This window comes from Nycticebus coucang, chromosome 14 (assembly GCF_027406575.1).
Source record: "Nycticebus coucang isolate mNycCou1 chromosome 14, mNycCou1.pri, whole genome shotgun sequence".
Taxonomy (NCBI): Eukaryota; Metazoa; Chordata; class Mammalia; order Primates; family Lorisidae; genus Nycticebus; species Nycticebus coucang.
The window spans coordinates 62,218,508-62,290,596 of record NC_069793.1 but is presented as its reverse complement, the minus strand read 5'-3'; the positions used below and the strand labels follow the sequence as shown (position 1 = coordinate 62,290,596).

At 36.9% G+C, this 72,089-nt stretch overlaps 2 protein-coding genes and 3 pseudogenes across 2 annotated transcripts; 1 reads left to right on the top strand and 4 right to left on the bottom strand.

Moving 5' to 3' along the window:
- The first annotated feature begins 7,113 nt into the window (after positions 1–7,113).
- LOC128565825 (olfactory receptor 52A1-like) lies at positions 7,114–8,052 on the top strand. The gene has a single exon (XM_053562553.1). It carries the CDS (start codon positions 7,114–7,116, stop codon positions 8,050–8,052), a length of 939 nt encoding a protein of 312 aa, XP_053418528.1.
- A 16,752-nt stretch (positions 8,053–24,804) lies between these two features.
- Positions 24,805–25,776, bottom strand: LOC128564472 (olfactory receptor 51B2-like; annotated as a pseudogene).
- Positions 25,777–37,675: 11,899 nt separating this feature from the next.
- Positions 37,676–38,614, bottom strand: LOC128564471 (olfactory receptor 51B2-like). The gene has a single exon (XM_053559937.1). The coding sequence runs from the start codon at positions 38,612–38,614 to the stop codon at positions 37,676–37,678; it is 939 nt and encodes a 312-aa protein (XP_053415912.1).
- A 13,355-nt stretch (positions 38,615–51,969) lies between these two features.
- LOC128565828 (olfactory receptor 51B2-like) lies at positions 51,970–52,887 on the bottom strand (annotated as a pseudogene).
- Positions 52,888–58,684: 5,797 nt separating this feature from the next.
- LOC128564470 (pachytene checkpoint protein 2 homolog) lies at positions 58,685–59,303 on the bottom strand (annotated as a pseudogene).
- Positions 59,304–72,089: the final 12,786 nt, after the last annotated feature.

Sequence of the window (72,089 nt, the reverse complement as noted above, 5' to 3'; positions counted from 1 at the left end):
AATCTTTTGTCATAAGAGAGTCTAGAATGCTTCCACATTTTCTTTTTTTTTTTATTAAATCATAACTGTATACAATGATATGATTATGGGGCATCATACACTCACTTCATAAACCATTTGACACATTTTTATCACAGTGGTTAACATAGCCTTTCCGGCGTTATCTCAGTTACTGTGCCAAAACATTTACATTCTACATTTACCAAGTTTCACAAATACCCCTGTAATATGCACCACAGGTGTGATCCCACCGATTCCCCTCCCTCTACCCACCCCTATTGTTAAGTTGTAGCTGGGTTATAGCTTTCATGTGAGAGTCCCAAATTAGTTTCATAGTAGAGCTGTGTACATTGGGTATTTTTTCTTCCATTCTTGGGATACTTTACTAAGAAGAATATGTTCCAGCTCCATCCATGTAAACATGAAAGATGTAAAGTCTCTATCTTGCAATTCATATGCCAGCAACTTTTTAAAGAGTCCAGAAATTTCTAAAAAACTCACATCCACTATTCTTTAACTTTCTTCTTATGTCTCCTATCGCTTTTCCTATATTATAGTTTATTTTACTTTTTAACTGTCTCTGTACTCTCTGTCACTGACAGTTTCAGAGTACATAATTCATTTATAGCTTTTACACCTTTTAACTATATCAAATTGAAGAATGAAGAGGGCCTGGGTCATAGCGTTACATGACAATTTTTTTTTTTTTTGAGACAGAGACTCAAGCTGTCTCCCTAGGTAGGGTGCCACGGCTATGTGAAGAACAAAAACTAATGAACTTTCTGCAGATCAAAAACTAGTGAAAGGGTGGTGCCTGTGGCTCAAAGGAGTAGTGCACTAGCCCCATATGCGGGAGGTAGTGGGTTCAAACCCAGCCCTGGCCAAAAGCTGCCAAAAAACAAAACAAAACAAAAAAAAACAACTAATGAAAATTCTCAAAATGGGTATATAAAATCCATCCCATAACTATGTAGCAAATAAAAGGCAGTAAATGAATTAGCAATGATATAAACTATAGGAAAACAGGAAATGTTTTACTATGGAATATGAATTTTTGTGTATTGGTGGGAGGATGGGAAGAGTTTTCCTTGATATAATTCAACCCTGTATAAACAAAATAGCTTAAAATAATTTTTTTTTCCATTTTTATTTTTTTATTGTTGGGGATTCATTGAGGGTACAATAAGCCAGGTTACACTGATTGCATTTGTTAGGTAAAGTCCCTCTTGCAATCATGTCTTGCCCCCAGAGGGTGTGGCACACACCAAGGCCCCACCCCTCTCTCTCCTTCCCTCTCCCTGCTTTTCATCCCCCCCTCCATGACCTTAATTGTCATTAATTGTCCTCATATCAAAATTGAGTACATAGGATTCATGCTTCTCCATTCTTGTGATGCTTTACTAAGAATAATGTCTTCCACTTCCATCCAGGTTAATACAAAGGATGTAAAGTCTCCATTTTTTTTAATAGCTGAATAGTATTCCATGGTACACATATACCACAGCTTGTTAATCCATTCCTGGGTTGGTGGGCATTTAGGCTGTTTCCACATTTTGGCGATTGTAAATTGAGCAGCAATAAACAGTCTAGTACAAGTGTCCTTATGATAAAAGGTTTTTTTTTCCTTCTGGGTAGAAGCCCAGTAATGGGATTGCAGGATCAAATGGGAGGTCTAGCTTGAGTGCTTTGAGGTTTCTCCATACTTCCTTCCAGAAAGGTTGTACTAGTTTGCAGTCCCACCAGCAGTGTAAAAGCGTTCCCTTCTCTCCACATCCACGCCAGCATCTGCAGTTTTGAGATTTTGTGATGTGGGCCATTCTCACTGGAGTTAAATGGTATCTCAGGGTGGTTTTGATTTGCATTTCTCTAATATATAGAAATGATGAACTTTTTTTATATGTTTGTTAGCCATTCGTCTGTCTTCTTTAGAGGAGGTTCTATTCATGTCTCTTGCCCATTGATATATGGGATTGTTGGCTTTTTTCATGAGGTTTAATTTGAGTTCTCTATACATCCTAGTTATCAAGCTTTTGTCTGATTCAAAATATGCAAATATCCTTTTCCATTGTGCAGATTGTCTCTTTGCTTTGGTTATTGTCTCCTTGGCTGTACAGAAACTTTTCAATTTAATGAAGTCCCATTTGTTTATTTTTGTTGTTGCAATTGCCATGGCAGTCTTCTTCATGAAGTCTTTCCCCAGGCCAATATCTTCCAGTGTTTTTCCTATGCTTTCTTTGAGGATTTTTATTGTTTCATACCTTAAATTTAAGTCCTTTATCCATCTTGAATCAATTTTTGTGAGTGGGGAAAGGTGTGGGTCCAGTTTCAGTCTTTTATATGTAGATATCCAGTTCTCCCAACACCATTTATTGAATAGGGAGTCTTTCCCCCATGGTATGTTCTTGTTTGGTTTATGGAAGATTAGGTGGTTGTAAGATGTTAGCTTCATTTCTTGGTTTTCAATTCGATTCCAAGTGTCTATGTCTCTGTTTTTGTGCCAGTACCATACTGTCTTGACCACTATGGCTTTGTAGTACAAACTAAAATCTGGTTCGCTGATGCCCCCACCTTTATTTTTATTAGTAAGAACTGCCTTAGCTATACAGGTTTTTTTCTGGTTCCATACAAAAAGTAGAATCATTTTTTTCCAAATCTTGAAAGTACGATGTTGGTATTTTGATAGGAATGGCATTGAATAGGTAGATTGCTTTGTGAAGTATAGACATTTTACCAATGTTGATTCTGCCCATCCATGAGCATGGTGTGTTCTTCCATTTGCTAAAATCCTCTGCTATTTCTTTTCTGAGGATTTCATAATTTTCTTTATAGAGGTCCTTCACCTCCTTCGTTGGGTATATTCCTAGGTATTTCATTTTCTTTGAAACTATGGTGAAGGGAGTTGTGTCCTTAATTAGCTTCTCATCAGTAGCCTTTGTATATGCCAATAACAGTGAAGATGAGAAGCTTAAAATAATTTTTAATGTAGCGAGGCAGAGGCAGTAGTATTGCTTGAGCCCAGGAGTTGGAGGTTGCTGTGAATTGTGATGCCATGACCCTCTGCCCAGGGAGAGTGGAATCAACCAAAGCACCCATTAATTCAGAATGGATTAATAAACTGTGGTATATGCTATCATGGTGTATTACACAGCCGTAAAAAAAGATTAATTGATACCTTCTGCAACAATTTGGATAGAACTGGAGACCATTATCCTAAGTGAAGTACCTAAAGAATGAAAAACAAAAACCACCTGTACTCATTACATTGCAACTAACTGAAGAGCACACATGGGCAAGAGGGAAGTAAAAGTCAGTGGAAATCAAGCAGGCAGCAGGCAGGAGGTTGCGAGGGGCAAAAACACACCTAATAAGTACAATCAACACCATTTAAGTGTCTCAATCATTACAGACACACCTATAGTTTGGACTTAATCATTACAAAAACAGTCCATACAACCAAAAACTTTGTATGCCCTTAATTATTGAAATTTTTAAACAAGGAAGAAAATAAAATAAAATATTGCACTAGAAAATTCTGAAATGTTCTCTATTGATTAAAGACAAAAACAAATGCATATTTCACCTCGCACCATGAAGAATGAAGCAAAACTATTGGTTTTTGAGTTATGGAGGAAGCAGATTTCACCCCTGGAATATGTCCTTGGCTCATATATTAAATGGCACAAAAAGCTGTTATTGATGTTGGCATATGAAATTAACAACTAAATTATTTTAAGTGAATAGAATTACTACCATATTTCAATAATTTGAAAGTAAAATGGACCCAGGATTAAATTTTGGGGAGCGCACAAATTTAAATAAAATTAGTAGAAGAGAAGAAGAGGAAAGAACTAAATGGTAAACATCTCAATTGTTTGTTGGTGGCTTAAGAATCAATTCCATTCAACATGAACCAGTACCATTGTTCACAATAAAGTTCTGGAAAGAACATTTAGGGTTCCTTGTGTTCTCCTCTTCCCTATTCTCCTTGAAATCATTCCTAGATACCCTCATTATTATTAGTATTCCCCTTAAATTTGCTAGTGTCTCAACATTACATCGAATACCTCTTAGTTAATTATGTACCATGTACAAGTTTAGAAATTAGGTGAAAGAAATCATGTTCAAAAGTCTTTTTTAGAGTTTATCAGATAATCTCAAGATAAATGAAGCACTAACTCATATTTTCATATTACTAATAATTTAATGGAATATGCCATTTCTATATTTTTTTCTTCCATTCAGAGCGCACAACAGGATTCTCTCACATGTAGGAGGCATGTAATGACCGCTTTTTGACAGAACAGAGAAAAATAAAAGAAAGTAGGAAGAGAGAAAGAAAGGGAGCTATGGGTGCAAGTTTAGAAAAAATGTTCAACAAATTACTCAGAACTTTACATGGTATGACTTAGCCATGCTCATAATTTGAAAGTGTTGTTGATTTTACCAAAACAAGGCTCACTTAAATGAAAATGAAAATGATGGGTCTCTGATGCTGTGAAGACTTAGTGCAAATGTGTGATAAAATGTAGTTATGAATATACATTTTTTCTTTCTATGAAGAAAAAGAAAAAAACTTTGCTTTGGTGAAAGTGTCACAAGATATTCATTTAAATAGAATATAATTGTCATGGAAAAAATGTCTGCATTTAAGTGGATTTTAGATTTTTGCAACCAGAAGAAAAATGTCTTATAAAGACAAGAAAATAGCGTATAAAGAGAAACCTTCTGCATATCAATATCTCTGAATTTAGCCTGTAGGAAAAGAGAAAAAGAGAAAGTGAGACAATTTCTTCAGGTATAGAAATAATTACAGAGCTATTAAGCAATAATAAACCCAAGAGAGTTGATTTAAAATCTGTGTCTCTTGTGGTTTTGGCTTGTGACTGGGAAATCCCTCATTCCACGTTAATGACTTTTTCTCATCCTCCACACAGTCATTACGGAACATTAAAATCGGTGACTAGAAGCTTTCGTCTTTAATTTAAGCACAAGAAATTCATGCTGTGTTCCAGAGTGCTTCAGACCTTGCTATGAGTTTTGTTGGAAGATGAGCTCGTGAACCTGGTTTCAGACACACTGAGCTTTTGACATCAACTTGGCGCTCTTACACAGAGTGCAAATAGAAAGGGCAGCTTCTGAAGAACACAAAATTTGGGGGAATGAGAATTTGCGGAGGAGAATTAATGACAGAAAATTACAAGAAGAATGGACCATATTCATCAGTTATCTGGTAAGAGCACAGAAAGTTTTCAGCAACAATTGGATGGTAAATCTCACAAAAACTAGATTTGTTATCATAATCTGTGATTACCATCTTCTCCAAAAACAATTGCTCTATCCAATGAACAACTAACATGCTCCCCATCTTCCACCCTGCTATCTGTACCTCTCGGGTGTACTCACCTGTGAGCTCGTTACTCTGAGTCAGTCAAGCCTGGTGATTGCTTTCAAAAGATCAGCACATGATTGTGATTATCCTTGGAGGAGAAAAATTTGGCACCTGTTTAGAAAGAGTCAGCTTCCTATGCCTGGAGGTATCATAGAACTGCACATTGAGGAGTAAACCTGTAAAAATCACAGTATGTAGTTGACTGAGTAGTTTACCCTGAACATATGACAGCTGAGATACCCTTCCTGTCATAATTTGTCCCCTGCTGATTTCATTCTTTTATTTGAGATTTAGCAGCATTGAGAATATTTGCCTTTAGGGTTTCTGTCACACTGGTAATACTATGTGGTTAGCTGACTTGTGCTTGCTGACTTAAAGAAACTTTATTGAAATATCTAACAAAGATTGAATAACCCAACCCTATTTTTTTCACTGAATGCTGCTCATTTCTCAAATGTGTAGCTCAAGAATTTCTTAAATAAAAATATGTCATTTTAGAAAGTGATAATTTTGATCAAAGAACTTTCATACGGGACCGAAGAAGCCAAGTTTTCAGAAAATTTTCTCATCCATACAATTAAGTGATTACATTGTCTTTAATTATTCAATAGCTCCTTTCTGTATCACTTTCGGTGTCATCAGTTTGTCCTCTGTCATCCCATCTTGTTTTCTTTTAAGGAATCCTTCGTTTTACTCCTTTATTTTTCCTTGGATTTCTTGTGTTTGAACTCACAAATTTATACAAGCCTTCTGGATTACCTTTACTTCATTAGGAACTAATGTGGCTATATAGGACCAATGTTATGCTAATGATGCCTCTGAACAAATTTGAACCCAGGAAAGCTGCCTCTATTCTGGCTAAGTCACTCCTTCTCCCATTGTTCTGTCTGTGGTTTATCAAGAGTGAGTCCTCTGGCCCTCTACTTTCCTCCTGCCCATTCTCTTGCCTCCCGAAAGTTCCCCATTTTCTAGGTATTCTGTAAAATGTATCATAGATTTCTTAAACACACCACTAATTTTAAGGATTTCAGATGTTAGAAATATTGGCAAAAGAAAATACAGTTTCTTTCATTTTAAATAAACTTAAAAAGTGATAAGGGTCTTTGACCTAGATTCAATAAAAGGACATGAATTTGAATTATCTTTTCTAAAGTACTTCTTTCATACTCTTCTGACTATGAATATAAGTATTTTCTTTGGTGTGGACTATTTGTATCACTGTTCCCTTTCATAAGAACTCTTTTGCACTAATATATTGATCAGAGTCTGAGAATTTGCTGGTTCCAACTGTTGCTGCCATGAGTACTAGGCGAGTAGCTGAAATGTGGGGTAGAGAGAGATTCACCAAACACTGATTAAAATGTAATTTCCAAGCAAAATAAACTTCTTCTTTTTTTCTTTTTTGTCCACAGGTCTAGAAAGAAAATATCGGACATTTAAGTCGTTTACTCCTTTGCCCAGATGATTTTGCTGGTTCTAACAATCAGCCTGCCATGAGCATAACATCTTAACACGGAAAAGTGCTGGTGGAAGCTCTTCTTAAAAACAGTGATGTATATCTATGGAGCTGTCTTTTCCTTTCCACAATATAAGGGAAATCATGGAAGTCTACCAGAATTAAAAAACTCACTATGATCAATTTGTATAAAGTGAGAAAATAAAAGAGGAACAATAGCATTGTCTGAGAAACACATTTTGTTTGCATCAAGAGGCCCAAGGACACTATGTCTGTTTCCAATGTAACAATCTACATGCCTTCTGTGCTGACGCTAATAGGGATCCCAGGCCTAGAATCTGTGCAGGGCTGGATTGGGATTCCATTCTGTGCCATGTTTCTCATTGCTATGATTGGAAACACCATCCTTCTGATCGTTATCAAGTCAGAGCGCGGTCTCCATGAGCCCATGTACATTTTCTTAGGCATGCTAGCAGCCACTGACATTGCACTCGCTAGCAGCATTGTACCTAAGATGCTTGGAATCTTCTGGTTTAATATGCCTGAAATCTTCTTTGATTCCTGCTTGCTTCAAATGTGGCTCATCCACACACTTCAGTGTACAGAGTCAGGCATCCTGCTGGCCATGGCCCTGGACCGTTTTGTGGCCATCTGTCACCCACTGAGACATGCCACCATCTTCACCCACCAGCTTATCTCCCAAATAGGTATTACAGTCATACTCAGAGCTGCCATTCTTGTAGCCCCATCCCTAGTACTAATAAAGTGCCGATTTCAATTTTATCGCACAACTGTTATATCCCACTCTTACTGTGAGCATATGGCTATTGTGAAACTAGCTGTGGCAAATGTTCGAATCAACAAAATATATGGTTTGTTTGTGGCCTTCACCGTTGCGGGGTTTGACCTCATATTCATCACATTGTCCTATATCCAGATATTTACCACAGTTTTCCATTTACCTCAGAAGGAAGCTCGGTTTAAGGCATTCAATACCTGCATTGCACACATTTGCGTCTTCCTTCAGTTTTACCTCCTGGCCTTCTTCTCCTTCTTTACACACAGGTTTGGTTCTCACATCCCCCCGTATATCCATATTCTCTTTTCTAGCATTTACTTACTGGTCCCTCCATTTCTCAATCCACTTGTCTATGGTGTGAAGACTAAGCAGATTCGTATTCATGTGATAAAAATGTTCTGTTCATAAAAATCTACCTTCATTAACACCTTTATGCTGTCCTCTTTTGCAATCCCTCAAAATAAAACAAAAAATACACATTATTTGAATCACCTGAGCTTTCCATTTAATTGGTTGCCAACATGATGCAAAGTTTCAGATCACCATAGCCCATGAAAGGTATCAATCATTGGGGTGTGGATCCTATTTGAGTACTGAAAGTGAGAAATATAAAAAGAGTAACAAAGTAAAAAATATGGATGTATATGTGTGCGAGTTTAAAGTTAAATTTTATCTTTTATGTTTTGATACCATTGACTTCTTCCTCTAACAATTCTTCTCTAGGAGAATTTATGAATTATGTAATTATCGCTGCATTTAAATGTGCCTAAGACTCGTTCTTCTAAAGTGTCCAAGTACTCAGTAAAAACACATTGATTCTATTTTCCTTGAACATTCTAATCATTTAAATAGAATAAGAGTAAGTGCATCTTAACTGTGTTCTTACCTCTCAAAAATCTTTTTTGGATCTCATGAGACAATAAACTCTAAAAATTTAAATGTATTTGCAGCGTCACTCAGAGAATTGCAGACGCAAAATTTATGAGAACCATGTTTTGCATTTTATAGAATCGATAATTTTTCTTCTATCTCTATCACTAACTTCTTTATGAATTTATCAAGTGTCATTGAAACTTATAGGTATTAGACTAGAGAATAGTGACATGATAATAAATTAGGCACAGTGCTTAAATCTCATTAGTTTGTCGTAGGCCTTCCTTATCAGTTTATCAGACAGCTATGGCTATTGAGAATGATTATATCATATATACAGAGGCTATCTTTGGCTGTTTCAGGTATTATTATTTATTATAGATAACTGTATTAGATGACCAATGGGTTTTTTTTACTGTATAATATGGTTTCCTTAATAATAATACAGCATTAGAAGTTCTTAATACTCTAGCCAAGGTTCAGCAAACTTTTATATAAAGGGCTAAATAATAATTACCTTAGGATTTGTGGGTAAAGAGACAAATTTAAGAATATTACATTGGTATTCATATAACAAGAGAGAAAACATATGTCCAAAGAGATACTATTGATTAAATTAAAAATATGTTAATAGTAATAATAATAATGTGTAGTGTTTATATAATTTAGGTCTTCTAATTAGAGGAAAGAAATTCATTTTTTTCTACAGAAAAAAACTTGCTAATATGCACCTGAAAGTTGGAATTTCTCTATAATCAAATTGATTGCAAATGTTCTTCTGTGAAAATCATACTTACTTAGTGGGCTATTCTAAAATAGGAAGAAGGCATTTTCAGTGACCCTTGTAGTTCTAATCTTACTTTAAGAAGTTTTGAAATATGTCAATTACTTGTTCCTTCATGAAAATATGTGGATAAATGGAACAACATAGAGACACGGTGTGAAACTACTAAATATTTGCACTGTCTATGATTATCAATATCTCATGAAATATCTAGCCCAGACTCCAAATTACTCAATTATTGTAGTCTTCAGATTTCAAAATTAGATCCAAACTGAATACTACAAATGAAAAATAGAACAAATACAAGTCATTACAAAGCCAAAAGGATTGCCAGGGCTCTCTACCCTCTCACTCACTTGGACCAGGACAATTATTGGAAAAATATTTTGAACATAAGATTGTTTGAAAGAGAAAAATATATCATGCAACAAATACTTTTCAAGATTTTTAGAGGCTCCAAAATTAACTCCTGAAGTGACTGCTTTAAGTTCACCAATGACTAAAATAGCATATTTGCCTGAATTGTTAATAGCCCTGCTTATTTATAACCTTTGATAGTAATGGGTGAAAATATGATTCTCCTTACAATGAGCACCTAACAGAGTGAAATGTTTGTGCTGTTGTCTTCTTTACCCACTCATACTCTTTATGTGAAGGACTTCATTGTCTCCTTTGCGTATTTATCTACTTTGTGTCTATTTACTTTCTTTTTAGTTTAAAATCTGATGAATAGACATTGAATTAGTTATTTTCAAGTGTTTAATTCCTTAGGGCCTCGTGAGAGGCTTTTCAATAGCCACTAGTATTTTCTAATTAGGAGTGATTTCATTCAAACAGGTCTTAATACAGAGGACTTCTGACCTACTAGGGGAAGAAGTTCATTCTTCTCACCCTTGGTGTTGGCTTTTGCAGAAGAGAACAATCATGCATTGACTGCTGTGGGTTTTTGCAGACCGTCATGTAAATGTTTAATTTTGGAAAAATATCTTCCAGCCTTTGGGGCATCTGCACACTTCTTGGTAGAGAACTATACTTGGGCAACATGCCTCTGTGCTGATCCACCTGGTGTGGGATCCTGATGTCCCTGTTACCCTAAATTAATGGGTAAATAAGCCACCTGTGGGGTGTAGTTAACAGGCCAATATGACTTTAAAATAAACTGTGTCCTTACATTTAAATAGTATTAAAAATACAGGTGATAGTTTAATGCTTCCACTTATGATTTCTAAAATTGTTCAGAATGGGTACTAATCAATTTCTCCAGAATGAATAAGGTACATATACACATATTTATCCCTATATACATATGTGGGTATGCCTGAGATAGATTAATTTTAAGGAGTTGGCTCATGCAGTTAGAGACACTAGCAAGTCCAAAATCTCCAGCATCAGCCAACAAACTGGAGACCTAGAAAAGAGCCAATGTTGCAATTTACTTCCCAAAGCAGTCTTCCAGTCTTTCTTGCTCTCAGTTGGAGAAAGTTAGTCTTTTATTCTATTCAAGCCTTCAATTATTTGGAGGGAATATTACGGAAGGAAATATACTTTACTCAAAATTCCTGTCATATCCTGAATCACCCACATAGAAAGATTTTGAGTAATATTTTATCAATTATCTGGACACCCCGGTCAAGCCAATTTGACGTATAAATTAATCATTATGAAACCCAAAGCAGAGAGCAGGTAACTCTCTACCCCTCTAGGTCCCCAAAGGACCTAGAGTTAAAGCATTCTTAAAGTAAAAAATAAATTTTCAGTACTGACAATATCTGACATAGACTCAACATTATGGTCTATAAATCTAGAGAAAGAGTACTGGAGTTGGGGGGGAATAAAGAAAAAAGAAACTCTCAGGAATTCACTTGCCCCGAAAAAAGAAACTCTCAGGAATTCACTTGCCCTCAATCATGAAGTACTTATGCCAGTATTATTAAGAAGTCAATTGCCCTTAAATCTATCTAAAATTTCCAAGCAATGCCAAATAGAATGCTAACAAAACTTTTTTGGGATGAATGAAAATATTTTTTTTTAAAAGACTTTTAATTCCCGAAGTCAAAACTGAGAATGAAAGATATAATAGAGTTATAACAAATACTTCCATCTCATATTTTAAGATTATATTTCTTTAAAATAATTACACTCAAAAAAGTAGAAGATGAGAACACAGGGCACACTACTGTTGTCTACTGCAAGGTCTTAGGCTACCATGTATGATGCCACAAACATAATTTGTAGAGGACACAATTTTTAACATGAAAAATCTTAGGAAGATTACAAATACAATTAATACTATGAATCTACAAGCGAATTCAGCAAGGCTATAAAATATGAGGTACATATAACAATGTGTGTAAATCTACATACTGAAATGAAGAATTGGATAGTAATAATAATAATTGCCCATAAAACATAAAAAGCATAAGATACACATAACACTTTAAGTGTATAATAAAGTCAAACACAAAGATTCTACACTGAAAATTACAAAATATTGTTGACAGAAATTAGGCAAAATTTAAACAAATAGCTATGCCAGACTCGTGGATTGGAAATTCTATTATTGTTAATCCATCAATGCTGATTACTGTTATTTGACAATTCAAGCAGTCCCAAATAGAATCTTACAGACTTTTGGGGGCATGAATTGAGGAGTTAATTCTACATTTTACATGGAAATTCAAAGGACCTTGAGTTAAAGCATTCTTAAAGTAAAAAATAAATTTTCAGTACTGACAATATCTGACATAAAGACTTAATAAAAACTAGAAAAATTAGGACAAGGAGGAATCAGTATGAGGATAGAGTAATGAAGCAGAATATAGAACTGCAAGTAAGTCCAAGTTTGTATGGAAATTGATTTTATGCAAAAATGTCAAAGTGATTGATTGGAAAAGGGAAAGCCATTTCACAAATGGTGTTACAAAGTTAATGTATACACTATATACTTGTAAAAATATATGTATACAAATTATATATACACAATCTCAAAATCTATTTCATAACACACAAAATATAAATTCCAGTTGGATAATACAGAACCCAAACATAAAAGTTCTAGGAAGAAAAAATATATATCTTCGTAAATTGAAGATTTGCCAAGATTTCTTTCTTAGTACACAGTGTTAAGACAATAAAAAAACTTGGAATTTAAAAATGTGTACTACTAAGAAAATTAATAAGAAATGAACAGACTGTGAGGTCATGCAAAAGCCTTGAATCTAAAGGATATAAATAGTTATTATTTCATTAGATAAATAACTCTGTCAAATTTACCATAGTAAAACAGAAACAGAAAAGAAAACAAAAAACAAAACAAAACAAAACAAAAAAATATTTGACGAGGCACTTTGTAAATAAATAAACTAGAAAGATGCCCAATAACATGGACGATTATAAAAACATTTAGTGAATAAAATAAACTGAACAAGTCATATTTTATAATTTTATTTATATTATGGTATAGAAAGAGGAAAAATTTTCCAGGGTGAATTTTTAAAAATAAAGATTTCCTCTGCAATATCAAGAAAGTACATGTTGAGAGGACTATAGTAACGGAAATGCTCAGTATCTTGATGGAATCCTGTGAAGTGCCTTCTCACTAAATTTAGAAATCCTTACACCTCAAAATAAATAACAATGGTAATAAATCGTGGCTACTGAATTGAATCAGATGCTCTGAATCCATTCAGGCATGAGTAAAGCATTGCATAAATGTTTGAAAGAAAGCTCTTCCTTATACTACAGTGTCCATAAATAAATATAAAAGACGTGACAGATTTAGAAATTCATCAAAAGCATGATAAAACTAATTTTTGAAATTTTATGGAGGAGCTAACCATTTTAGTTTCAACATATCTTTTCTTAGAGCTCTGTAAATTACAAAGGGAAAAAATAGTACCACAAAGATGGCATCCCTGGGTATCATCCCATTAGTCAAGGGATTGAAACTAATAGCACTAATATTACACTAAGTATCATTTAACTAATTGCATAGTGAACAGAGAAAGATCATATTATTTTGTGGTATTCAAAAGAAAAATACGTTATCTAAATTCTAATCATGATGAAACAGGAAAGACACACAAATGATAGAAATTCTGTGTAATAACTAATCTATGGTACTCAAAAATATCACTGTCAAGGGAAAAAATGCTGAGATTTTGAAGGTTGAAGAAGTCTAAACAGAAATAAAAATAAAAAGCTTTAGGTGATTCTGGATTGAATTATGGACGTGAAATGTGAAATGTATAGTAAGAGAAGCCTATTAAAATAGTTATGACTATTATATATATTATATATATTAGTTATTATGTTGCGTGAACCGAGACGCGAATGAGCAGCAGCTTTGCTGTAGGTGTAAACTCGCTCCTGTAATTATTAAGTCAAGAAACAGACTATACACCGTTTGATGGCATATAGCAAAGTTCTTTATTCCACGTTTAAGTTTTATACCCTTCCAGTCACGTACACACCTAATCCATTATCTATAAGCTGAATTTGAACTTGAAAGGAAATTTATCATATCAATGTAACCACTTGTGTAGTAAATCTCTTCCTCTAAACAGTGACTAGTTTTCCGAGCAGGGCACAAAGACAAAAATAGCTATAGGGGAACAGAGTTAATCTTCAAGCATTCACTCAGTTTACTCAGTATGAAGTAACGACTGTGACCTTCCTTCAGGGCAGAGCACCTATAGACCTCTGACAATATGTTGTTAACATATGTCAACCCTCTGGCCCGTATCTCTGAGGAAGGGCAGCATGCCCTTGGATCTCAGGCTTCACGGGGTGTACTGCTTCAGAGAAAAGGCCTAAGGAATTTTCCAAAGAGCCTAACTCTGTGAGTAACCCAGGGGGGTCCAAGCGTCTTAAGCCTCTGGAAGAAAAGCATGTCATTTTAAACTCACACTGAATTTACTTTGTGTGCTTGATGTAGGATAAGTTTATTTCTAAATATTATCCTACATTTCCCCCTTTTGCTTTTGACGAATATTATTCATATCTGTCATCATTAAAGCAAACACTTGCGCATAACGTTCATTTTCTCTTTGTGCATGCTTTACTCTTTTACAAATCAAATATAAAATGAATCCAATAATTAAAAATAATGCTAATGATCCTACAGAACTTCCTATAAGTCCTTGTATTTTTGGCGTAGGATTCATTTGTTCAATTCCATCAGCTATGCCTTGTAAAATCTGATCTCCATCTATTCTTCGTAACTTATTTTCAAAAGTGGAATATATCTCATGTTATAAAGTTACAATTTCCTTAGTCAAATTATCATGGTTTAACAAATGCTTTTTAACATTCTCCCAAGGAAATTTACTCTCATTATATTTAACAGGGGTTATACAAAAAGTAGTTATATTCCAATCACATTTCAACTTCATTTGTTTCTTTAAGCTCACTAATTCATCCCCTAACATAACAACAGCTTGTTCTAAGTCAGCAATTTCATTATATAACTCCGTGTCAATTTGTTTTTGAGCAGTCCATAATTGTTCAGAGTCTTTATGTCAATTAGCCACAAAATTATGTGTTTTAATCCCTTGAGTTAAAGCCACGCCAGAGACAGCAGCAGAAGCTGTCACAGCAATAATTCCTAGAATAATAGTAAATAAAAATCCAATAAATCTCTTCGTTCTTCTCAACACTCGATCAGCCAGAAGTTGAAGAACTGTCAGGGCAGGAGATTCTTGCCACGGTCTGGTCAAATTCACTGGCATCCACACACCTGTCCTGGCTCTCAACAAATACAGCTGTTCCTTTTGAGGATTAAAACTTAGAGAACTATTAATACAAGTAAACAGTTGACACACAGGACAAAATAATTCTCCTGTTTTTTCATTCCATTTTATGTTGCCTTTAAGCCACACAAAGGGTAATTGAACACAAGCTTGAATGTATCTTTCATTATGGACAGTAAATTCCATACCATAAGTATGAGATGTGGTGGTTTGATGGTAAAACAATCCACCAGTCCAGCCCTTCATAGGTTTTAGAGCTGCTGCTACTTTCCACAAATGATTTTGTTTAGGAAAGCCATAAATTCCAGGTGCGGGAGGTGCAAACCCAACATCTGTCCAAGTCATAGGTGTTGTCATATTAATACTGATTTTATTTTTATTTATAAGATAGGTAAACTCATCTCTTGACAACTCAATGTTAATAGGTCTCTTATTGCTGTCCAGTAAAGTTGCCTTTGGACTCCAGTCCATTATAGGACCTTTAGAAGTATTAGTTAAGAAAAAAGTTTGATTTCGTTTACATCGAGTCCAATGCACCCATTCCCTTTGTAATGTAAAACTGTGCTCCTTACAAGGAGGAGCTTCCACATCTATAGGAGTAAAACTTGGGATAAAACGAGAGATGGAATTAGCACTTAGCATAAACATCTCACGTTTGACATCATTCCCGGAAGCTGGCCGGTCATAATGACTTAGCCAGTACTGTACAGTCATATTTAAACACTGATATTGTTGACCAAAGCAAATAGGAGGACCGGTGACCCCTGAAGTATAATTAACAAGCTTCATTCCCTCTTCTTCAGGTTTAAATGGTCCTCGGGTATTAAAAGGTCCTGGGAGCCAGACAGATTCATTTGTAAATACAGGGACTGTGGGTTCTGTCCAACTTACCCCTCGCAGCAGCGGTGGATTAGGGACGTATGTCCAATAATGAAATTCCTTTCCTTCTACAGTTGACATAAGGAAAGCAAACATTGCTAAAAAAATATTTACAGGTGTTAACTTACGCTTTTGTCTGTGTATAATTGTCACAGCAGCTTTCCCCAGTTTCTGCATTTGTTGCATGGTCACCATTTCTGGGTGTTCTGATGTCATCTTTTTCTTCTTTCCATTCTTGTGGGTCAAGGTTAGACGCTGGAATCTCGTGGCTAATTTGTTCACTCGGATTTTCATCCGATTTCTCTGTCGTTGTTTCTTCATGGGTAACTCTTCTGAGTTTAATATTTTTATCTGGAACCCAAAAGTTACGGTCTCCTGTGGAAATATAAGCAAATCCCCTTCCCCATTTTACCACAGTGGCGGGGATCCACAGATTATTGATGTTGTCCTTGTAATATACTGGTTGGTCAGTAGATGAGGGTGTGACCACGCTCCAGTGCTTAAATGCTGGAGTTTCATTTTCATCATTCAAATTTAAAAAATTTAAAGTAAATAGTGCTGAAGATAATCTGTTTTTGGGGGTGGTATACTGCCCTTCCCCCTTCTGTCTTTTGAGCATATCTTTTAATGTTCTATTCTGTCTTTCAATTATAGCCTGACCCTGGCTATTTTGAGGAATACCTGTTAAATGATTTATTTGATGGAGATTAAAAAATTCTCTGCATTTATTTGAAATATATGCTGATCCATTATCTGTTTTTATAGTTTCAGGTTTGCCCATAATAGCAAAGCATTCTAATAGATGTGTAATAACAGCATCTGCTTTTTCCGATGATAATGCTGTTGCCCATGAAAAATGAGAATAAGTATCTACAGTATGATGTATATATTTTGTCTTACCAAATTCTGGAAATTGAGTCACATCCATTTGCCATAGTTGATTAGATTTCAATCCTCTAGGATTAACTCCCTTGGGTAAAGGAGGTGATACTAAAGGTTGACAAGTGGGGCAAGATCAGACTATGGCTCTGGCAGAGTGCCAAGTGATGCCATGTCTCTGTTTTAATGATCTTGCATTAGAATGATGAATATTATGTTCTTGTTGGGCAGTAAGTACTGACCCTATTAATTGATCTACCCTATGATTGCCTTCTGATAAAGGTCCGGGTAATCCTGTATGGGCTCTAATATGTGTAATATAAATACTTTTTATTCTGGCTCTTACTAACTTTTGTAGTTTGTGAAACAACAAATTTAATTCTGAATTATTTTCAGTTAAAGTAACAGTCTCAATGTTTTGTACTACAATTGTACAAAAGATTGAGTCACTAATAATATTTATCTCTCGATCTGGATAATCACTTAGTAGCATTAGTATAGCAAATAATTCAGCTTTCTGAACAGATTGATAAGGAGACTGTTCAACCTTTTGTATTTTTTCTCCTATATATCCTGCAATTCCTTTCTTGTTAGCATCAGTATAAAAAGTGAGAGCATTATCTAACGGATGGTCTTTAATAACTTTTGGTAATATCCAATTGGTTTTTTTGAGAAATTGAATTCTTTTATCCTTAGTATAATGGTTATCTATAATTCCTAGGTAATCTGAAAGAGCGATTTGCCATTCAATGTTGAAGATAAATAAATTATTAATTTGAGAATTAGTAAGAGGCACAAATATTTTTTCTGGGTCTTTACCAATTAATTGTCTAAATCTTTGACGTCCTTTTAAAATTATTGCGGCTATTTTGTATATATATGTCTCCATTTTCTTAACTGTCTTATTAGGTAGAAAACACCATTCTATAAAATTATTTTCTTGTGTTAACAGTCCGGTAGGAGAATGATTGGAAGGAAACACATATAAATAAAAATGACCGACTTCATCAATTCTATCTATCTGAGATTGCTGGATATGCTGTTCTATCCACTGTAATTCTTTTTCTGCCTCAGCAGTTAATACTCTAGGGCTTTTTAAATCAGCTGGTCCTTCTAAGGTTGCAAACAAATTTTTTAGAGCATATGTGGGAATTCCTAAACTAGGTCTAATCCAATTTATATCTCCTAATAGTTTTTGAAAATCATTCAGAGTTTTTAAAGTATCTCTTCTCATAGTTACTTTTTGTGGAATTATTTTTTGTCTAGTTATTTTATATCCTAAATACTCCCATGGATCTGTATACTGTATTTTGTCCTCAGAAATTACAAGTCCAAACTGCTGGCAGTTTTTCTTTCCAGCTTCAAACATCTGTTGTAACTTTTCCTTATCAGGGTGTGCTATTAAGATATCATCCATATAACGTAAGCATATACCCTCCAGGAAAAGTGTCCTTACTATCTCTAAAGGTTGGTTTACAAAAAGTTGACATAAGGTGGGGCTATTCAACATGCCTTGAGGGAGGACCTTCCAATGGAAGCGTCTTGCAGGTTTTTCTGAGTTCAAGGCAGGAATAGTGAAAGCAAATCTTTCGGCATCTTCAGGATGAAGGGGAATGGTAAAGAAACAGTCTTTTAAATCAATTATGATGATAGAATAAGTTTTAGGAATTAGAGATGGGTTAGGTATTCCAGATTGGGAGTTTCCCATTGGAGAAATAATTGCATTGATTCGTCTTAAATCAGTCACCATTCTCCATTTCCCAGATTTCTTTTTTACTAGAAATACAGGGCTATTCCATTGACTGGTACTGCACATTATATGGCCTGCTTTTAACTGGTCTTGAACTATATTATGAAGCGCCTCTAATTTTTCATAAGGGAGCGGCCACTGTTCAACCCATATCGGTTTATCTGTTAACCATTTTAACGGCAGGGCGAAGCGCTGAACAGGAGCCTCTATATAAAACCCTCATGAAGAGCAGGCAAGCCTAGTCCAGTTTTGTCATTTCCCATTCTTACAATTTCAGGCTTTAAAGTAGGAGTGGGGTCAATGGGATTATAACCCATATTCATCATTATAGTCTTGGCTGGTTTGGAAATAGTTGGAATAGTAATCACAGCTCCCCACTGTTGTAAAAGATCTCTGCCCCAAATAGATAATGCAATAGGAGCCACATAAGGGCGTAGTTGAGCTTTCTGACCCTCAGGGCCAGAGCAGTTTAAAATATTTGTACTTTGCTCAATATCAGTTAAAGTTCCCATACCAACAAAAGTAGCCTCGATTTTCTTTTTTGGCCAGCCCTTAGGCCACATGTAGGAAGCAATTATCGAAACATCAGCTCCTGAATCTACTAGTCCAGTAATTGTTATTTTGTCAGCAAAAGTTACTGTACACTGAGGTCTAGAGTCATTAAGGAAAGTATGCCAAAAAACCTGTTTTCCTGTGCTGTCAAAGCCACCTTCCCGCTTTACGGGAGCGGCCCGTCCTTTGTAATAGGGCAGTATTAAAATTTGTGCAATTCTTTGACCAGCTTTTAATTTTATATTTTGAGTAGATGGAAGCCATAAGCATAATTTCCCCTTGAAAATCAGAATCAATAACTCCAGGATGTATGTTCAAACCTTCCATTGTTAAACTGCTTCTACCTAAAATAAGTCCCACAGAGGCTGGTGGAATAGGGCCATATATTCCAGTCTGAAGTTTTCTAGGTTTTTGTCCAGCTAAGATTTCTTCCTCATATAGTATTGGTATGTCTAATGCTGCACTTCCTTGAGTTGCATGAAAGAGATCTTGAACATGTAATTTTACAGGCTCTATTTCAATTAATTGTTCTGATTCGCCTGTGCATGTGTTACCCCATTGTCCACTGGAAATGGACTTTAATTGCTCGCATTTGTTTTCAGGCCCCGAGCTGGGCCTGATATCCCGTTTTTTGATTCCTGAGCCGGAATAAATTCTACTTTGGGCGGCAGGAGTTTGCCATCTTTATCTCTAACAGATCTACATTCATTAGTCCAATGTTTACCTTTTCCACAGCGGCGGCATAGACCAGGTGCTTGCAGCTTAACATTCTGAGTTACCGCAGCTGTAGTACTCTCAATTTTAGCCTTGCGACATTCAGAACGCAGATGCCCTATTTTCCCACAATTAAAACATTTTGCCTTCCTTTTAGTCCCATTAAGTGCCTCCGCCAAGGCAGCAGCATTAAGCTTTGCCTGAAATGCTCCAGAACCAATATCCCTACAAGTGCGGAGATATTGTTCAATGGAAACATTGTCCTGATTCTTGACGGGGGTCAGGGCTAACTTACAATCTGAATTGGCATTCTCAAATGCTAATTGTAATAGAAGCATCTGTCTGGCCTGTTCTCCAGGAACAGACCTTTCAATTGCTGTCTGAAGTCTAGCTACAAATTCAGAGTATGGTTCATTGTTTGCTTGCATGATTTTTGTAAAAAATTGTTTAACCCCATCTTTTTCCTCTAGTCTTTGCCAAGCTCTAATACAAACATCTTTAACCTGCCTTAATAAATCTTGTGTTAATTGCAGCTGTTGGTGAATGTCAGCCGCAGGGCCAGAACCCATTAAAGAGTTAACTGTAGTTCCCTGAGCTCGGTTTTGCAAAGTTGCCTCTTCCAGCCACCAAGCCTTAAATTGTAAAAACTGACCAGGGCTCAAGGTAGTACGAGCTAAAGTTTCCCAGTCAGCAGGAATAAAAATATGATTTGTGCAATATGAATTTAAAATGCCAATTACGAAGGGTGACGTGGGTCCACAGGCGAAAACGGCATCTTTCATTGTTCTTAAAAATTTTATTTGTATAGGAGCATGCTGAGCAATTCCTGATTGACCATTCTCTTGAATTTCCCTGAAAACAGGATATGCTTGTACAACAGGCTCCTTATTATAACCTGATTCTGAAATTTGAACTGAGTTTTCATTAGATATAGCCAATTCAGAAATATCTAAAGGAAAGTGATACCATGCTGTGAAGCGTGTATCTGGAGGATTAGGCCACACAGGATAGAAGGGGCCTTCCCTCCAGCCTATAGGACCTGCTGGTGCAGAAGGAGTTGGAGGCTTGTAAGGTGGAAGCACATCTTTACAAGAACCTGCTTTAGAGCTTGCTCTAGAGGAGAGTATTGCAGCTCCCTTCTTTTCTAAGAAGGCAATTCTTTGATCCATTGTATGAAAATTTTCAGCCATAACCTTTTTAAGGTGTTCAAACTCAGACTCTTTTTGAGCTGATTCATCAGCCATTTCCACTAATTCTGGACAGGTCTCTGCGTCACTTTTAAGAATAATTAGGTCACCCACATATTACTTTTGAGGCTTATTAGATTGGGATTTAGAATGGGAATGTGGCATATCATATACATGTTCCTATTCTGAGATATTCCGCAACCTGTTCTGGCTGGTCTTACTGACCCAGCTCGGACAAAGGAGGCGGGGGTGGCCACTCGTCAGCGCCAATATCCTCAGTCTCAGAATCTTGCTCAGAACATGTCTGAAACAGCTGATATGTTACCCATATTACCCTACTTATAAAATTGCCTTCTTGGTGGGCATGACACAGAGCCTGACCCACTTTCTTCCAGACTTTTAAATTAAGCTGGACTTTCCGGTCAGGTGTAAACCAGCGGCAATGCTTAGCAACCACACGGAAAAGTTCCCTCAGGTTACTGGTTTTTACCGGAATTTTAGTGGCAGAAATCAGAGTTTTTAAAATGGCAATATATTGGTCCTCCAAAGAAGAAGAGAGCTGAAGACTCATATTATTCCCTCCCATGTTTCTTGATATGCTGGAGACGTCCCACGTACGCTGCGTGGCAACTGCACCGTCCCAGTTACAGGGTTCTCAAGCTTACCTCAAACAGCTTCAGCGAAGATCTCTCCGAGGCATCCTGGTGGAGGCGGCCGTCCTCCAGCCCGGTGTCCAGAAAGTCTTACTGCTCCTTCGCGATCCCCTGATCCTGCCGACTACGCCAATATGTTGCGTGAACCAAGACGCGAACGAGCAGCAGCTTTGCTGTAGGTGTAAACTCGCTCCTGTAATTATTAAGTCAAGAAACAGACTATACACCGTTTGATGGCATATAGCAAAGTTCTTTATTCCACGTTTAAGTTTTATACCCTTCCAGTCACGTACACACCTAATCCATTATCTATAAGCTGATTTGAACTTGAAAGGAAATTTATCATATCAATGTAACCACTTGTGTAGTAAATCTCTTCCTCTAAACAGTGACTAGTTTTCCGAGCAGGGCACAAAGACAAAAATAGCTATAGGGGAACAGAGTTAATCTTCAAGCATTCACTCAGTTTACTCAGTATGAAGTAACGACTGTGACCTTCCTTCAGGGCAGAGCACCTATAGACCTCTGAAAATATGTTGTTAACATATGTCAACCCTCTGGCCCGTATCTCTGAGGAAGGGCGGCATGCCCTTGGATCTCAGGCTTCACGGGGTGTACTGCTTCAGAGAAAAGGCCTAAGGAATTTTCCAAAGAGCCTAACTCTGTGAGTAACCCAGGGGGGTCCAAGCGTCTTAAGCCTCTGGAAGAAAAGCATGTCATTTTAAACTCACACTGAATTTACTTTGTGTGCTTGATGTAGGATAAGTTTATTTCTAAATATTATCCTACATATTATATATAATAACTAATTATATGTTAGGTTATAGTGTTATTTCAATTGTGTATCCCTTGAGCTTATCTAGAATACTATATTTATGTAATAAAATATATTTTTTTTTGGCCAGGTTTTTTTTTCCCCCCTTGGCCAGGGCTGGGTTTGAACCTACCACCTCTGGTATACTGGGCCAGCGCCCTACTCTTTGAGCCACAGGCGCTGCCCAGTAAAATATAATTTTTATTGGAAAATACAAAGAGAAATATTTAGATGTAAAGGGGCACCATGTCATAACTTATTAACAGTTCAGAAAAATTACTTATCTATTATATTTCCTTATCAAGTGATGAATCATAAATCTGGATTACTTTGAATCTTTATGAACTTGTTAGAAGAAGATTTTTCATGCATTTAAAATTATAGATATATTTTAAAGTTTTAGAAAAGGCATACTGTCCTTCAAAATATTACCAATTCAGGAACGAGTTCCCCCATCTGCTCACTTGATCAATTCAGAAGTTGAATCATTTTCTTTAAAATTGACTTCAACTTTTTCCAGTATACCTGTTCACTTCCTGAGCAAATCGTGGTGTTTATTAAACAAGTGTTTATATACTTCTTCCTCTCTGTTAATTATACCTTCTTTTCCATATGAATCCTTCATAAGATCTTATGTGAAATAATGAAATGCTATATTTTTCATCTTTCTTTTATTGGTATTAATATTAGATAAGTCATGTTTCAGCAATTTACTAAAATTAGCATGCACAATTAAAATCTATTCTCTCTTCTTTATGCGTTACACTTTATTTGTTCTTCAGAGAGGCTTTACTTTCATTTTCTACAGAAAATAAATTCCTTCATGTATCTGTATGCTGTTTCTTACACTTTAGGACACCTGACAATTAAGTTTGAGAACTTATCTAGAAAAGTGCTACCTACCTCTTTGTTGAATAGCACTACAGTTACTTCCCTAGATAAAGTAGGCACTGACTTTAGTGGCTAGTCCATCCTTCAAAGCAATTTTGGAACTCTTCCTAGAATGGCCATCAGAGCTGTCATTGTATTACCCTGATGATCTGAATGTCATCAAAATGTTTTCCTTTCAATATTTCCTTTATCATTGGGAGCCAGATTAGGAGAGTAGGGAGGATGTTTGAGATCCATTTCAAAGCAGTTCCTTCTTTATGCCTTATAATTTATCATAGAATTTATTTTGTTTTTTGACTTGCCATTTATTTGAAAACTACAAGAAGAAAAACTTCCATGTGTTTGCTTCTGTTATGTCATTTTCGCTTAGCAAAATAGTTGTCCCATGGTAATGACTTAAAAAAAAAAAATCAGCCAAAAGAATGACTGAATATTGGTTCTATTCTACGAAAATAAACACACAAAGAATGGTTTAAAGTCCTTATGTTTCTTCCAACAGACACATATTTTAACATAAGATTTACAAAATAAATTAAGCAACAGTATAAAATATGCACATAAACCTGATATCAGGGAGGGCTTTGTCAATATGGCCCTGATATCTCACAGAGAAAATAATAATAAAATAATGTACATGTGAAATTTTAAATTATTTATATGTAAAGAAACTGAAATGTACCTCATAAAAAAAGTGAATATACAAAAACTATAATACAAAATTAAATTTCACCTCCTAGACATATAAGAAGTATTTCTGCTCAACTTTTAGAGAGAATACAGGATAAAAGGAAACCAACACATAAAATGAACTCTGGCAAATTTATGAATTCATGGAGACTAATGTAAAATTTTATAAAGCCATTGTATCATTCGGGAACTTTTTTTTGGGGGGGGGAATATTTTTAAAAAGTTACTTTAAATGGAGTTGTTTCAAAATATAGTAGAATTCCAGGCCCCTCACTCTACATTCTATAATTCATGTTTATATAGTATGGCCGAAAAATAGTTCTGCAATTGCACATTTTTCCTAACATAGTCTGTGGTTGAACTAGGCTGCCTACTTCACTTTGCTTCTTCTGAAATGGTACTTTTGCTTTTTATGGGCATTGGACTAGAATTGCCTTGTTTTATCTGCTTTTTCTTGTATGCCTTTATGGCCTTTATCTATGAACTCAATTGAATCCCAATTTCCTAATATCCCTTGATAGAGAGAATGAAGGATAAATAAATAGAAAACTAGACAGATATCTCTCCATATATATCTTTATATCTTTCAATATAAATTAGATCTATACTTACCTTTTGTTTATTAATCAATTGATAGATACATTGATTGCATTTCTGGTGAACTTAGCTTGTGGTTTCATGTAATAATTAAAGTCTGTCTAATACAGATAAAAGAGATATTGGGTATAAAGCTAAGATATCTTCCACCTAGGCAAAATGCCCAGAAACTCTAAACATCTTAGTTCTAAAATAATGGCTCCTGTGCCCAGAAAATAGACGAAGAATGCTTTTCTGACTCTGCTTGGTCTTGATGCTGTATATAATGGGTTCATGAATGGAGGAAATAGAAAATAAACATAGCTCATTGTAATATGAACCGCATGTGGGGCATGTTTCCCAAACCTATAGATGAAAGTCAGGCCAATAACAGAGATGTAAAATACCAGGACCCAGCTAATATGGGAAACACAAGTGTTGAGAGCTTTAGCTTGCTCCTCTCTGGAGGCAATGCCCATAACTGTCTTAAGGATTCAGATATAAGAAAAGACAATGATCAGAGCATCAAGGAAGAAAGTCAAAGCAACCAGAATAACAGGGTATAAGCGATTAAATGTAGTATCAGCACAGGCAAGTTTCATGACATCTCGATGGAGGCAAAAGGTGTGGGAAAGAATGTGGGACCGACAGTATGGGAACTGATAGAGTGCCAGGATTGGAGGCACAAGGGATAAAAATTCCCTCAACAGTACCCCCAGTCCTATCTCTATCACCCTGGAATTGGTAAGAATAGAGTTATACCTCAGAGGAATATGGATGGCAATAAAACGGTCATAGGCCATGGCAAGCAAGATACCAGATTCCACAATCGAAAGAGAGTGGATGATGTAGGCCTGCAAGGAGCAGGCCCCGTGGTTCATCTCCCGGTGATTCACCCATAAGACACTCATTACCGTAGGCATCGTGGTCAGCGTCACTGTGAGGCCTGTGCCTGCCAGCATAGCAAGGAAGTAGTACATGGGTCCATGCTGTGGTCATCCTTGATGAGGTAGAGGAGTGTGCCATTGCCAATATATACAGACACATACACTGCAAAGAAGGGGATGGAGATCCAGTGATGAACGGCCTCCAGGCCTGGGAAGCCAGTCAGCAAAAGGGGGCCCCACTAATATTGGGCCACATAGTGTGTCCACAGGGAAAGAGCAGATGCATGGGAACTATTAGTCCCCACACTCAACTTTTTCAGTGTGTACTAAATCTTTGTGAGAATATATAACAATATTTCTCTTTAGGAATAATTGATTGATAAATGTAACGTTATGGAACTATTGTCTTTCAAAAGAGCAAAAGAGACTTATAGACTATTCTAGAGATGATATCTTCTTTATGTTCTAAGTAGTATTAGGTTAATAGTTAAAGTTTTGTATTTATAAAACCACATTAGATAAGAAATAATTCTCGGGCGGCGCCTCTGGCTCAAGGAGTAGGGCGCCGGTCCCATATGCTGGAGGTGGCGGGTTCAAACCCAGCCCTGGCCAAAAACCACAAAAAAAAAAGAAAGAATTCTCATTGTTGATTGCATGCTATAAATTTTTTATCAAAATGGTATCAGAAAAGATGGAAAATATACACAATTGAATAATAACTTTGCTTAGCTAGACTGATGTTTAGTTTGCAAATTTTAATATATTTAAATTTGATTTTAATTTTATATTTCACAAGCATAATATAGACATTGTGCTTTATTGGAAAACTTTTGTAAGTTAAATTTAAAACTGAATGTTAACGTTTTGTGGAACTTCAGGAAAGGCCATGTAACCTCTATGGAGGAAAATGAATAAAGGTAGGCTATGTCACACTTAGTCTAAAAAAATTATTGATTTTCCTGAACCCCATCCAGTCATCCTGCCAAAGAAACTTGAAACCTGCCTTAACATATTTGTTCACATAAAAACAAAATATATGCAATAGGTGGGGGTTAGCCAAGGTGGGAGGGATATAGTCCAATACAAAGATCTCTGGAAAATCTGTCTGTCTTCTTTTGACTGCTTCTAGCATCAGAGGAAAGAAGAATCATTCCAAATTTCTGCTCCTGGCACTCACCCACTCATAATCTTGCTGCTGGAATAGGCAGCTGTCCCTGCCATATCTGGGGACTCAGACCAAATACTTCCTTCTCAAAGACTGTTCAGGAAGCCAGGGCAGAGTGTTTATATATGTGGAAAGCACCTTTGCAGAGTATCATCTTTCCTGGTACTCAAGAGACTGCTTGATCCCTCTTCCCTCTCTCTTGTCTAGGCGGAGCAGGGCAACTCAGCCAGTGTCATCAGGCCATTCAGGTGTCTCCTCAAGTCTAAGTGAGGAAAAATGGAAACTCAGAGGTATGGAAACATCAGGGCTTACTTATGTAATTCCTCAGAATTCTAAACACTAGAATATGATAAAATAAATAAGTCTTGTTGACTATCACAAGGGTTAAAAGGACATCACTTATATCCGGGGTGACATGTATCTATTTGTAGTAGATTTACAAATTCTAGTTACATTTTGTGTTTTCTATTTCTATGGTAAAATCAGTTCTGATTTACAGGCAAATCAATGCACCTACTAAGAGCCATGTGAATAAATGCCATCAATTTTTTTTTTAAATCACTTAGTTTATATTCAGGATACTCCTCATTTTATGCCACGTTCAGAGTGATGAGCTTGTTCCTTTCTAGTATCAGAACTGGAAAATCTAGTGAGTACAAGAAATAAAATATTGTTTATGAATCGCATGGGATAATCATCACAGCATGTTAGTATTTTCAGTACACTATGGAAAATGCATCAGATATATCTCTGAGGTCAGGAAAAATTTCCCAGAAAGTTACTACTTAAGTTATCTCTTTGCTCAGAGAGGATTCAGGGTTTTAATTTTTCATTATCTTTTCCTTAGTGTCTGTATCTAATTCTCCAGATCCATGATTAACTTCCAAATCTGCATTTAGATGAAAGATAGATATATCCTTATTGGATTTGCTTGGTTCTAATGGAATAGATGATAGGATTCATTAAAGGAAGAAAGGGTAAGTAGACATAACTCATGACAGTATAGAACACCTCTGACGTATACTTGCCAAACCTGTTGCTGAATTTCAAACCAATCACCATGCCGTAGAAGTGGAGGATACAACCAATGTGGCAGATACAGGTGTTGAGGGCCTTGGCTCTCTCTTCACCTGAGGCAGTGTCCCTGACAGTCTTCAGAATTAGGATATAGTAGAAGAAATGACCAGAGAGTCTAAGACTGTAAAATAAATGATAATTACAGAGTAAAGTCTGTTGAAAGATCATCCCAGGTAAGTTCCAAAACTTTTTGGTGCAGTCAAATATATACACTAGAAAAAGAGAGCAGTAATATGAAAATGAGAATCATACCCAAGATTGCAGGCATGGGAGATATAAAACTCTTCAGGAAAATTCCCACTCCACTGCTAAACTTACCACTTGAGTAATTCAAAGAATGGAAGCATATTTCCAAGAATTGCAGTTGGTAATGAAACAAACATAGGCCCTTAGAAGAGTGTATTCAATCCTTCTAAAACATAAAGGTAGTGAAACAAGTAGACCTTCAAGAAACAGCCTGCATGGCTGATCTCCCTGTGATTCACATTCAAGATGCCCACAGCAGTAGGCAAATGGTCAATGTCACTAGGATGTCTTTGCCTGCCAGCATGGCAAGGAAATAGTACATGGCTCATTGAAGACTTTGTTTGTCCTTGATGAGGCAGAGGAACACAGCATTGCCAAGATGCACAAAGACATACCCTGCAAAGAAGGGGGTGGAGATCCAGTGACGAGAAACAAGCCAGCAAAAAGGAGGTCTCACTAGCATGGAGCCACAGTGTGTCCACAGGTGGAGAGCAGCGGTCTTGACATGTTGAAACCAGGAACTCCAGTATTTCAGTGGTAAAGTATCACAGTAGCCTTGTCACAATTTTTGTGCTGGAGGAAAATTAATTGGTGCGATAAATTTGACTCTGCCACTATTTTCCTGCAGAAGATGGGTAGGCACAGGAAGGCTGGACTAGAGGCAAAGAATTGTGAGAAAAGTGAGAAAAAAATATTAAGTTAATTATTCTATGCTTCTAAAATTAAAATAAAAGTTTTAATTAATTTTTCCTAAAAGATTAAATCCACCTGTTATGTTAGTACTTAGAAATTATTTACAGCAGTGATAACAAAACAACATACATAAATCCAAAAGGAACATAATTGATAATTTCTTACTATGATTGCTGACTTTTCAGACATATTAAATTTTAATTTCATATTTCAAAATTATTATATAGAACTCTCTCCATTAATAGTACTTTTATTTGCCTCCTTCTGAAGTGAATTCCATTGTTTTATGGCATGTAACATGCATGCTCATCACTTCCAATTAATTACTTGTCACTGCAACAGTTACCCTTTTCCTTCAGTGTGGCTCCCACAGTTGTGGGCCACAGACTAGCCATAGCAAACACACATGGAGAATTGTCAAACATGCAGCCTTAGACTTTTTACCCTATCCAAACTCTTGAACCAAAATTTACATTATATCAGGATCTCAAGGTGATTCAAGTGTACACCGATGTCTGAGAAGCAATGCTCTAAGCATTTTATATATAGCAGCTCTATGGAGATAGAAATATTTTGCTACCTCCACATGGTTAATTCCCTCATTAATTTCTTCAAAACATTCTCATATAATTTTGTTATTGCTCTCCCAACATTTACTACTTCGTTTTCTACCATTTATACTCTCCAAAATCACTGGCATAATTAAATGGTCAAATTCTTCCTCTACTCACAGAGTCTCACTTTGTCACCCTTGGTAGAGTGACATGGCATCACAGCTCACAGCTCACAGCAACCTCAAACTCCTGGGTTTAAGCAATCTCTTGTCTCAGCCTCCCAAGTAGCTGGGACTATAGGCAGAAGCCACAGTGCCCAGCTATGTGCTAGAGGAAATCAATGACAGAATTATCCAGGTGGAGGTAGCAAAATGTTTCTATCTCCATAGATGTGCTAGATATGAAATGCTTAGAGCCCCCTCTGCCTCTTCCTGTCTCTAAGTATTTGACCTTTCAACGCTCTGCTTTGTAGCTCTGTGACTGGGAGCATTTTCATCTTTCAACAGCCTGAAGATGCCAATCATGTCCAGTATTTCCACTTTATTGGGCTCCAAAATGTGAAAGAATGAATCACATTACCTGCTCTTCTATAGTCTTATTTTGCCACTAATTTGGAAGCCTGAGGTCAAGACTATACTTTTGAGAAGTCTCTTTTATAAAAAAGCCACAGTATCATAAATGACTCAGAATTAGTACAAATCACAAAGAATTTAACCATCATATGAGAAGAAAGCTCTGATTCTACATCTATAACAGATTGATGCTCATCGAGATTGAAATCACACACATCACGAGTGTCTGAACACAGTGAAATGATGTAGAGAGTCTATCTTAGTTAATGGTGAAAGGTGTGGGTCCAGTTTCAATCTTCTACAGGTTGCCAGCCAGTTCACCCAGCACCATTTGTTAAATAGGGAATCTTTTCCCCATTGAATGTTTTTAATTGGCTTGTCAAAGATTAAACAACGGTAAGTAGCTGGATTCATCTCTTGGTTCTCTATTATGTTCCAGACATCTACTTCTCTGTTTTTGTGCCAATACCATGCTGTTTTGATCATTATCCATTTGTAGTATAGTCTGAGGTCTGGTAGCGTGATTCCTCCTGCTTTGTTTTTATTTCTGAGTAATGTCTTGGCTATTCGAGGTTTTTTCTGATTCCATATAAAACGATGTATTGTTTTTCAAGATCTTTAAAGTATGACAGTGGAGCTTTAATAGGGATTGCATTGAAATTATATATTGCTTTGGGTAGTATGGACATTTTAACAATGTTGATTCTTCCCAGCCATGAGCATGGCACGTTTTTCCATTTGTTAATATTTTCAGCTATTTCTTTTCTTAGAGTTTCATAGTTCTCTTTATAGAGATCATTCACGTACTTTGTTAGATAAATTCCCAAATATTTCATCTTCTTTGGCACTATTGTGAATGGGGTAGAGTCCTTAACTGTTTTTTCAACTTGACTATTGTTGGTATATATAAAGGCTACTGATTTATGAATGTTGATTTTGTAACCTGAGACATTGCTGTATTCCTTGATCACTTCTAAGAGTTTTGTAGTAGAGTCCTTAGTGTTTTCCAGGTATACTATCAGATCATCTGTGAAGAGCGAAAGTTTGATCTCTTCTGACCCTATATGGATACCCTTGATTGCCTTTTCTTCCCTAATTGTGGTGGCTAAAACTTCCATTACAATGTTAAAAAGCAATGGAGACAATGGGCAGCCTTGTCTGGTTCCTGATCTGAGTGGAAATGATTCTAATTTAACTCCATTCAATATGATATTGGCTATGGGTTTGCCGTAGATGGTCTCTATCAGTTTAAGAAATGTCCCTTCTATACTGATTTTCTTAAGTGTTCTGATCATGAAGGGATGCTGGATATTATTAAAAGCTTTTTCTGCATCGATTGAGAGAATCATAGAGATCTAAAAATAGATCTGCCATTCAATCCTGTAATCCCTCTACTGGGCATATACCCAGAATACCAAAAATCACATCATAACAAAGGTATTTGTACCAGAATGTTTATTGCATCCCTATTCATAATTGCTAAGTCATGGAAAAATCCCAAGTACCCATCAATTCATGAATGGATTAATAAATTATGGTATATGTACACCACGGAATATTATGCAGCCTTAAAGAAAAATGGAGAGTTTACCTCTTTCATGTTTACATGGATGGAGCTGGAACATATTCTTCTTAGTAAAGTATCTCAAGAATGGCAGAAAAAGTACCCAATGTACTCAGCCCTACTATGAAACTAATTTAGGGTTTTCACATGAAAGCTATAACCCAGTTACAACCTAAGAATAGGAGGAAGGGGGAAAGGGAGAGGAGGGAGGGGGGAGGTGGGTAGAGCGAAGGGGATTGGTGGGATTACACCAGCGGTGCATCTTACAAGAGTGTACGTGAAACTTGGTAAACAGTCTGTGAAGCTAGTGAATGATGCCCCATGATTATATCAATGTACACTGCTATGATTTAATAAAAGAAAACATGAAACAAATAAAATAATAGTGATAAAAAAAGAAAAACAAAAAAAATTTTATTTTAATTATATATATGGATTATTTAAAATAAAATTTAGCTCTTAATTCCTCTGGAGTTTTTTACTTTTATGAAGTAGGAAGCTAAATGCATTTTGTTTCCAAAAATATAAATGATTTTTCCATATATTGATCAAGACCATGTGTTGATTCTTTTAATCTACTGACGTGAGATGCCTCTTACAGCAATTCTATTATAATAAATTGCCATGTATACTTGGAAAAAAAAAAGAAATGATGTAGAGGACCATGATTATTTCATAAATATCATTCTATCTCTGAAAGATGTTTTGTGCTTAAAAAGTACATATGGGAGAACAATCATTACTAGATGAATGTTAGTAGGCTGTGGGGAGCACATAAAATATATCCCTGGCATCAAAATTTCAGGGTCAAAATGCCACTTAGATTGAGGGTTGAATAATGAGAATAGTTGTGAATAGCATAGTTTTTGGTAGCGTAGGGCACTACTTCCATGCCTGGAAAGAAACACAAACAAATAAATTTAAAAAAAGTGTACTGGTCATGGGACAGGGTAAAATATGATGAATTCAGACCAAAATAATTTATACTGAACCTGTACTAAAGAACTCATAGCATTGTTAAAACAAGACATGAAGGAAAGCTTGATAGAAAAATCAATGGCAACAGGTCCTGATCTCAGAGGATCTTACAAACCTTATGAAACCTTTGAAATAAGTAAAGTCAATGAGTATAGAATAAGGAATAGTGTGGATTCATATGATAAGGTAATTTCTATCTAAGGTCACTGTGTCTACAGCATGAGCCACGAACACATAGGAAAGGGGGCAGGATATACTGTATAAAAACAATATCAGGATAGAGCAACACACATGGACTATTGTGTTGGTGTGGTTGTGATTAGGTATTGTCAGTAGCATTGGATAGAAGAGAGATTCTATGGCTTATAAACAATGGTGTGGAGTGATTAACTGAATGTGGTAGATTAATGAGATAGAATCATGAGAGATGACATCCATATTCTGAATTTAGCTGAATGGAGATTAGTTCCACACACTTCCATGGCGGTCAAAGGAAGGGAGTGAGTTTGTTGACCAATCCCCAGTTAATTGTTAATGGGCCCTTTTGTATTACTTATTCATTTACACTTTGGACTTTGAGAAAAAAAACAAAAGAATTACTTTTGACATTATGTGTCTATAAACATTCAAATAGACATGTCTCTTTTTCTGTATGTCTTGAGTTTAGAGAATAAATATGAGAGGAGGAGAAGAGACTGGAGATTGACCAATAATTAGCTTTGGCTGGTTGTGATGTCATAAGCCTATAGTCCCAGTGTTTTGGGAAACTGCAGCTGAAGGATTGCTTAAATCCAGGAATTCCACAACAGCCTGGACACCATACCAAGAGCCCATACCTACCACATACAAAAAAATAACAACACTGATCAGATTAAATTAGAAATTTTACTTCCAGTGACTAGAATTAATTATATAAACATGAATTTTGGCCCAGACTAGGTGTGAAACCTAACTCTCCTTACAGGTTCTGTGTCTTTATACACTCAACACTTTAGCTTCCTAACCTGCAAAATGGAGACGATAGTGTTGAAAGGACTGTTGTAAGGATTAAATAAACATGTTGAGGAATAATGATATATATCAATAAATTTTTATCTTAGTGTTTAGCAAAGACTTGGCAATATTAGGAGTTTATGTTAAGGAAATTTTATTTTTTGTTCTATTCTGAAAGAATGAAAAGCCTAGAAGGACTGAAAGTGAAAGAAAGATGTATAACATGGGTGGCACCTGTGGCTCAAAGGAGTGGGGCGCCAGTCACATATGCCGGAGTTGGTGGGTTCAAACCCAGCCCTGGCCAAAAACGGGAAATAGCTGGAAGGATTACAATCACTTTCAAAAACCATAGCTTTTAATAAGATTCTAATTAACTGTACATTTCATCACACGACAGAATCATAACAGCTGGTAACTGCCCACCTGCTGCTTATCCTTCCTCTGAACTATATGACAGGTAACATTTGTCAAATATTCAATACTTAATTTCTCTTAATGTTGATGATATTAATAGAAGTGAATATGTATACTGTCTCAAATCTTCAGTGAAAAACTCTTACAATGTGCATTTTGTTATTCCTAATTGATAGAGATAACTTAGGTCAGAGATTAAGTGATTCATTCAAGGTGACAAAGGTTTAAGTGAAGAAGGTAGGAGTAAACTTGCTATGTTATTAAAGACCACATTCTTTCTGCCATAATGTACAATCTCTTTTAAAAATAAGGTTTCTATGTTCATTTTTTAAATTTCAGAATATTATGGGATACACACATTTTGGTCATGTAGTTTGCTTTTGCTTATTTAATGTCGAAGTTTTAAGGATGCCCTTCTCCACTGGGTGACTTATGGTGTGATTTTATCATCTCCTCCTCCCTCATCCCACCCACTTGAATTCTATTAAGTTTTTTTTTTTTTTTTTAAGACAGAGTCACACTTTGTTGCCCTCAGTAGAGTGCTATGGTGTCACAGCCCACAGCAACCTCCAGCTATTGGGCTTAAGCAATTCTCTTGCCTCAGCCTCCCGAGTAGCTGGGACTATATCCACCTGCCACAACAGCTGGCTATTTTTTTTTGTGTGTGTGTGGTTGTTGTTGCAGTTTAGCTGGGGTTGGGTTCCAACCCACCACCTCTGGTATATGGGGCCAGTGCCCTACTCACTGAGCCACAGGCGTGGCTCAATTCTATTACATTTTGCTTTCATATGTGCACATAAGAGTTGATAAACTTAGTATTGAGTACATAAGGTGTTTATTTTTCCATTCTTGTGGAACTTCACTTAGGAGAAAGATCTCCAGTTCCATCCTGATTATAACAAAAGATACTACATCACCACATTTTTTGTGGCTGAGTAGTACTTCATGGACAGTTACTACAGTGTACTAATCCATTCATGTGTTGATGAGCATTTGGGTTGTTTCCACATTGTTGTGATGGTGAATTGTGCTGCTATCATCATTTGAGTGCAAGTGTTTTTCTTTTTTTATAAAATGCTTTTTTCCCCACTTTGGGTAAATATTTAGCAGTAGGATTACTGGAATGAATGGTAGATCTACTTTTAGTTCTTTGAGGTACCTCCATACTACTTCATTTGGAAAAGAGAAAAGAAAAATCGTGATGATAGAGAGTCCTCTAACCCAGGCTATATCTGGGGTCTCCAATCCCAGGCTGTAGACTGGTGCCAGTCTATGGCCTGTTAGCAACCAGGCAACAGAGCAAGAAGCGAGCAACTAAAGAACAAATGAAGCTTCATGTGTACTTACAGCCACTCCTTGTGACTTTCATTGCCTGAGCTCTGCCTCCTGTCAGAGAAGCAGCAGCATTAGCTTGTCATATGAACAGGAGCCCTACTATAAACTGCACATGTGAGGGATCTAGGCATTCTGTTTTGAGAATCTAGTGCCTGATGTCTATACTACCCAAAGCAATATATAATCTTAATGCAATTCCTATTAAAGCTCCATTGTCATATTTTAAAGATCTCAAAAAAATAATACTTTGTTTTATATGGAATCAGAGAAAACCTCAAATAGCCAAAACATTACTCAGCAATAAAAACACAGCAGGAGGGGCAGCGCCTGTGGCTCAAGGAGTAGGGCGCCGGTCCCATATGCCAGAGGTGGCAGGTTCAAACCCAGCCCCGGCCAAAAAAAAAAAAACACAGCAGGAGGAATCACACTACAAGACCTGAGACTGTACTATAAATTGATAGTGATCCAAACAGCATGGTATTGGCACAAAGACAGAGAAGTAGATGTCTGGAACAGAATAGAGAACCAAGAGATGAATCCAGCTACTTACCGTTGTTTAATCTTTGACAAGCCAATTAGAAACATTCAGTGGGGAAAAGATTCCCTATTTAACAAATGGTGCTGGGTGAACTGGCTGGCAACCTGTAGAAGATTGAAACTGGACCCACATCTTTCACCATTAACTAAGATAGACTCTCGGGCGGCGCCTGTGGCTCAAGGGGTAGGGCGCCGGTCCCATATGCCGGAGGTGGTAGGTTCAAAGCCAGCCCCGGCCAAAAAAAAAAAAAAGATTTCAAAACTAAGATAGACTCTCACTGGATACAAGATTTAAACTTAAGACATGAAACTATAAAAATACTTGAAGAAAGTGCAGGGAAAACTCTTGAAGGAATCGGCCTGAGTGAATATTTTATGAGGACTCCCCAGGCAATTGAAGCAGTATCAAAAATACACTACTGGGACCTAATCAAACTAAAAAGCTTCTGCACAGCCAAGAACATAGTAAGTAAAGCAAGCAGACAGCCTTCAGAATGGGAGAAAATATTTGCAGGTTATACCTCTGATAAAGGTCTAATAAACAGAATCCACAGAGAAATCAAATGTATTAGCAAGAAAAGAACACGTGATCCCAGCTCAGAGTGGGCAAGGGACTTGAAGAGAAACTTCTCTAAAGGACAAACACACAATCTACAAACACATGGAAAAAATCTCATTATCCTTAATCACCAGAGAAATGCAAATCAAAAGTACTTTGAGCTATCACCTAACCCCAGTAAGAGTAGCCCACATAACAAAATCCCAAAACCAGAGACGTTGGCATGGATTTGGAGATAAGGGCACACTTCTATACTGCGGGTGAGAATGCACACTAACATGTTCCTTCTGGAAGGACATTTGGAGAATACTTAGAGACCTAAAAATAGATCTGCCATTCGATCCTATAATTCCCTTACTAGGGTAATACCCAGAAGACCAAAAATCATAATATAACAAAGACATCTGTAACAGAATGTTTATTGCAGCCCAATTCATAATTGCTAAGTCATGGAATTAAGTGTCCATCGACCCACGAATGGACTAGCAAATTGTGGTACATGTATGCCATGGAATATTATGCAGCCTTAAAGAAAGATGGAGACTTTATCTCTTTCATGTTTACATGGATAGAGCTGGAACGTATTCTTCTTAGCAAAGTATCTCAGGAATGGAAGATAAATTATCCAATGTACTCAACCCTACTATGAAGCTAAATTATAGCTTTCACATGAAGGCTATAACACAACTATAGCATAAGACTATGAGGAAAGGGCCAAGGAAGGGGAAGGAAGGGCGGATGTTAGGGTGGAGGGAGGGTAATGGGTGGGGCCACACCTATGGTGCATCTTAGAATGGGTACAGGAGAAACTTACGAAAGGCAGAATACAAATGTCTACATACAATAACTAAGAAAATGCCATGAAGGGTACGTTGAACAGTTTGATGAGAATATTTCAGATTGTATATGAAACCAGCACATTGTACCCCTTGATTGCACTAATGTACACAGCTATGATTTAACAATAACAAAAAGAAAAAGAAAATAAAAGCAAATTTAAAATACTCATTTCTCATCATTAATTTTATACTGACAATAATTAAAGGTTTAAAATTAGAATTTGTTTGGTTGGAAAATATATATATATAGATATTTTTTTTTTTTTTCTGTACAAGTGTACATTAGCTGTGGCCACATGTAAACATACACATGCAAATGTGAACCCCAATGCAAAAAAGATTCTTAGAGAATGTTTTTAGTTTTTAGATTTTTATTGAAATGGATGATTTTTAGGGGAATTTGAAAAAAGAAATTATGTATGGACTTTTTCAGTTCTATGTGGTCCTACTCAGAGATCTATAATCAGGCTTCTCTGAAGGTGTACTGTAACTTTCTGGTAACATATTTGAGCGTTTGTCAAAGAAGCCATTTTCTATAGTATCACTGCTCTTTTCTCAAAGAGGAATCCAGGCATTGCTTTTCTACTCTGTCTTCATCTTTGTTTCTGGTTGATTCTCCAGATACAAGATTAATGACCAAATCTATATTTAGAGAAAAGGCGGATAAGGCCATATTGGATTTGCTTGGTCTTGATGCTATAGATGATGGGATTCATTAAAGGAGGGAAGAGAAAGTAGACATAGCTCATGATGATGTGGACCACCTTTGGAACATTCCTCCCAAATCTGTGGATGAATGACAACCCAATTACCATAACATAGAAGATGAGCACACAGCCAACATGGGAGATACAGGTGTTGAGTGCCTTGGCCCTCTCTTCATTAGAGGCAATGTCTATGACAGTCTTGAGAATTAGGATATAGGAGAAAAGGATAATAAGAGAGTCTAAGAAGGTTGTTAGACAAATTAGAATTACAGGGTAAAGTCTATTGAAAGTTATATCAGCACAGGCTAGTTTCATGACTTCTTGGTGAAGGCAGAAAGCATGGGAAAGAACATGAGAGTGGCAATATGAAAATGAAAAAAGACGTACAATCACAGGCATGATGGATACAAAACCCCTCAGAAAAATCCCCACTCCTAACTTTACCACTTGAGTATTGCTGAGAATAGATGTGTACCTCAAAGGATTGCGGATAGCAATGAAGCGATCATAGGCCATGGCAAGGAGGATACCTGATTCTACAATAGAAAGGGAGTGAATGAAGTAGGCTTGCAAGAAGCAGCCTGCATGGCTAATTTCCCTGTGATTCACCCACAAGACGCCCATCACTGTGGGCATACTGGTCAATGTCACCATGATGTCTGTGCCTGCCAGCATGGCAAGGAAATAGTACATGGGTTCGTGAAGACTTCGGTCATCCTTGATGAGATAGAGGAGTGATCCATTGCCGAGAAGAATAGAAACATAGACTGCAAAGAAGGAGATGGAGATCCAGTGATGAGCTACCTGTAGCCCTGGGAAACCAGTCAGCAAAAAGGGGGCCTCACTGATATTGGGCCACATACTGTAATCAAGTAGAGAGCAGCTTTCTTGAAACCTTGGAAACAGGAACGTGGATGTGTCTTGGTAATATATCACAGTAACTTCAATCAAAATCTTTGAACTTGGGAATAATTTCTAGGTGTGGTAAATATGAGTCTGCACCTATTTTCATACAGAAGTAGGCAGGCTGTATGAGAGACGAGAAATGATGGTCATCCCCTAATTAGAGAAAAATACTAAGTTAACGGTTAAAATTTTGCCAAATTTTTTCATTGATATTTCTAATGCATAAGGCCCAACTGTTATGTGGATGCTTAACAACAGTGGTCAAAACACAAACAGTAAAATATAGCATATGAATATTGATAACAACCTTTAAAAACTGCTTTTCTTCTTGTAATTGCTAACTACTTAGAGATAAGTAATTTGAATTTATTTTTATCTTTCACAATTATGTTGAAGACATGTTTTTACAATTCAATAAACTTTTATTTTTTGTAATACAATATTATGCTTTTTTATTTCAAAACATTGTGGTTGTACAAATGTACTTGGTTACATTGATCACTTTTGTAATGCTTGAGTCAGGACTACAGATGTGCCCATCACCCAAATAGTGTTTATTGTACCCAATAGGTAGGTTTTTTTTTTTTCTTTTGCAGTTTTTTTTTGGCCCAGGCTGGGCTTGAACCTGCCGCCTCTGGTATATGGTACAGGTGCCCTACTCCTTTGAGCCACAGGCACCTCCCATTAGGTATGTTTTCATTCAATCCCTCCTCCCCTTCTTCCCTGCTTGATTTCCACTGAGTTGTACTTTCATTCTGAAACTGAACATCATTGTGTTATGTAGAACAACATGCCTCCCCATCACTTCCAGTAAATTGCTTTGTCATTCCAACAGTTATGACTTTATTTGAACTTGGCTGAAAAAAAGTGGGAGCCACTCTAGCCACAGCTAACAAGCACATAGACATATCAGACATGGAGCCTCGGACAACTCCCCCTCCAATCTATGAAACCAAAATAAGCATTTCACCTGATCCTTAGATGATCTAGTGCACACCAATGTCTGAGAAGCTCAGCTCTAAGCATTTGATATCTAATTCATCTATGGAGATAAAAACTTTTTGATTCTTCAACGTGGTTGATTCTGCTATCCTCTACAAATATTTTTATACAATTTTTAAAGTTACTTCTCCATTATGGTTCTCTTTTCTTCCTCTTTTCCTTTACAAAATTATTTGACATAATTAAATTCTTGGATTCTTCCTCTGTCTCTTCCCTGGATACTGTTCCTTTACCATGCTCCTCTGAAGGAGCTGTTGCAGCTCTGTGATTGGAGCATTCTCATCTTTCCATAACATAAGGATGCCAGTCATCTCTACTATTTCCATTTTATTAGTCTCCACAATCCAAAGGGATCATATTACCAGCTCAATTACAGCCTTATTTCATCACAAATTCAGAAGCTTGAAGTCTCCAGGAATAAGTAGACTCTTTTATTAGATGGCCATAGTATCAAAAATAAGACAGAATCAGAAAAAATTACAAAGAACCCCTATCCTGTATGAAAAAAATGCTCTGATGTTATATGTGAAACAGGCTTGTGTTCCTAGAGATTGAAATCAACAGCCCTAGGAGTCTTCTAAAGCACATTGATATCACATACAGGACTAAGCTATGATTATTACAGTAATCAGGTTCTTCCTCTGTAACATTTTAATGCTTTTAAAAACAGGTGGCAATACCCATGCTTTGGGGAAGATTATAATAAATGAAAAACATTGATGGGAAAACAAAGTAAAAAAGGGAGAAAAATACAGTAAGAAGATACCAAATTAGTGACACTAATTTGACATCAATTAGTGATACCTGAGGGCTAATAAAGGAAAGTCCATGAAACTGGACTTTGAAATATAAATAAAGATTCTATACATTTTTTTGTACATTTCTACCGGAATATTTATTAGGTCTTAGCAGGAATTGGCAATTAAACATACCAGAAAAAAATTATATGTGTTTGTACCATTTTTATGAAGTGAAAAATGTTTGAGTTTCTTATTCATTCCATAGTTCAGCTGGGTCTTTAACTACAAGACTGAGAAGTCTACAGTAGCTCTATAAATGTGAGCTGAAAGACATGTAGTTGATACCTTTGGAACAAAAAAGACAGAACAAACTTGAACACTGAGAGGTCCCTCATATTTACCTGAAAGCAGATATGCAGAGCTTCAAGAAACAGAACATACTGTCAACCAAATGAGGCACAGTAGGGCCAGTTTCAGTATAAATAGAACTGCAGTACATAACATCTTCCCAGGACGGTGTTACGTAGCAAAATTCATTAAAGGTGTCTTGGCTTTTTATTGAAAAATGTTGAGAAAATTACATGAGAAATATGAACACTAGTTTTTTTGTTTGTTTGTTTTTATTTATTGTTTTTTTATTAAATCATAGCTGTGTACATCAATATGATCATGGGGCAACAGTTTTTTATTTGTTTGTTTTGTTTTGTTTTGTTTTAATGGATGGAAGTGGACAGCCATGCCTGGGAAATATAAAGGCTGCTCTAAACTCAGTACCTGTATTCTCCCTGGTGATTTCCTACAGTTCTGTGGGTCCTGACTTAATGAAATCTGAGGAATTATTCTTCCAAACTTGTATTATATGTGAACATATAAACAACACGTAGAAGCATCATTCCTCAATATCATTTAGAACTAGTGGAATGATTGCTACTGTGATTCACCCTGCATTTACCAAGCATAAGCCAGAGGGCTGCGACTGTGTTGAGGACTGTGAAAACCATTTGGGAAGCAAAGTCCATACTGAAGAAACTCTCAGTGTAGACCAAAAGTTTATTATTGGACTTAATAATTTCCCAATAATTTTATGCTAAGTATGCCCACCAATGTCTCAATAGGAGCTGTATTTCTGAAAGCATGAAGAAAACGTGCATCTAGAGCCTGCTCCTGGCCCCATTCCAGATTTTCTACCCACCCATTTTTTCACATGTTGATATTTTTCTAGATGCATAAGTTTAATAGACTTGTAATGACGCTCTACACAAAACACAAGCCCCTCCCCAATAAATCCTTGGAAACAAACCAGCATTGTTCGTTGAAGAACAAAATATACTCTTAACACATATAGGGGAAGTGAAAGAACCTGGTTATATGTCGAAAGCAAATACTGAAGATTCTCTTGATTCCATAGAAAGTAGTGAATAGTGAATCTGTCAATCAGTCCAAACAAGTAATAAAACTAAGAATAAAACGTGATTCCTCCACCAGCTCATCTTCTCATTTCACATAGTCCATTTTCTCTAGAGAGCAACAGGAGAGAGGCCACATAATCCCTAGAGTGGAGGATGAGGGTCCCAGGCTGTTCCTAGTAAGTGCCATGGACACCCACCAACAGCATTTGGTAGCAGTTTTCTAGTAAACACATAGGTGTTAATGTGTATCTCACGGTCTGCTATTTGAATCTAATGAAAAGCTATAAACTTGTATCCAAAAAATTGAATGAGAAACACCTGCTCATATATATGTCTAAGTGTATACAATTATTCCTATATTAATCCAAGTGTCCAAGATTAGAAAGCCCAAATGTAACACAATTTTTTGAATACACTTATTATATTGAAGGGCCAGCATTTCCCTTCTTGGCTTGGCTTCTTACCTCTAGGCAGGCACCTGGATACATCCTTACATGCTGTCCTGCACTGCATCAAACATCAGGAGGGAGAGGAGCTGTTCTATGTTTCTGTTCCTTGCCCTCACCACCTCACTTGTTACTAACGTAGGGACCTGTTCCTGCCCTGTTGGAGGACTCAGTGCAGGTGACTCCCTCAATTAGACTCCCCATGGGGCCCTGTTTCAAAGCTCATGTGTATGAAAATCACCCCTCCCTCATAGGTACACCTTTCTAAACTCTCAGGAGACCCTTTAACCTCCCTTGCCTCTATCCTCTGTGCAGGAGGAGCTGGGGCATGCATCTGATGTCTTCAGAAACTTCAAGTGTTTCTCCCAGGACAGACAAGTAAAACCGGACAAATGCCAACTGAATCAGGGATGACACAGGCTTATTTATTTGCACTGGGGATTCTGAGTATCAGCTTTTCGGAAATTCATTCCTGTCTTTCTCTGTTTATCACAAAGATCAAGGGGATACGAGGTGTTCTCTAGGGTCACACCTGCCTTTGCCAGTCTCAGTGCTTGTGAATTCAGATTGTGTTCTTATCTTTTCTGTTTCTCTGGGAAATCAATTTGAATCAACAGGATCCACAGTGCATCCGTTAAGAGCTATGTGAATGAAAGCCACCATACATTTTGTCTTAAAATTAGTTTCTTTGCATTCAGATTAATGCACGTTTTATGCAATGTTCATGATGATTGACTTTTTTTCTTCATTAACAGAACTAAATAGAACTGAAAAGTCTAGTGGGTACCAGAAAGAAAATATTAACCATAAATTTATATAGAGTTGCCATTACTATATGAATGTTAGTGAGTTATATAGAGAAGACATCAGATAAGTCTTTGTTTGGAAAATTTCCCAGATGAAACGCTACTTAGGATGAGAATTGATAATGAGAAAAGATAGAGCTATAGTAGTTTTTGGTGTCATGGGGTACTAGTTCCATGCAGAGAAAAAAAACAAAAACAAACAAATATCCAAATGCAGAAGATGTTCACAGGACATAGGGCAGGATAAAATATGATGAATTCACACCAACATTCTTTTAAACTGAATCTCTGCTAAAGAATTAGAGCTTTACTGGAATAAAAAAGACATGAGAGTACCTTGACAGAAAATAAATCTGTGGTAGCAGGTTCTGAACAACAACAACAACGAAAAAAAACCTTATGATTGAAGTTTTAACATAAAGGCAAAGAGTGTAAAATAAGTGATAAGGAGGGCACTTATGGCTCGGTGCCCATAGCTCAGTGGTTAGGCCATTGGACACATACACTGGGGCTGGCGGATTTGAACATGGCCTGGGTGGGCTAAACAACAACAATGGCAACCACAACAAAAAGTAGCTGGGCATTGTGGCAGGTTCCTGCAGTCCCAGCTACTTGGGAGACTGAGGCAAGAGAATCGCTTGAACTCAAGAGTTGGAGGTTGCTGTAAGCTACGACTCTACAGTACTCCATTGAGGGCAACAAAGTGACATTCTGCCTCAAAAAAAAAAATGTTGGCACCTATGATCATGTAATTTTTTTTTTTTAGGTCACTTTGGCTACAGTATGAGGAAAAGATTGGGAAGAGGGAAGAAGGTAAAAAGATGAATATCATGACACAGCAACACACATGGAAAATGGTGTTGGGGTGTTCATGGCTAGGTACTACCAATAACATTGGGTAGAAATCAGATCTTCAGTTCAGATGCAACAATTCCAAAATATCAACACTAATCAGATAAATGTATATGTGTGCGTATGTGCCTGCTTTTGCATCTGTTTTGTATATCATTCCTTTTCTAGGCATTTTTAACTTCTTTTTAAGCATAAAGTATATACAAAAAAGTAAATATTTTGTACAGGTCAAAGAATTTTCACAAAGTGAACCCACCATGTGATCAACTCCCAGATCCTGCAACAGAACTTATAGAAGCACCTCTGTGCTTTTCCTAAATACTTTCCCCCACCCAGACTAAGAATCTTTCTTATTTGTAGCAGCAGAGGTTGATTTCGCCTGTTTTTGTACTAGTATAAGTGGACTCAGACAAAAATTTGGCTTTTTTCTTTAACATTAGGTTTGTACAATTCATTGATGTCATTCCTGTTGTTACATACCATTTGTAATTCATTTTCATTGCTGTATAATATTCCATATGAAGGCAAATCGCCATTTATTTGTCTACACTATTGGTAGGCACTGTGGGGGCCTGTGATTTGGGGCAGTTAATGAAAGTGCAACAACGAACATTCAGGTCCCATTCAGGTACATGCCTTTGGTGAATATAAACAAGTATTACTGTCCGGGGTTGTGGGTATGCACGTGTTCAGCCTCAGTAGATGTTGACAAGTAATTATGTGAAGTGAACTAGTTCATACTCCTTTAACAGTGAGTGATAGTTATGGCTGCTCCACATGCTCACCAACAGTTAGTATTGATAGATTTCTTCACATTTCAGCCAATGATGGATGCAATGTGGTATCACACTGTGATTTAAGGTTGCATTTTCTGGATGACAAATGAAGTTGAATGTTCCTTCATATGCTTACTGACAGAAAACCATTTTTGCGTGAAGTATTCCTTCAAGCTTTAAACTGACATTGATACTTCATACTATATTACTTGTAGGCTCCATGTAACACTTTTTTTTTTTTTTTTTAGCGACAGAGTCTCACTTTGTCACCCTCGGGAGAGTACTGTGACTTCACAGCTAACAGCAACTTCCAGCTCTTGGGCTTAGGCGATTCTTTTGCCTTAGCCTCCCAAGTACCTGGCACTGCGGCACCCATCACAACACCTGGCTATTTTGTTGTTGTTGCAATTTGGCCGGGGCCAGGTTTGAACCTGCCACCCTCAGTATATGGGGCTGGTGCCCTTCTCACTGAGCCTCAGGTGCTGTCCCTTCATGTAACACCTTTTTAAAGCCAATTTTGGAGTGTATATTAAAAGCAAAGTTAGAATTCTGTTATATTTACTAGACTTACTTGTATCACATTACTTTAATATTTGTGTTACATATATTGTTTCCCTTCTTATGTTTGTGTTTATAAACTGATAGAATTTCGTATGTACATTAGTCAGTTTATTTATTTCTCAGTTTGTAAACCAGCAACTGAAAGCTGATCAAAATTTTAAAAGCTAAAATATTTCTTTTTAATTTCTGTATATATAAATAGATGATTTCTACCTAATCCTGGAAAATACCCAGATTATCAACAAGCCCAACTAGGACCCAAGAAGACACTTTAATTTCATCAAAGTGCATCACACAAAGCATATTTTGGAAAAATTAAACATATTTTGTTTCTATTTTTTTATCAGCTTCATCAACAAGTAGTTTAGGGACAGGATATCCTGTACGCCTGTGGCTCAGTGAGTAGGGCGCCAGCCCCATATGCCGAGGGTGGCAGGTTCAAACCCAGCCCCGGCCAAACTGCAACAAAAAAATAGCCGGGCGTTGTGGCAGGCGCCTGTAGTCCCAGCTACTCGGGAGGCTGAGGCAAGAGAATCGCTTAAGCCCAAGAGTTAGAGGTTGCTGTGAGCTGTGTGACGCCACAGCACCTACTCGAGGGCGGTACAGTGAGACTCTGTCTCAAAAAAAAAAAAATAGAACAGTCTTATTAATGTTAATTGTTGAGGCAATGAGGCCTGATGGTATAGAGACATGGCTGAAAGAAGTTCTAAGAATATGATGAAAGAAGGGTAATTGGTTTCCTAATAGAATACTGCCTTGCACCCTAGGAGTATCTGTATATTTTTATGATAAAAGTTGAACTTTTAGAGCATTGGTACTTTACTGAGGAGAAAAGTGTGAATGGTCTGAATTAAACAGGACACTGGGGGATCAGATGGTCCTCTTAGAATCATCTTGAAAAATATTTTTTTTTTTGCTGAATGTGGTGACTCATACATAAAATCCTAACACTTAGGGAGGCTGAGGCAGGTCGATCACTTGACCTCAGGAGTTCAAGACTAGCCTGAGCAAAAGTGAGACCCCATGTCTACTTAAAATAGGAAAACTAGCTGGGAGTGGTGGTAATACTCCAACTACTCAGGAGGCAGAGCAAAAGGATTGCTCAAACCCCAAAATCTGAGGTTGTGAGCTATGACACCAGTGCACTCTATCCAGGGTGATAAAGTGAGTCTCTGTCTCTGTCTCTCTCTCTCTCTCTCTATATATATATATATATATATACTACATAGTAAATACATATACATATATATATACATATATATATATATACATATATATATACACACTACATAGTAAATTTCTACTCTGGGTGCCCTCAGAGTTAGTGTTATATATATAGTATATAGTTAGTGTTTATTTATATATATATCTGAGGGCACCCAGAGTAGAGAACTCAACTTCTAAACCCAAGTGTGGGGAAAACTTTAGTAATAAAAAAAGTATACTTCACTAAATACGCATTCTCTACCTTGGAAATAACACTGATTACCCAAAGTGAGCAGGTTTAACTCTTCAGGAAAATGCAAATATTATCATGTTCTCAACCTCAGCCAATGATGCTGGTTCACCATAGCTTGAATCTACCTTTCCTTTCACACATATGTGGTGGGTAAATAAATTAACAATAACCAGAAGATTCATGCCAGGCAACTTGGATCTTTCTCATTTAACATGGAGTAAATAATAGCGTTTAACTTGAAGGGCTCTAGACAGTTATTAGGTGTCTTTCCATCAAAGGTATCACTGCAAAAGAAGCAGCCCATCCTTAAAATGTAGTTCTCAAATAAGGATACTACATCATAACTGGTGTAGTAACTGGTGATTTCCAAGAGCTTTTGCTATAGAATATAACTTATAAAGCCAGATTATCCTCAGCCAAAACAGCTTCTTCATCAAGGTTAGTGAAACAAAGTGGGAATAATCTAAAACAGGATTTCCATTAAGATGCTTAGATGCATTATAGATCTCTTGGGTACTTTACGAGGAACAGAAAAAGCACTTGGAAAACAAAATTTTAGGATTTGTATTTATATTCAGCATCAATGACTTGAGTATTTTAATCTGAGAAAATTTTACCACAAACAGAATTTATAGATGAATAATTCTTTTCCACAATTAAATCAGTCTAGAAGATTGATATACCAGTTATGTAGAAATTTCTTCCAATTTCAACTTTTTTTTTTACATTACAAGATTTGAAATCCATTTCCGAGCATAGTATCTTTCCAACATATAGATTTAGAGAGAAAATATTTGTTGCAAAAAAAGTCACTTGTAATTTTTACTCTCTGAAGATATACATAACTTGTAAAGAATAATTGTCTCCTACTTTTAATTCTGTAATAAATATATTTTCCTTTCTCCATAGAGTCCAGACACTTTCTTCCTATTCTTAGATTAAGACAAAAATATATTGAAATCATTGAAGAGTAAACTTACTCTTCCAAACTTCCTCACTTACTTCCTTATAAGCTCATAGGAAGCTTATATTTTTTTTTTCTTCCACAGTTTAGTTTGGGTAACAGAATATGCACAGTAGAAGGAAGTGAAGTGTGGAGGGCCCTTATACAATGTATCGATCAGGCACAAAAACAGGATGGCGGAGGCGTACTTCAGGAAACCTGCTTGCAGGCTGCGCCCTGGCAACAACCTTGCCGCCCGTGCCCTTTGCGCTCATTGGAGAGATACCTAGGTCAAGAAACCGCAATAACAGGATGTGTCCTAGAGTATATATACAGAGTGCTGTAAACAAGGTGAGAGAGCTTTTCCATCCTGCTCTCCCCGGACAAGGTTAGAGAGCTTTTCCATCCTGCTCTCCCCGGACAAGTTTAGGGCTTTTCCATCCTGCTCTCCCCGGACAAGCTGCTTGCCCCCGATAATAAACCTGCTGAAAGCTGTCTGCGTTGGTGTGTTCGTCCCTGCTGGTCAGCGGCCGAGCGACACCAACAGTGAAGTAATTTATTAAGGATCTGGGCATGGTGAAATAAATGCATTGAAAATTTACAAAACCTAATAGCAAAATGGTAGACTACAGACACCTTCTTTGCCAGCCACTCATGGTGAGACATGGAAGAGAGAACTTCAGCTACCTCTGGGCTAGGGAATCTACCCAGAAACATCACTCCAGGGACACAGTGAAGCAGTAGGAGATGCTAGAAGCCAATGAGGAAAGCCTCAGTTGAGGAAAACCCAGCATAGAAAGCAAGTGTCTGGGTATGGGGAGAGACTGGCTGGCCAGCCCTCCTATAAAGAATGAGAGACAAGAATGGGCTGTCTTGCAGTTTTTGTTTTTAGACTGGACTACTAACTGGAGCTGCCTTAAAAGGGCTTAAGTGAGAAATTGGAATGCCCATAGACTTGGCTCCTAGCAGGCCACTGCCATTGAGGGAAGGCTGTGTGGAGGAATATTGTACAGGGTCCTAGTGCATGGCCAGCTCTGGCACACCTGCTGAGCTTAGGCAGCCATCCTTGGGGTAAGTTGAATGACCCTGCTCCCCTGGGAAGTCCACTTTGTTGTTAGGGGGCACTGTTCAGAAGGTCAAGACATGCTCCTGAAGAAATCTGGCAGGAGCTTTAGGATCCCAACCCCCAGGGAACTGAATGCTGGAAAAACAAACAGGACCTGATTGAGGGCAAATAAGTCAGGAATACAGATCAGGTCTCCTCTGCAACTAGAAAGCAGCTTCTAGCCCCCAGTTTTTGGGGTGATGTTAATTAATTTTTTACTTTTCTTACTGTTTGGGATTCATTGAGGGTACAAAGAATTAAGTTACACTGATTGTGTTTTTTAGATAAGTCCCTTTTATAATTGTGTCCCACTCCTAAGAGGTGTGCCATACACTGTAGTTCGCCCTCCCCCTCCCCTCTCCCTGCTTCCTCATTCCCCAACCCCTCTTTGTATTAGCCCATCTACAGTCTTCTTATCAGAATTGAGTACTTGGGATTCTTGCTTCTCCATTGTGGTGTTGCTTTACTAAGAACAACATGCTCTACCTCCATCCACGTTAATACAAAATATGTAAAGTTTTTATCTTTTTATGGCTAAATAGTATTCCAGCCCCCATCTTTTACAGCAAAACCAGCATGTGTGTTCTCCATCTCCTAACACCACAGCACCTCCTACTGTTCGGGCAATACACACACATAGATATAGGCATAAATATAGATGATATAGATATAGATATACATATAGATATATACATATACAGGGTGTCCATATTGTACACAAACTTTATGGACACTCTGTATAATTTTTTTGCTTCTTTTCCTAATGTTTTCCGTAGTTTTGTTGTTGTTGTTATTGTTGTTGGTTTTAGTTTTAGTTTTGTTTTGTTTGGTTGTATTTTTGTTTTTTTCATTTCTCCATTATTGGTCAATTTTTTTGTAAGTAGTGAGAGGTGTGGATTCAGTTTCAGTCTTTTACTTGTGGCTAACCTGTTCTCCTATAACCACTTATTAATTCAGGATTATTTTCTCCATTGTATGCTTCTGTTTGGTTTATAGAAGATTAGATGTCTACATTTGGCTAGTCTTACCTCCAGATTTTCCATTCTGTTACATTACATACCATCTATATCTCTATTTTTGTGCCAATACCATCTTAGAATTGTAATATTATGTGAAGTTTGGTAACATGATGCCTCAAGATTTCTTTTTATTTCTAAGTGCCCATCAACTCACAGATGGATAAATAAACTATGATATATGTACACCATGGAATACTTTTCAGCCATACAGATGGATACTTCACATCTTTTGTATTTATCAGGAAGGATTTACAGGACATCATCCTAAGTAAAATATCACAAGAATGGAAAAGCAACTGCCCAATGTGCTCAATATGCTCAATACTAATATGAATCCAGTAGATGAACAACTATATGCCTACATGAGAGAAAAAACACAATAAAATTCAAGTAGGGGGAAGAAGGGAAGAGAAAGGGGTTTTGGTAAAGTCTCATTTAATGGGCACAATGTAAGGGTATATGGCATACCTCCTCAGTAAAGGGCTCAACTAAAACTTGGACTTCACCTAAACAAATGCAAAAAATAAAAAAAAGAACCAAATTTTACTTCGATCTTAATCTGAAATTACAAAAAAAAAAAAAAAAAGCAGCAAAAAATTGGTTAAGGTGTGAATTTGTGTAAATAAGAATTTTAAAAAGCTAAAAGAAAGACTAAAGAAAAAAAGTACATTAAACTAGCTGATATAAAAGTAAATTTAAGGCTGGATACCCATATCTCAGTGGTTAGAGTGCGGGCCACATGCTCTGGGGCTGGTGGGTTCAAACCCAGCCTGGGGCTGCTAAACAAAACAAACAAACAAACAAAAACTAGCCAGGCATTGTGGTGGGTGCCTGTATTCCCAGCTACTAGGGAGGCTGAGTCAAGAGAATAGCATGAGCCCAGGAGTTTGAGGTGGCTGTGAGCTATGATGCATGGCACTATACTGAGTGTGCAATGTGAGACTCTGTCTCAATAAAAAATAAATAAATAAATAAAAGTAAATGTAAATACTCATTTTGTGTGATTAACTTTATTCTGGTAATAATAAAAGTTTTCAACTCAAAATTTATTTTTAGAAACTATGATCAGAGTTCTTTTTAATTTCAGATTAATATGGGGGTACACAATTAGTTTCTATATCTGTTCTTGTAACGTATAAGGGTGAATTTTAATTATGTCCTTCACCTAAGAAGTGTGCAGTATACTTGTGCAGTATATCATTGGGTGGAAATTTACACAACCCCTTCCTACTGTCCCCCATATTTGAATTTAATTGAGATTTTCTCTCATGTGAATGTGTAGTTGTTAATGTATTGGTTCCATTAAGTAATGAGTACATATGATGTTTGTTTTTCAACTCTTATAATACTTCGCTTAGGAGAATATTCTCCAAATTGATCCAAGTGGTTACAAAAGATACTACTTCTTGATCTATTTTTATTCTTCAAATAACTAAAAGTAAACCTACCCTTTAATCCTGCAATCCCATTACTAAATATCTATCCAAAAGAAAAAAGACATTTTGCCATAAGGATATTTTCACTCAAATATTTATAGCAGCACAATTAACAATCTTAAAGATCCGGAAACAGTCCAAGTGCCCTTCAACACGTGAATAGATTAATAAATTGAGGTATATTTATACCGTGGAATACCAACCAGAAATGTTTGTTTGTTGTTTTACCTGTTTTACCACTGTGTATTAGCTATGCTTACACATACACATATACATGCACATATGCAAACCAATTAAAAACATTTTCTTAGAGCATATTGTGTTTATTACCAGTGTACATAATTTCTAGGGACATTTTAAGGAAGGAGCTGTGTATGGACTTCTTCACTTCTAGGTAGTTCTAAGTGAGAGATCTGTAACTAGGTTTCTACTAAGACAGTGGTTCTAAACCTTCATAATGCCGTAATCCTTTAATACCGTTCCTCATGTTATGCTAGTAGCAATGAAAATAATTTTATGGTTGTGGGTCACCACAACATGAGGAATGTATTAAAGGGTTGTGGCATTAGGAAGTTTGAGAACCCCATCCTAAGATATGCTACAGTGTTATGGTAATATATTTAAGCTCTTGCAAAAAAAAAAAAAAAAAAAAAGCCATTTCCACTGTCATTGCTGTTTGTTCAGAGAGGAATCTAGACATTAGTTTCATATTCTCTCCTTATCTTTCTTTCCGTGTCTGATTCTACAGATACAAGGTTAACTAACAAATCTATGTTTTAGAGAAAAGGCAGAGAAAGCCATACTGGATTTGCTTGGTCTTGATGCTATAGATGATGGGATTCATTAATGGAGGAAAGAGGAAGTAGACATAGCTCATGATGATGTGGACCACCTCTGGAACATTCTTCCCAAATCTGTGAATGAAATACAGACCACTGCCTGTGCCAAAGAAGATGAGGAAAGATGAAATGTGGGAGACACAGGTGTTGCGTACCTTGGCCTTGTCTTCACCAGAGGCAATGCCCAAGACAGTCATGAGAATTATAATATAGGATAAAGGATAATCAGAAAGTCTAAGAAGGTTGTTAGACAAATTAGAATTACTGGGTAAAGTTTATTGAAAGTTATATCAGCACAGGCCAATTTCATGTCTTGATGAAGGCATAAAGCATGGGAAAGAACATGAAAGTAGCAATATGAAAATGAAAAAAGAAGTACAATCACAGGCATGATGGATACAAAACCCCTCAGAAAAATCCCCACTCCTAACTTTACCACTTGAGTATTGCTGAGAATAGATGCGTACCTCAAAGAATTGCAGATAGCAATGAAGCGATCATAGGCCATGGCAAGGAGGATACCCGATTCTACAATAGAACGGGAGTGAATAAAGTAGGTTTGCAAGAAGCAGTCTGCATGGCTAATTCCCCTGTGATTCACCCATAAGACACCCATCACTGTGGGCATAGTGTCTGTGCCTGCCAGCATGGCAAGGAAATAGTACATGGGATCGTGAAGACTTTGGTCATTCTTGATGAGATAGAGGAGTGCACCATTGCCAAGAAGGATACAGACATAGACTGCAAAGAAGGGGATGGAGATCCAGTGATGAGCTACCTGTAGCCCTGCGAATCCAGTCAGCAAAAAGGGGGCCTCACTAATATTGGGCCACATAGTGTTTCCACAGGTAGAGAACAGCTTTCTTGAGTCCTTGAAACCAGTAACCCAGAATCTTCAGTGACAATATATCACAATAGACTAATTGCAATCTTCATACTCAAGGATAATTAATTAACATGATTAATTTGAGTCTGCAACTGTTTTCCTGCAAAATATCAATAGGCATATTCAGACTGTATTAGAGATTAGAAATGATACATCTCTAATTGGAGAAAAACATTAAGGTACTAGTTAAATTTTTAGTAAATTAAAAGAAAAATTTATATTAATTTTTCTTAAAACATCAGTTCTAACTGTTGTATGGGTGCTTAAAAATATTTGCAACACAGTGATAAAAAAATAAACAAGAGGCTTGTGCTCGTAGCGTAGTACTTAGGATGCCAGCCACATACACCGAGGCTGGCAGGTTCAAATCAGCCCTGGCCAGCTGAAACAATGACAACTACAATAAAAAATGGCAGGGTGTTGTGGCAGGCATCTGTAGTCCCAGTTACTTGGGAGGCTGACGCAAGAGAATTGCTTAAGCCCAAGAGTTAGAGATTGCTTTGAGATGTGACATTGCAGCACTCTACCTAAGGCAACGTAGTGAGACTGTCTCAAAAAACAAACAAACAAACAAACAACAACAACAACAACAAAAGATAAATATGTTCAAATTGGTAATATGCTTGTTTAGCTGTATTCTTGTTTTGATTGCTGACTTTTGGAACATCTTTAAATTTGACTTTAGTTTTATATTTCATGATTATGAAAGACAAAGACATATTCTTTTCAGTTAATAAAACCCTTTTTAAATTAAATGTTATTGTTTTATGGAGCACAGTGTTTTATGCCATCATTTTTGATTAATAGCTTTGTCATTGCAACACCTCCCTTTACTCTTACATTTAGGTACCAGATGTTTGGCCTGCAGACTGTTTTCAACCCATAAGCATTGAGACTTGTCAGACATGCAGCCTAAGACCACCTCCCTTACCTACATACTGAATCATAATTAGCATTTTATCATGATTCCCAGATGATTCAAGTATAAAGCAATGTGTTAGAAGTTCTGCTCTAAGCATTTCATATCTCATCTGTCCATGGAAATGGAAACTTTTGATTCTTGGTTGATTCCTTTATTCTCTCCATAGATTTTGTCATTTTTTAAATTGCTCCTTCACCATTCACTGATTCTCTTGTGGCCTCTTGTGCTTTTCAAAATCATTTGACATAATTAATTACTTAGATTCATCCTCCGCACCTGTCCTTCAGCATGTCTCTCCTGCGGAGCTGCTGCAGCTCTGTGACTGAGACCATTCTCATGTTGCCACAGCCTAATGACACCAATCTTCCCAACTATTCCTATCTTTTTTTTCTTTTTTGGTTTTCACAATCCAGAAACAAGAACCACTTCACCTCCTCTTCTGCAGTCTTATTTTATTGTAAATTCTGAAGCCTAAAGGCAAGTCTACGGCACTGAGCCATCTCCTTCATAATCGTCTTAGTATCAGAAATGAGTAAAAGTCAGAGCAAATCTGACTCCCGTCTAAGGTAATGCTCTGACGCTACATCTGTGTCAGATTGGTGATGATTGAGATTGAAATCACCAAAGCCAAGAATCTTGTAAAGTTTTAACACATTGAAATTTTATAGAGAACTAAGTTATGATTATTACTTAAATGTTGTTTTACTTCTAGGAGTTTTTTAATGCTTAAAAGCATGGTTGGCAGAATAATGTATAAGGGGAAGAAAAATGCAGATTATTGTAACATAATGATATTTTACTTCAAGAGTAATAACAGCAGAAAACCTCAGATATAGGATTAATTTAAAAGGTAACTTAGAATGATGATCAAACTAGATTATTAAACCACGGTCTTTATAAAAATTTTCTAAGCTCTTCTTTGAAAATTTATCAGGTCATTTACAAGTATTAGCAATAAAATATTCAAGAATAAAAACAACATATGTTTTTTTTTCTCTTTGTTCTTTCTTTTTCTTTTTCTTTAATTTTTTACTATTTCACAAGATGAAAAATCAGCTTGCATGTCCCTCTGCAGTTAGGTTTGGGTGATTAAAAATAAAACAGAGAAGTCTAGTATAGCCGTAAGTATATAAAAGTTAGACTGTGTCTCTGAGAATTTTGTTATAAAAAGCAAACACAGGAAAATTCTACCTAGGACCGAGAGGATTTTGATATTTTTTTGTATTTTGATATTGCCTAGAAGCAACTGTGTAGGTTATCTAGAAGCACAAGATACTGTCATGAAACTGAAGCCTACTGTAGCCAATTTCATCAGAAATAGAATCAAAGCTATTGATTCTATTGTAACCCAAAGCTACATTATGCGGCAAAATTCCTTGAAGGTGGCTTGGCTATTTATTGAAAAGTGTTAAGAAAATTATATCAGAAGCATAAGAACTAGTTTTTTTTTTTTTGAATCAAGGTCTGGCAGAGATTGCTGAGATATTGTTAGGCAGCTCTCAATTCAATTCAGTACCTACATTTTCTCTAGTGATTACCTACCATTGCTAATGTCCTTACTTATTTATCTGATGATTATTCTTTCAAGGATGCCTTATACATGAAGGTATAAACAACCTGTAGAAGCACTGTTTCTTACTATCATCTTGGACTGAAAGGTTACTATTTTGTCTTAACACAGTATTAGTGATTACACACCACATGACTGCCACTGTGTTGATTGCTGAGAAAACCATTTAATAAAAACAGTCTGTCCTAAAGAAGCTCTCAATGTAGAAATGGAGCTCATAATTGGGCTTAATTTTCTCTCTACAGTTTTATGCTATGTATTGCCCCATGTCTCAATAGGATCCCAATGCTAAAAATAACCATAGATCGAAGCCCTGCTTCTGACCTCGTTCTACACGTTCTATCCACATGATCACATTTTTCATTTTCTTTTTTTATATATATGCAACATTCTTATTTTACTCTAAAGATGCCAGTATTTTACATTTTCAAAACATACAAAATTTCTTTCTTACTTTAATATCAAGTAAGAAATGTCCCAATTCCACAATGGATGCTTACATGCATCACTATTTAGAATTAACCCCTCCAACCCAGAAAATGGCATGTTTTTAACATAGTTTACATCAGCCATTAAGTGATCATAGAAAAATAGACACTAATTATATTCACATAATATTAAATGGCCTCTCATAGCCCTGATACTGAAAGAAAAAGTAACACATTTTCATATGGTCATTAAAGATAAAGATATAGGATTGAAGAATTTGAATACATTAAAGATTATACCTGTCAAAATACAAGGTATCGGTCACTTGAGAAAATGTCACTTGAAGGTACATCATTCTCTACAAAAAATATGCCAAGGTAAAGTCTGAAAACATCCCTTAGTTTTTTGAAGAAAGAGTCTCACTACATTATTCTCAGTAGAGAGGTGTGATGTATAACTCACATAAATGTCAAACTCTTGGCCTCAAGTGATCCTCTTGCCCCAGACTTGCAAGAAGCTGGGACCCCAGGCATCCACCACAAGGCCCAGATCTTTTTCTTTTGTAAGAGATGGGGTCTTGTTCTTGCTCTGGGTGGTCTCAAACTCTTGAGCTCAGTCAATGCACCTGCTGCAGGCTCCCAGGGTGGTAGGATTATAGGCATGGGCCACCACACCCAGCATCCTTCAATTTTTCTTGTGTGAAAATCCTGATGCCCTTTAAGTTTTAATTAAATATTTCTCCATGCCTTTATAGTAACTATAGAGTTTCTCTTTGTATGAACTTGATGATGCCTCAATTGTACATTTGAGATAAAACCCTATTCAAGCATATTACATTTATAAGGTTTCCAGAGTACCAAATCTCTAACATTGTTTAAATTTGTAGAATTTTGTATGAATTTTCTGGTTTTCGCTAAGACTTGAACACTAAGGAGAGAATATAGAATAGTTTTTCCATTTTTAGAATTACCATGCATAGCTGGCATCATGGCAGATGCCTGCCATCCCAGCCACCAGGGAGGCTGAGGCCAGAGAACTGTGCAAGCCCAAGAGCTTGAGATGATATAAGCTGTGATGCCATGGCACTGTACCAAGGGTGACACAGTCAGACTCTGTCTCAATTAAAAGAAAAAAAAAAAAAAGGAATTACCTTGTGGCATGAATTTTATGATGTTCAGTAAGCATTGAAAGACAGTTAAAAGCTTTTCTTCTTTCCTCATATTTATAGGGTTTCTATTCAATATTATCAATTCTTTGATGTTGAGTAAGATGTCAAAAATGTTGTGACATATTCTTCACCAGAGTAGTATTGTTTTTTAATAAAATTTTCTTGTGTTAACCAAAGTAAAAATGAGAGGTAAATATTTTTCCATATTCTTCACATTTTTAGGGTTTCTCTCTAGGATGTACTCCATTCTGTTTCATGAGGTGTCAACACCATATAAATACTTTGCCACAGTCTTCACATTTGTAGTGTTTACCTCCAGTATGAATTCTCTGAAGGTTTCTGAGAGATGAACAATGGTTTTAAACAGTTTGCCACATTCTTTAGTAGGATTTCTCTCTAGCATAAGTTCTTTTATATTTAATGAGGTGTGGACACTAGATAAAGGCTTTGCCACATTCTTGACATTTGTAGGGTTTCACTGCACCATGAATTCTCTCATGTATTCTAATGTTGAAATATGATTAAAAGCTTTGCCACATTCTTCACATTTGGAGGGTTTCTCTCTGGTATAAATTCTCTGATGTACTCTAAATGTGCACCTATGACTAAAGGTCTTGCCACATTCCCACATTCATAGGGTTTCTCTCCACTATGAATTCTCTGGTGGTTTCTAAGGGAGTGACTACAGGTAAAGGGTTTGCCACATTCTTCACATTTGTAGGGTTTCTCTCCAGTATGAATTCTCTGATGTTCTCTAAGTTTGACCTATGCGTAAAGGCTTTGCTGCATTCTTCACATTTGTCAGTTTTCTCACCAGTATGAAACATTTGATGTTTTCCAACTTTTGAGGACAAAGTTAGGAATACACCATGGTGTTCACATTTGTAGGGTTTTTCTTGACTGTGAATTATGTTATTTCTCCAACTGGAAGACTGACTAAAAACATGTCTGTATGAGTCTTCTCCAATATCAACTTCCTGAATTTTAGAATCTTCCTTTGACTGGAGAAAAACTTCTACACATTCAGTACACTTGTAGGAATACTCTTCAGTATGGTATCACCATGGCTAATAAGCTTAAAACACTGTTGCAAGACTTTCTCATATTTTTTGCATATGTATAGGATCTCTGGATATTGAGCTTTCAAATACTGCATAGAATACAAGGCTTGATTCGTGGTCTTTTCAGGCTTATTGCATTGATAATTTCTTTTATCCACATAAACATCTAAGAAATTATTTATGGTGGAATTCTAGAAAAGGTCTATTTTACTGGATATATCATGTTTCTTCCAATTATTTATGGCCTGATTTTCAATAAACAATGATGACTGCATAAACATCTTACTGTACTCATCCCATTTGTAGAGTTTGGCATGTGAAGGTAATATCAGTCAGTGTAACAATAATACAGTTTTAATGAAGAACTCAGCAAACTGATGACATTTATAAACATCTTCTTCCATTATAAATCTCTGGTATTTAGAATCATTTGATGGAACATTTAATCCAGCTATATACCCCAAATCCTGGGTTTCTCTGGGGCTTTGAGAACCCTGGTATTTTTTTCCTTCAATAGGTAGTGCCACAGAGACCAGGTTTCTGAGGTTCTCTAACATCACATCTCTATACAAATTCTGCTGAGCAGGATCCAGGTATTACCACTCCTTGCAGTAAATTCTATGGTGACATCCCTGAGTGTCACCAGTTCCTTGTAGTAGCACTACCTGGTTCGAGGTGATGAGGTTACTGTTGACATTCCTGTCTGCAAACAGTAATGTTGTCATCATATAATCAAGAAGGCGTGACTTGATGTGCACATCATACACAAGGATGTCCCAAAGCCCATGGAATTCAGCTGCAGGCAGAACCCAGTGATTTGAGACAATTATGTTATCTACCTGTTCCTCCAAATTCTTACTGCTATGGCCATCTTCATTTAGCTGGAAGATGTGCAGTGCAACAGTATATGCACTCAAATCAATGGGCTGTGGGTCTTTAACCTTCAATTCTGTGTCAACAGACACAGACTGCATATTTCTTGTCAGAAAAGGCTCATCAAACTTAGTTCACGTTTAATCACCAAACACAATACTGCATCTGTTGAGCAGCTTCTTAACATTCAGCTTTATGTAGTATTCCTTTTTTGCAGTACTTCCAGCCCTGCTGGAACATCTCCACGTGGACCTTAGGCTCCTCTGCCATGCAGGACAGCGCCTGTTTCAGGTTGCCACCACCTTGCCCGCTCCTCCCTCCCCCCGCTGCTGCTACCGCCATCGATTTTTCTAAATACACAAGGTTCCTAGACTTGTAAGGACATGCTCCTGAATACACACACTCTCTCTCACACACGCATATGTTCACCAAAATGTCCTATCCTGATCAGTCTGAAAATTTAACATGACTTAACAGATAGGGAATAGTGAAAGAGACAGAGGAAACTTGGACTTATGAAGAAAACATAGATATGAAAAGATCTGGATTCAAGAAAAAAGTGTCTGGTCAATCTTTTACTCATTCTAAATAAACAAGTAAATAAAAAGACAAATGTGATTCCTCTATCCCCCATTTTTCATTTTATGCATTCTCTTTTTCCAGACTAGGATGGTGGATTGGCCTCTTCAGATGCTAGAATGACAGGATAGATGTCAGATTTTTTCCTAGTGAGTCCCAATGACAACAACCAATGACCATGCTGAGAGAAGTTCTTTGAACACATATGTGCATGTGCACACACACAGAGTTATATTTGTTTGTTGAAAGATCTACTGTCTGAATCTAATAAAAAGCTATAAATTGCTACCTAGAGCAGCAGTTCTCAACCTGTGGGTCGTGATGCGCAGGAACTGTACTAAGGGGCCACAGTATTAGGAATGTTGAGAATCACTGACCTGGAGAAATGAATAATAATACACAATGCCACGTATGCGTATTATTCAGCACATTCACAATTATTGTTAGGCCAAATTCAGAGTCCCAAGTTAGAAATTCCAAATCTAGCACACTTTCTTTGGTATACTTCTTCTTATAAAGGAATAAAATAAACAGTGTTGTAGTGTTCCTCAACTCAGCTGATTCTTCACCTCCAGGCAGACCTCTGCAAACATATTTATATGCTGTCTTTGACTGCATCTCACATCAGGAGGGAGAGGAGCCACTCCATATTTCTGTTCCTGGCACTCACCCACTCACACTCTTGTTGCTGGAGTAGGGACCTATTCTGCCCCACTGGAGGACTCAGTGAAAGTGAGTCCCTTATTTCTGCTACCCAGAGAACTTTGTTTAAAATCTTATGTGTATGGAAGTCAACTCTCCAAGGTTTCACCTTTCTGGACTCTCAAAAGACACCTTGATATCTCCTCCCTCTCTCCTCTGGAGGAGCTGGGACTTGAGTTGGTGTCCTCAGGACTTTCAGGTGTTTCCCTAAGGATGAGTGTGGAGAACTGGAATGTCAAATGCCAGCTGATGCAGGGATGCCAGGGCTTGTTTATGCAAGACACGGATGCTGAGCATGAGCTTTTATGAAACTCATTCATGTCCTTCCCTTTATTTATCTCAAGGATCAATGTATATCAGGCATCCTCAATGGTCACATGTGCCGTTGCTAGTCCTGGTACTTATGAATTCTGATTGCATTCTTGTATTTTCTGTGTCTTTGGAAAAATCACTTCTAATCCACAGGAATCTCCATAAATCTATGAACAACCATGTATATGAAGACATCCAACTATTCACCTTAACATTACATTATTTTATTCTGAAGTCACATCCCTGTCCCCCTGGGCAAATAGAGACTGTGAGTAAAGGATTTGCCTGAAGCAACACCAACTTGCAAACTGGGGAAACTCCCAGGGCGGGGCTGAACCAGAGGTCTGCTTTACTGAGCCTAAGATGCACCTGGCCATCAGGAGATCATCAGCCTATAGACAATACAAGAGCAAAGACAAGCTGATTTGGAACTCAATTCAGCTTCTCTTCTGCAGTTGTTCTGTTCTGTTCTGTCAGTAACATTAATCAGGGGCGAGACTGGACCTGAGTAAAACCCACCCAACCTTCATCAAGCACCCAAGGTTGTCAGGCCTCACCTCCTCCTGCTAGAGAGAGGCAGAGTGCAGTGGCCTGGCAGACTTCCTTGTGATTCGGACAGGTGCAAATTCCTGGAGTATCGGTTAAATATAGGCAACTGGGTCAGCCAACTGCAGGGCTATCAGTGACTGGGTGTGACTGGGTGTGAGAGTGGTGCAAGGTGGGGAAGGAGGCAGCAACCTTCTCAGACTGATATATTGGCTGGGTGCCTCCTCCTGACTCCATGCAGCACTGGAGCAAGCCACATCAGAGTAGTCACCAGACCCGTGGGATCCAGTTATCAGAGACCTCTTAAACTCTCTCACCCGAGACAGGTACAGACTGCGACAATTGATTTGGAGCTTTTGAACTGAAGCAATCGCCTGAGGACAAATCAGGTGGTGCCCTGGGTGCTCAGTTGTAGGAAGGTTTGATTTTCCTTTTCCAATTGTTGCCTGTGGTGGACGGGGTGACTTAATTGCTGATATTTCTCCACAGCTGAGACTTCAATCCAGAGTATCTGTTTCACTAGAGTGGAACAGAAACCAGCTGAAAACAAGACAGAACCACTTAGCCCCACCACACCAGACAGGGCCCCAGTTTCTCAGGCCACAACACTATACAGGCCCTTGACAAAGCCCCAGGGGAAAAAAATCAAAGGGAGTAAAACACCATGGGGCAGAATCAGTGGAAAAACTCTGGTAACATGAATAACCAGAATAGATCAACCCCCCTAAGGAAAGATATGGCAGATGTAATTGAAGATACCATTCATAAACAACTGGCTGAGATATCAGAAATCGAATTCAGAATTTGGATTGCAGACAAGATTAATAAAGTAGAATTAGGAATTGGAGAAATTTAAAAGTTGTCTCAAGAATTTAACGAATTTAAACACAAAACCACCAAAGACTAAGACACACCGAAGCAAGAATTTGCAGCCCTCAAAGATATGAAAAATACAGTAGAATCCCTCAGCAAAAGAATGGAGCAAGCAGAAGAAAGGATTTCTGACATTAAAGATAAAGCCTTTGAACGCTCCCAAACTCTCAAAGAGGAAGAGAAAAGGAGAGCAAAAAATGGATCATTCTCTCAGAGAACTCTGGGATAATTCAAAGAAGGCGAATATCTGAATCATTGGAGTTCCTGAAACGATGAAGTGGCCCTGCTGGGCACAGAGGCACTTCTGCATGAAATTATGAAGGAGAATTTTCCACATATGCCTAGAGATTCTGAATTCAGATAGCAAACAGCTTCAGAACCCCAGCAAGACTCAACCCCAATAAGACATCCCCCAGGCATATCATAATTAACTTCACTAAAGTTAATATGAAGGAGAAAATCCTCAAAGCTGCCAGGAGAAAGAACAACATTACCTTCAAAGGGAAGAATATTAGAATGACTGCAGATCTCTCTGCTGAAACTTTTCAAGCCAGAAGAGGGTGTTCATTGACTTTTAATCTCCTAAAGCAAAATAACTTTCAACCCCGGATCTTTTATGCAGCTAAACTGACTTTCATATATGATGGAGAAATTAAATACTTTAATGACATTCGTATGTTGAAAAAATTTGCCATAACCAAACCAGCTCTTCAGGATATTCTCAGACCTATTCTCCACAATGATGAACACAATCCTATACCACAAAAGTAAACTCACTCAGAAACTTTGGATCAAACTCCAATTTCCACACTGGCGAAAGGATTAAAAATGTTCACTGGACTTTTGAAAAACTCAATAACCAAAATTTCACCAGACTTATAAATATTCTCCATTAATGTGAACGGCTTAAATTGTCCTCTAAAGAGGCATAGATTAGCTGACTGGATACAAAAACTCAGGCCAGATATTGTTGCGTTTTAAAAGACAAATATAGACTCAGGGTGAATGGATGGTCTTCCATATTTCAGGCAAATAAATGGTAATCAGAAAAAAGCAGGTGTTGCAATTTTATTTGCAGATACAATAGGCTTTAACCAACAAAAGTAAGGAAGGACAAGAATGGTCACTTCATATTTGTTAAGGGTAATACTCAATATGATGAGATTTCAATTATTAATATCTATGCACCCAACCAGAATGCACCTCAATTTATAAGAGAAACTCTAACAAACATGAGCAACTTGATTTCCTCCAGCTCCATAATAGTCAAAGGTTTCAACACTCCTTTTGCAGTGTTGGATCAATCCTCCAACAAGAAGATGAGCAAAGAAATCTTAGATTTAAACCTAACCATCCAACATTTGGATTTAGAGGACATCTACAGAACATTTCATCCCAACAAAACTGAATACACATACTTCTGATCAGCCCACAGAACTTACTCCAAAATCGATCACATCTTAGGTCTCAAGTCTAACCTCAGTAAACTTAAAGGAATAGAAATTATTCCATGCATCTTCTTGGACCACCGTGGAATAAAACTTGAGCTGAGTAACAAGAGGAATCTGCATACTCATACAAAAACATGGAAGTTAAATAACCTTATGCTGAATGATAGCTGGGTCAGAGATGAGATTAAGAAAGAAATTGTCAATTTTTTGGAACAAAACGACAATGAAGACAGAAACTATCAGAACCTCCAAGACACTGCAAAGGCGGGTGTAAGAGGGAAATTTATAGCACTTCAAGCCTTCCTCAAGAGAACGGAAAGAGAGGAAGTTAACAACTTAATGGGACATCTCAAGCAACTGGAAAAGGAAGAACATTTCAACCCCAAACCCAGTAGTAGAAAAGAAATAACCAAAATTAGAGCAGAATTAAATGAAATTGAAAACAAAAGAATAATACATCAGATCAATAAATCAAAAAGCTGGTTTTTTGAAAAGGTCAATAAAATATATAAACCTTTGGCCAACATAATCAGGAAAAAAAGAGTAAAATCTCTATCTCATCAATCAGAAACGACAAAGACAAAATAACAACAGACTCCTCAGAAATCCAAAAAATCCTTAATGAATATTACAAGAAACTTTATTCTCAGAAATATGAAAATCTGAAGGAAATTGACCGATACTTGGAAGCACGTCACCTTCCAAGACTTAGCCAGAATCAAGTGGAAATATTGAACAGGCCCATATGAAGTTCGGAAATAGCATCAACCATACAAAACCTCCCTAAAAAGAAAAGCCCGGGACCAGATGGTTTCACGTCAGAATTCTACCAAACCTTTAAAGAGGAATTAGTACCTATATTACTCAACCTGTTCCAAAAGGTAGAAAAAGAAGGAAGACTACCCAACACGTTCTATGAAGCAAACATCACCCTGATCCCAAAACCAGGAAAAGACCCAACAAGAAAAAAAATTATAGACCAATATCACTAATGAATATAGATGCAAAAATATTCAACAAGATCCTAACAAACAGAATCCAGCAATACATCAAACAAATTATACATCCTGACCAAGTCAGTTTTATCCCAGGGTCTCAAGACTGATTCAATATATGTAAATCTATAAATGTAATTCAGCACATAAACAAATTAAAAAACAAGGACTATATGATTCTCTCAATCAATACTGAAAAAGCTTTTGATAATATCCAGCATCCCTTCATGATCAGAACACCTAAGAAAATCGGTATAGAAGGGACATTTCTTAAACTGATAGTGGCCATCTACAGCAAACCCACAGCCAATATCATATTGAATGGAGTTAAATTGGAATCATTTCCACTCAGATCAGGAACCAGACAAGGCTTCCCATTGTCTCCATTGCTTTTTAACATTGTAATGGAAGTTTTAGCCACCACAATTAGGGAAGAAAAGGCGATCAAGGGTATCCATATAGGGTCAGAAGAGATCAAACTTTCGCTCTTCGCAGATGATATGATAGTATATCTGAAAAACACCAGGGACTCTAATACAAAACTCTTAGAAGGGATCAAGGAATACAGCAATGTCTCAGGTTACAAAATCAACTTTCATAAATCGGTAGCCTTTATATATACCAACAATAGTCAAGTTGAAAAAACAGTTAAGGACTCTATCCCATTCACACAGTAGTGCCAAAGAAGATGAAATATGTGGGAATTTATCTAAGAAAGGACATGAAAGATCTCTATAAAAGGAACTATGAAACTCTAAGAAAAGAAATAGCTGATAATATTAACAAATGGAGAAATATACCATGCTCATGTTTGGGAAGAATTAACATTGTTAAAATGTCCATACTACCCAAAGCAATATATAACTTCAACACCATCCCTATTAAAGCTCCACTGTCATACTTTAAAGATCTTGAAAAAACAATACTTCATTTTATATGGAATCAGAAAAAAACCTCGAATAGCCAAGACATTACTCAGAAATAAAAACAGAGCAGGAGGAATTACGTTACCAGACCTCAGACTATACTACAAATCGATAGTGATCAAAACAGCATGGTATTAGCACAAAAACAGAGAAGTAGATGTCTGGAACAGAATAGAGAACCAAGAGATGAATCCTGCTACTTACCATTTTTTGATCTTTGACAAGCTTATTAAAAACATTTAGTGGGGAAAAAATTCCCAATTTAACAAATGGTGCTGGGTGAACTGGCTGACAACCTGTAGAAGACTGAAACTGGTCCCACACCTTTCACCACTAAGATAGAGTCTCACTGGATTAAAGATTTAAACGTAAGACAAGAAACTAGAAAAATACTAGAGGAGAGTGCAGGGAAGACCCTTGAAGAAATCGGTCTGGGCAAGTATTTTATAAGGAGGAATTTTTTCCCCCAGGAAATTGAAGCAGCTTCAAAAATACACTACTGGAACTTGATCAAACTAAAAAGCTTCTGCATAGCCAAGAACACAGTAATTATAGCAAGCAAACAGCCCTCAGAATGGGAGAATATATTTGAAGGTTATGTCTCTGACAAAGGTTTAATAACCAGAATCCACGGAGAACTCAAACATATTAGCAAGAATAGAACAAGGGATCCCATTGCAGTCTGGGCAAGGGATTTGAAGAGGAAGTTCTCTGAAGAAGACAGGTGCATGGCCTTCAGACATATGAAAAAATGCTCATCATCTTTAATCATCAGAGGAATGCAAATCAAAACTACTTTGAGATATCATCTAACTCCGGTGAGACTAGCCTATATCACAAAATCCCAAGACCAGAGATGTTGGCATGGATGTGCAGAAAAGGGAACACTTTTGCACTCCTGGTAGGAATGCAAATTAATACGTTCCTTTTGGAAAGAGATATGGAGAACACTTAGAGATCTAAAAGTAGATCTGCCATTCAATCCTGTAATCCCTCTACTGGGCATATACCCAGAAGACCAAAAATCACACCATAACAAAGATAATTGTACCAGAATATATTGCAGCCCTATTCATAATTGCTAAGTCATGGAAAAATCCCAAGTACCCATTGATTCATGAATTGATTAATAAATTGTGGTATATGTACACCATGGAATATTATGCAGCCTTAAAGAAAGATGGAGACTTTACCTCTTTCATGTTTACATGGATGGAGCTGGAACATATTCTTCTTAGTAAAGTATCTCAAGAATGGCAGAAAAAGTACCCAATGTACTCAGCCCTACTATGAAACTAATTTAGGGCTTTCACATGAAAGCTATAACCCAGTTACAACCTAAGAATAGGGGGAAGGGGGAAAGGGAGGGGAGATAGAGGAGAGGTGGGTAGAGGGAATGGGATTGGTGGGATTATACCAGCGGTGCATCTTACAAGGGTATATGTGAAACTTGGTAAATGTGGAATGTAAGTGTCTTGGCACAGTAACTGAGAGAATGCCAGGAAGGCTGTGTTAACCAGTGTGATCAAAGTGTGTCAAAAGGTCTGTGAAGCCAGTGAATGATGCCCCATGATCATATCAATGTACACAGCTATCATTTAATTAAAAAAAAAAAAGACATTACATTATGTTTAGATCATTGACCATTTTGTGCCTACTACATGATGAGGAATATCTTTTTATTCACAAGATATAAACATCCTGTGTAATATGAATAAAATTTATCATAAATTTTAATAGCACTATTGCTACTGCATATATAGTGATACCCTAAGGAAAGACCATAAAAATTATCTTTGGGGTCATGGAAAATGGTCCCCCAAAATATTTAACCTGTGAATCAGGCAATTAGAATGATAAGAAACATGGTAGTTGGAGGTAATATAGAGTTCATCTCCATAAAGAAAGAAAAAGTTGCACAGTGTACTGGGTAAGGAAAGTATAACAAATTCAAGAATAAAGAATTCTAGTAAAGCTAGAAAAATAAAAGATATGGTGAAATTGACAACAAAGTATATCTGTGGTAAAAAGTTTTAATTGTGAGGGTCTTACAAATACTGTAAGGTGTTTGGACTTTACCCTACAAATGATGAATATAAAGTAAGGTCATGATCAGCTAATCAATTGTTTATTTTGATTAAAGAATGAAGAATGTACCAGAAGAGTCAATGAGGAGGCTGTAGGGAACAATTGCTATTATATAATCGGGTGAGAAATAGTGTTGGCGTAGATGTGAAGGCCCGTTGACAATAAGATTGGATAGAAGCAGATGGAAGAGAGATTCCATGATTTGGAATGAAGTGAACTTGGTGATTGACTGAAATGGTTCTTTAAGGAGAGAGAATAACAAAACATGACCTATAGTTTTTTTGTTTTTTTTTTTTTTTGAGACAGAATCTTACTATGTCACCTTCAGTAGAGTACTCTGGCATCACAGCTCACAGCAACTTCAAACTCTTGGGCTTAAGTGATTCTCTTGCCTCAGCCTCCCAGGGAGCTGGGACCACAGGTGCCCTCCACAATGCCTGGCTATTGATGACCTATGCATTCTGATTTATGTTGGTGGAGAGCAGGTCTATAGGAATTACAGAAAGAACACAACTTTATTAATTATCAATAGTTACGTTTTGATTGGTTCTTCTGCACTAAGTATTGTTCTACATACTGTATTTCAAATTAAGGAGAAGAATCAGCTCAGTTGGGGACATTCTGTGCCTGTAAGCAGTCAGGTAGATGTGTCATCTCGGTGGTTATATATGGTTACCTTGAGTTTAGAGAAGTACTCTAAGCAGAAGAGACTTGACAACAATCAGTAATACAATTACATTAGATTAGAAATTTTACTTCATATTACTAGAATTATTCTTAACAGCATGGGCTATGGAGCCAGTCTCCCTGACTGTGAAACCTAAGTCAAATTCTCACATGCTGTGTCTGTATATACCTCTGGTTCCTCATTTGTGAAATGGTGGTGACAGGAGTTGTTTAAAATATAATTGTGAAGTTGACTAAACAGCCCTAAGAACAATGGTAAAAATTATATGACTTAATATATGTAAGTGGAAACACAAGTCCTGAAAAATTAAGAACTTGGTAAAGGGTAATTTCATTTTGTATGTGTATGTGTGTATATTTTCAAGTCTTAAGAGTGTAAAAATGTTGTTGTTAACAAGGATTGCTTTTGTAATGCTTGAGTCATGGCTATAAGTGTGTCCATCACCCAAATAGTCTTCAATATTACCTGTTAGGTAAGCTTTCTTTGGGGTCAGGGAAAATTCCTCTGCTTGATTTATAGTGAGTTTACTTCCCTTTGTACACATGTGTGCTCATCGGTTAGTTCCAATTTATTATTTTTTTAAATAGAAATATTTCAGCTGGTTTTAGTGCAATTCTAGAATTGGGGCACTTTATTCTGTAAAACAGAGTAAGTGTTCTATTGAGTCTATCAGAGGCATCTGGCCATATAAACAGGAAAATACCTGAGAAAACAGAACTAAAAAATGAATAATGGATCTGTCATTTCAAAGTTACTTTCCTAGTAAGGCAGGGAAAGGAAAAAGAAGCAATAAAAAGTTAACTGTTCAATTAAACAGCCAGTACATGTGGTGTTCATTTTTCTATTCTTTAGATACTTTACTTAGGATAATAGTCTCCACACAAATTGTTACAAAAAGCATTAGTTCATCCTTTATATGGCTGATATACATATACCAAAATTTGTTAATCCACTCATGAATTGATGGCCACTTGGGTTGATGCCACATTGTTGCAATTGGGAATTGTGCTGCAATAAACATTTCAATTTAGGTGTTTCTGATAAAATTGGTTCTCCAGTAGGTCAATATGCCATAATAAGATTTCTGGATCAAATGATAGGTCAACTTTTAGTACTTTGAGCGATCTCCATACTGTTTTCCATAGAAATTGAATAAATTTACAGTCTCACAAACAGTGTATAAGCATTCCTTTCTGGCATCTATTGTTTTTGGATGTTTTAATAAAAGCCATTTAAACAGGAGAAAGGTAGTATCTCATCATGATTTTAATTTGCATTTCCCTGATGATTAGTGATGTTGACCATTAATACATGTTTATTGCTCATTTGTCTATCTTTGTTTGAAAAGCTTCTGTTTACAAATTTTTCCCACTTTTTAATGTTTTTTTTTTGTTTTTCTGCTGATTTGCCTGAGTTCCTTCTAGATCTGGTTATTACCCCTTTATTGGATCTATAGCTTGTGACTATTTTCTTCCATTCTGTAGATTGTCTGTTTGCTCTGTAGATTTTTTCCTTAGCTATGGAGAAATTGTTTAATTTAATCAAGTCTTATTTATTTAGTTAGTTTTGTTGTTGCTATAATTGCTTTTGGGATCTTAATAATAAATTCGTTGCCTAGGCAAATATCTAAAAGAATTTTCCTACGTTTTCTTCTAGAATTCTTATGCTTTCATGTCTTACATTTCAATCTTTTGTCTATCTTCAATTAACTTTTGTGAGTAGTGAGCGACATAGATCCTATTTCTTTCTTCTGTATGTTTATATCCAATTTTCTCAATATAATTTATTGAACATAGCTTCTTTAACTTGGTGAATATTGTCGTCTGATTTGGCAAAGATCTGTTGGCTATATGAGGGTAGTTTTATATTTGTATTCTTTATTCTGTTCTATTTGTCTATGTTTCTGTTTTTGTGTGAATACCATGCTGTTTTGCTTATTATAACCTTGTAGTATAATTTGAATTCTGGTAGAGTGTTGCCTCAAGATATATATATTTTTTATTTTCTTTAGAATTACTTTAACTATTCGGGCTCTTTTCAGGATCCAAATGAAGCACAATTTTTTTTTTTTTAAGAATGTGTCTCACTATCTTGCGCTTTATAGAAGTGCCATGGTGTCACAGGTCACAGCAACCTCCAACTGTTGAAAACCAGTGATTCTCTTACCTTAGCCTCCCAGGTAGTTGAGACTACAGGCGCCTACCACAATGCCTACCTTTTTTTTTTGCCTTCGCTGTCACTGTTGTTTAGCAGGTCTGAGCCCTGGGGTATGTGACTAGCGCCCTACCCACTTTGCTACAGGTGCTGAGGCAGCACAGATTTCTTTTTTCTAAATCTTTGAAATATGATGTTAGTGTTTTGGCTGAGATTGCATTGAATCTGTAATGACTTTGGGTAGCATAGACATTTTAATAATATTGATTATACTGATACGTAATCGAGATATGTTTCTCCATTTGTGTGTGTCATCTGTAATTGTGATTTCTTTCCTTAGTGTTTCATAGGTCTTTGTAGAGATCTTTTACCTTGGATAAGTATATTTGTAAATATTTTATTTTATTTTATTATTTTTTTCTTTTTTTATTTTCTTTGTGGCTACTATAACTTTATTGAGTCGATGATTTGACTCTTAGTTTGAACACTATTGGTGTATACGAATGCCACTGATTTATTTACATTGTTTTGTAACCTGACACTTCACTGAATTTATTTTGGTGGAATCACTGACATTTTCTATGAACAGGATCAGGTCATCAGCAAAAAGCAGTCGTTTGACCTGAATTGAATACCTTTTATTTCTTTCTCATAATGCTTTATTTTTATGTTTTCTAAGAAGAATACAGAAGAGTATCTAGGATGTATTTAAAATAAGCACACAGGCTCGGCACCTGTAGCACCGTGGTTACAGAACTGGCCACATACACCCAGGCTGGCTGGAGGTTTCAAACCCAACCTGGGCCTACTAAACAACCATGAAAATCGCAACAAAAAAATAGCTGAGTGTTGTGGCAGTGCATGTAGTCCCAGCTACTTGGGAGGCTGAGGCAAAAGAATTGCTTAAGCCCAAGAGTTGGAGGTTGCTATGAGCTGTAATGCCATGGTACTCTACTGAGGGGGACATAGTGAGACTTCATCTCAAAAACAGAAAAATAAAATAAGCAAACAAACACATGATATTGAAAGTAGATACTATGAATATTGAATAATAAAATTTATCTAGGATATAAATAAAAATTAGAAGAATCAGAAATAAAGGTATGAATAGGCTGGAAGTGCTGTTGGTGTAAGACAAAGGTGTATTAGGAGTAATTGAGGGAGAAATGTATTACTTTATTAGAGACACTTACTATATTATATTTACTATGTCAGGTGGCTTTTATGATATTTGTATGCATGCATTACCTTATTTTTTTATTTTTATTTTTTTGCAATTTTTGCCAGGGCCAGCCTTGTACCTGCCACACCTGTTATATGGGACTGGCGCCCTACTCATTCAGCCACAGGCATCGCCCTGCATTGCCTTATTTTTAAGATCTTGTTATACATTCTTTTTTTTTTTTTCTACACTGAGTGGATTACATGTGTCAATGAATCTACTCACTCTTTTCTCTCTTACAAAACCAAGGTGACAGACCCAATTAAAACAATAAAAACAGGCTCAGCGCCTGCAGCTTAGCAGCTAGGTTGCCAGCCACACACACCAGAGCTGGCGGGTTCAAACCCAACCTCAGCCTGCCAAACAACAATGACAACTGCAACCAAGAATAGCTAGACATTGTGGCAGGCACCTATAGTCCAAGCTTCTTGGGAGGGTGAGGCAAGAGAATCAATTGAGCCCAAGAGTTTGAGGTTGCTGTGACCCGTGACACCACAGCACTCTACCGAGGGTGACATAGTGAGACTCTGTCTCAAAACAAAACAAAACAAAAAGACTCAGTAAATTAATGACAATAGCAAACATTGATGGA

What these genes read in the sequence shown, in the direction of transcription:
- LOC128565825 (XM_053562553.1), top strand. Translation starts at nt 7,114, where the DNA reads ATGTCTGTTTCCAATGTAACAATCTACATGCCTTCTGTGCTGACGCTA.
- LOC128564471 (XM_053559937.1), bottom strand. Translation starts at nt 38,614, where the DNA reads ATGTGGCCCAATATCAGTGAGGCCCCCTTTTTGCTGACTGGTTTCCCA.